Source organism: Cucurbita pepo, chromosome LG13 (assembly GCF_002806865.2).
Source record: "Cucurbita pepo subsp. pepo cultivar mu-cu-16 chromosome LG13, ASM280686v2, whole genome shotgun sequence".
Classification (NCBI taxonomy): domain Eukaryota; kingdom Viridiplantae; phylum Streptophyta; class Magnoliopsida; order Cucurbitales; family Cucurbitaceae; genus Cucurbita; species Cucurbita pepo.
Genome location: NC_036650.1, coordinates 4,026,838 through 4,095,134, shown reverse-complemented (window position 1 = coordinate 4,095,134; position 68,297 = coordinate 4,026,838). Strand labels below are relative to the sequence as shown.

At 37.8% G+C, this 68,297-nt stretch overlaps 7 protein-coding genes, 1 long non-coding RNA gene and 3 other non-coding genes across 13 annotated transcripts; 5 read left to right on the top strand and 6 right to left on the bottom strand.

Moving 5' to 3' along the window:
• Positions 1-9,668: 9,668 nt before the first annotated feature.
• On the bottom strand, positions 9,669-10,447 carry LOC111808896 (extensin-1-like). Its single transcript, XM_023695129.1, has one exon. The coding sequence runs from the start codon at positions 10,341-10,343 to the stop codon at positions 9,918-9,920; it is 426 nt and encodes a 141-aa protein (XP_023550897.1). The 5' UTR covers positions 10,344-10,447; the 3' UTR covers positions 9,669-9,917.
• Positions 10,448-12,080: 1,633 nt separating this feature from the next.
• LOC111809252 lies at positions 12,081-12,544 on the bottom strand. The gene is made up of 2 exons (XR_002817197.1): positions 12,440-12,544; positions 12,081-12,355 (listed from the first exon to the last, which is right to left on the bottom strand). It is a non-coding gene; the product is annotated as an uncharacterized LOC111809252 (long non-coding RNA).
• A 3,082-nt stretch (positions 12,545-15,626) lies between these two features.
• On the bottom strand, positions 15,627-17,631 carry LOC111809444 (U-box domain-containing protein 11-like). The gene is made up of 3 exons (XM_023695908.1): positions 17,301-17,631; positions 16,824-17,216; positions 15,627-16,751 (listed from the first exon to the last, which is right to left on the bottom strand). The coding sequence occupies exons 1-3, from the start codon at positions 17,454-17,456 to the stop codon at positions 15,693-15,695; spliced, it is 1,608 nt and encodes a 535-aa protein (XP_023551676.1). The 5' UTR covers positions 17,457-17,631; the 3' UTR covers positions 15,627-15,692.
• Positions 17,632-18,773: 1,142 nt separating this feature from the next.
• LOC111809445 (uncharacterized lipoprotein syc1174_c-like) lies at positions 18,774-24,091 on the bottom strand. Of its 3 annotated transcripts, none has more exons than XM_023695910.1 (11): positions 23,919-24,091; positions 23,693-23,827; positions 22,917-23,033; positions 22,656-22,784; positions 22,235-22,411; positions 21,679-21,819; positions 20,912-21,097; positions 20,700-20,771; positions 20,293-20,458; positions 20,018-20,067; positions 18,774-18,906 (listed from the first exon to the last, which is right to left on the bottom strand). In XM_023695910.1, exons 1-9 carry the CDS (start codon positions 24,042-24,044, stop codon positions 20,294-20,296), a joined length of 1,248 nt encoding a protein of 415 aa, XP_023551678.1. In that variant the 5' UTR covers positions 24,045-24,091; the 3' UTR covers positions 18,774-18,906; positions 20,018-20,067; position 20,293. The 3 variants fall into 3 exon arrangements, with proteins under 3 accessions (XP_023551678.1, XP_023551677.1, XP_023551680.1); XM_023695909.1 differs by having other exon boundaries at positions 18,868-18,986; XM_023695912.1 differs by lacking the exon at positions 18,774-18,906 and adding an exon at positions 18,923-19,001.
• Positions 24,092-29,499: 5,408 nt separating this feature from the next.
• Positions 29,500-30,403, bottom strand: LOC111809264 (heavy metal-associated isoprenylated plant protein 22-like). The gene is made up of 3 exons (XM_023695696.1): positions 30,276-30,403; positions 30,100-30,175; positions 29,500-29,917 (listed from the first exon to the last, which is right to left on the bottom strand). Exons 1-3 carry the CDS (start codon positions 30,354-30,356, stop codon positions 29,625-29,627), a joined length of 450 nt encoding a protein of 149 aa, XP_023551464.1. The 5' UTR covers positions 30,357-30,403; the 3' UTR covers positions 29,500-29,624.
• Positions 30,404-35,892: 5,489 nt separating this feature from the next.
• TRNAY-GUA lies at positions 35,893-35,964 on the top strand. Its single transcript has one exon. It is a non-coding gene; the product is annotated as a tRNA-Tyr (tRNA).
• A 1,347-nt stretch (positions 35,965-37,311) lies between these two features.
• On the top strand, positions 37,312-37,383 carry TRNAC-GCA. The gene has a single exon. It is a non-coding gene; the product is annotated as a tRNA-Cys (tRNA).
• A 7,409-nt stretch (positions 37,384-44,792) lies between these two features.
• Positions 44,793-44,870, top strand: TRNAC-GCA. The gene has a single exon. It is a non-coding gene; the product is annotated as a tRNA-Cys (tRNA).
• Positions 44,871-56,994: 12,124 nt separating this feature from the next.
• Positions 56,995-60,374, top strand: LOC111808716. Its single transcript, XM_023694866.1, has 5 exons — positions 56,995-57,206; positions 57,300-57,365; positions 59,068-59,199; positions 59,317-59,446; positions 60,225-60,374. The coding sequence occupies exons 1-5, from the start codon at positions 57,061-57,063 to the stop codon at positions 60,372-60,374; spliced, it is 624 nt and encodes a 207-aa protein (XP_023550634.1). The 5' UTR covers positions 56,995-57,060.
• Positions 59,706-63,090, top strand: LOC111809247 (beta-glucuronosyltransferase GlcAT14A-like). Its single transcript, XM_023695669.1, has 4 exons — positions 59,706-60,889; positions 61,918-61,993; positions 62,071-62,186; positions 62,306-63,090. The coding sequence occupies exons 1-4, from the start codon at positions 60,406-60,408 to the stop codon at positions 62,821-62,823; spliced, it is 1,194 nt and encodes a 397-aa protein (XP_023551437.1). The 5' UTR covers positions 59,706-60,405; the 3' UTR covers positions 62,824-63,090.
• Positions 63,091-63,542: 452 nt separating this feature from the next.
• Positions 63,543-66,847, bottom strand: LOC111809248 (ELL-associated factor 1). Its single transcript, XM_023695670.1, has 4 exons — positions 66,642-66,847; positions 66,084-66,472; positions 65,659-65,701; positions 63,543-64,261 (listed from the first exon to the last, which is right to left on the bottom strand). The coding sequence occupies exons 1-4, from the start codon at positions 66,757-66,759 to the stop codon at positions 63,774-63,776; spliced, it is 1,038 nt and encodes a 345-aa protein (XP_023551438.1). The 5' UTR covers positions 66,760-66,847; the 3' UTR covers positions 63,543-63,773.
• Between the last annotated feature and the right edge of the window lie 1,450 nt (positions 66,848-68,297).

The window sequence follows — 68,297 nt, the reverse complement described above, 5'->3', positions numbered from 1 at the left end:
TTATGAATAAGGTGTATTTGATGTGGAGGCTGTTTAATCTACAAATGTCTGAAGGTAGATCTATTGCTGATCATATAAACAAATTCAATATGATTACAAGTCAACTGAGTTCGGTGGATATTAATTTTGAAGATGAAATTAAGGCATTTATTTTTATATCATCTTTACCCGAGTCGTGGGATACTATTGTTGCCGCGATCAACAATTCACGAGGAGCTAATAAATTGAAGTTCGATGAAATTCGAGATGTAGTTCTTAGCTAAAGTATATTGCAAATGAAAAATCGGAGATTCATCAGGCAATACTCTCAGTGTTGATCGAAGGGGAAAAGTAAATCAAAGGGCCCAAACAATGGGCGATCAAAATCAAGGAACCGAGAAAAATCTCTAAACAAACCAAACGTAAAGTGTTGGTGTTGTGGAGAAAAAGGACACTTTCAGGCAGATTGTACAAAGAGGAAGCATAATCACAAATCAGAAGATGACGATGATTCGGTAAATTCAGCAGAAGACATTGGGGATGCTTTAATCCTCAACGTGGACAGTCCGATTGAATCCTGAATTTTGGATTCAGGTGCATCTTTTCATTTATCGCCAAATAAAGAGCTGTTTCAAACTTTCAAGTTTGGAAGTTTCGAAAAGGTGTATCTTGCCGACAACAAATATTTGAAGATCAAAGGAAAAAGAGATGTCTGCATAAAAACTCTGGCAGGAAATCAGTGGACATTAAAAGATGTCAGATATATTCCTAGTCTCAAGAATAACCTGATCTTTATTGGTTAGTTGGATAGCAGTTTGGGAAGAGTTCGTGGAAGATTGTGAAGGGTTCTATGGTGGTAGCATGTGGCACAAAATCTAAAACCCTATACACCACTGCAGGGTGTATGAACATAGTTGCTGTTGCTGAGAGTGCTTCATATTCAAGTTNGGGCCCAAACAATGGGCGATCAAAATCAAGGAACCGAGAAAAATCTCTAAACAAACCAAACGTAAAGTGTTGGTGTTGTGGAGAAAAAGGACACTTTCAGGCAGATTGTACAAAGAGGAAGCATAATCACAAATCAGAAGATGACGATGATTCGGTAAATTCAGCAGAAGACATTGGGGATGCTTTAATCCTCAACGTGGACAGTCCGATTGAATCCTGAATTTTGGATTCAGGTGCATCTTTTCATTTATCGCCAAATAAAGAGCTGTTTCAAACTTTCAAGTTTGGAAGTTTCGAAAAGGTGTATCTTGCCGACAACAAATATTTGAAGATCAAAGGAAAAAGAGATGTCTGCATAAAAACTCTGGCAGGAAATCAGTGGACATTAAAAGATGTCAGATATATTCCTAGTCTCAAGAATAACCTGATCTTTATTGGTTAGTTGGATAGCAGTTTGGGAAGAGTTCGTGGAAGATTGTGAAGGGTTCTATGGTGGTAGCATGTGGCACAAAATCTAAAACCCTATACACCACTGCAGGGTGTATGAACATAGTTGCTGTTGCTGAGAGTGCTTCATATTCAAGTTTGTGGCATAATAGACTTGGACATATGAGAGTTAAAGGAATGAAGATGCTGGCTGCGGAAGGAGTTTTGGAAGGTCTGAAATTTGTTGATATGAGTCCTTGTGAGAACTGTGTTATGAGCAAACAGAAACGAGTTAGCTTCACAAAGAATGCTAGAGAATTGAAGAAAGATATCGGGACAACAAAGTAAGTGGGAGTTGAGGTTGAGTTGCTGAAAGATTCACCTAGTGATGTTGTAACGGATACTCAAGAAACTCCTGAGACTGTTGCTGAGGAACCAAAAGCAGAGCAAGTGACACCTGAGTAGGTGTTGAAAAGATCATCCAGAGCCATAAGAGTACCAGATAGGTATGTACCTTATTTACACTATCGGTTGGTGACTGATGAAGGGGAACGAAAGCCCCTTGATGAGACCCTACAGTTGGAGGATACAACCAAGTGAGAGCAAGCCATGGATGATGGGATGTCTAGGCTTCAGAAATGTGTTGCTCTTTCATCTGCTAAGGCTGAGTACGTGGCAATAGCTGAAGCTGGAATGGAGATGATATGGATGACAGACTATCTAGAAGAATTAGGCAAGAAGCAGAGCGAGAAGATTATTCATATAGATAGTTAGAGTGTCATGCACTTGGCGAGGAACCCAGTCTATCATTCAAAGACAACACACAGAAGGTGATACCATTTCACTCAGAGGTTAGTGGAAGATGGTGATGTGTTTGGAGAAGATAGAGCGTGCAAGGAATCCAGCAAACATTTTATGGTACATATTGAGAATGAAATTCTTGATTGACTGGATCAGTCTCCAAGTGAGAGATTGTTGGGGTTGGCTGGATCAGTCTTCGAGTGGGAGATTGTTGTGATTGACTCGATCAATCTCCAAGTGGGAGATTGTTGGGATATAGAGTTTGATGCCTAGATTTGAAAGATATATATTTAGAAGATATTTCATAAGGATCTGATAGAGATATATATGGTAGATATTTGGTAAAGATTTGATAGAGATATATTTGTTAGATTATATGTTGTACGTTTAAATCTTTGGAAGCTATATTTAGTAAATTGAAACCATATATATACCCCATTAGTCTGTGTTTTTAAAATGTACTTTCTTCATTCTCTCTATTCTCGTTGTTGTACATACCTGAAGTCATCAATAAAACCTTTAGCCAATATTTCTCAATGAACTTTCTCTCTCCTATTCTTTGTGTTTATCTTGATCGAGTGTGTGCGTTGCTGAGCGATCCTAACAACTGGTATCAATCCTAACATTAGATTCTATGTTGTTATTGCTTTAAAACAAAAAACTAAAAAATATGTAAGATGCAAACTCGCTACTAGCATATTAAGTGCGAACGAAATTAAAAGATGTTAATGAAATTTTTAGAGTAATAATTAAAATGAGGTAGAAGTACAAATAAAAACATGATGACAGTCTTCTATGGCAATTAGTCGTCCCTCTCATCACGACTTTTGCATGTCGTTCTCCTCAACAAAATCTTAAAAGTCTTAATATTGAAAATACTTTGTAAGTAATGTTTATGACCGATTAGATATGTATGCATTCTCCCACAAAGTTAAGGACTATAAACCTTTTAAAACTGGTCAACTCTCATCCACAATTTGGCAACGGCTAACAATTCTCATGTGAGAGAAAGACATAGTCTTTAGTTCTTCTACTATGTCAATGCTGTACTTCCCTTGACATAATTTTCACTACTCTCTCCACATATTTTAAATAACTATTCGAGTATAGAGGCTCATCTTGACATAATTTGCACTAGTCTCTCCACATAATTTAAATAACCATTCGAGGACAGAGGTTCATGGTCGATAACATGAGTCGAGTTTGCTATATACGTATGTGGGGGTGAGATTCATACCAATACATAAGAGTGCTGAAACTTTGAACTCTCCCAAATTGTTTAGATAGCAAATGAGACTATTCTCGAACTTCCTAAAGCCTAGAGTAAAATCTGTAGATTCTGACTAGACTAAAAATGTGATGATAGCTTACAAGTAGGTTTGTTACTGAGTATTTTTATACTCGCCCATTTCTTAATTTTTAGGTGTTGGCACAACTACTATTTGAGGTGAGGAAGCATTCGAGAGCTGCTCGATCATAGAGGGAATTGTTCTTGAGCATTAGTCTCTCTTTGTATTTTGAATCTTTTGTATTTCAATTTGTAATTGCACCTCAAACCCGTTTTCCCATTCGTAATAAATTTGAATGACACCGTCTTGTAATTAGATTTCATTTTGTACTTAATTGTGTTGTTCATCTTTTAATTTGATTTAAAATTTAGCATATTTTTCGTATTTTACTTTATTTTACTTTATACGATTATTTACTTTCGTCTTATTTTTTTGTCGTGGTTCGGGATTTGAAGCCTCAAAATCGGATCGTGACAATATAATTGGTAGATAAACGTTGGTAGACACGAGGTTCACTCTCTTCTTGATGATAGTGACATTATGAGACCTACTAAAGAGACACAAACTAAATACTACTGGAGAATCTATCTCGATTGATAGTGTCCATGATAGTATGATAAGAATCATGAATTGGAACCATGACAAGATTGTGCTTGGAGGACCTATAACATGTAGGTTAGGTTATTGATGATGAAAATGACAATTAAATAGCCAATCAAAATCCCATAAGATCCAAAGATACACTTCACAAGCTTGTAATCTCCAACGTGAGAGCCACCAAAAGGTTGATTCCAATTGAACCTAGATGATAGCCTAGAATCTAGGTATGAAATAATGTGCGATAAAGGCGAGGGCGTGCACGAGCTAGAGGGCTGTAAGGGTTAAGATAGATCCATGTCTCGACTTTTTCGACTCTTGATGATTATATGAACTAGTTTTCATGATGTATAAAAATCGAATCCATACAAATGAAGTTTAGAACTAAAATCAAACCAATTCTCATCATTAAATTGGAGAATGAAGATTGAGTTTGGATTAAAAGGGGTTTACATAAGTTTGCTGAGTTTGGAAGGGTAATTAAGTTCCCAATAGCCCAATTCTTACGCCAACACCTGCAAAAGTAGAGTGATTTAGACGTGTAGTGCAGGTTAAGCTTTAGTTCTTATCCCCATATTTTATCTATATATTTTCACCTAATTCACTTTATTTTATTTATTTTTCCTTTTTTTCAAAAGGACTAATTGACTTTATTGACTTCAAATATTTATTCTCTTTGGAAAAATAATAATAGATGAAAAGGGAAGTGTAGATAATAGATGCATTATTTTTGTCGGTTTGTAATAATAGATAATGAATAGTGTGATTTTAATAATTATAAAGTTAAAAGTTTTTTTTAGGGGGAAATCTTTAAAATAATACAAAAATTGATGGCTTAATATACCAAATACTTTCATCTTTTAATTCAGAGTAAATTAAGCTTTTATTTGGGATCCTAAATCACAACTTTAAAATATAAATCATAAAATTAAATCTCCAAAACATAAAACTCATTTTTATTTAAAAAAAAAAAAAAAAAGAAATAGAAAAATGTTATCATCACTAGCTCGTTGGTTGCCATCCATCGGAGGAACAGCGCAAAAAATGGTAAAAATTTGATCCGCCTTGGAGGGAATGATGCAGTCGTTGCCTCATAAAAAATGTTTCTACTTTGAAGGTCATTCACTTATCTTCGAGTGCTAGTTTAGGGAGCATTGTCATTAAGCCAACTGTGGTCGAAAATTGAGATGGTGTCTCTTCAATATTTTTAAATGGTTCTTTTGGCACGTAGCAATAATGCATGCATGTAATAACAAACTTATTTTAAAAGAAAAAAAGTAGGTCGTTATACACATTGCCATAGTTACTGGAGGGCAGGAACATGTCGCTTAAACTTCTATTGCCACGAACCAATTGACGTGTTGTAGTAGACGTTGAGGGATATTGATGAAGGGAGAGAAGGAAGAGAGAGGGATGAAGATGAGTAAGGGAGAAATAGTTAGGATAAATAGATCCTATCATTCATAGATCATATTGCATAGACTCCGAGTCACTCACTAATTTTTCTTAAATATTCATCCCATGTATAATACGCTTTTACGTAAAGTGAAGAGCCTCATGTTTGAATAACATTATCTAAATCTCGAGACATTAAAATAATTCCAACTTCATCCATGTTTAAATGTACGTGTATTAAATATAATCAAAAGTTTTGAACTTTATATAGGAAAAAATATCATCATATTAATTTAAGAAAGAGAAGTGGGCCCTCAAATTAATAAAAGAAAAACAAATATTTAAAACAGGAATCGGAGATTAAGGTTTACATCATGTTAGTGTCGGTGGAAATAGCATAAAGAGTTTGGTTTCCAAATTTCTTTGTTTTGATGATGTTCATTGGAGTTGTTACACCTACCATTGATTCTCATACCCATTACAAACATTGTTTTCTTCTTCTCAAAACTCATTTTCTTTCATTCATGAAGCTTCAACATTCATGAACTTCATCAATAAATATATATGTATATATATATACTCTTGTAAGAATCTTATTGTTTTCGTTCGTTTACATCTTTTATATATATATATATATATAAACTTAGATGAAGTAGGGAATCTTTTCTTTCCTTTACTTAAATTACATATTTGGTGTTCCAACTTTGAACAAAAAAAAATATTTAATAAAACTTTTGACTCTTTTTATTCTATAAATTTTTAAATATCTTATAAATCTTAATTTTTTTTTAATTTCATTCATTTAATTAGTTCGGGACGAATCTATTCCATGTTTTTTTAAAAAAAAAATCCACTTATTAAATATAAAAATATTTAAAAGATTGGTTAAATTTTAAACAATTTAAATATGTCGACGACGATATATTACGTATTAATCGTCCCAATTTTGAAGTCAACATGAAAAAACAAAAATAGAAATCTTTGCCCAAAGATAAAAATATTCTATCTTTTTTTATTTTATTTTTTTTCATTTTTACTAACATTATTACATGAAATACATTATCCTTTCTATATTTATAAAAATTATTGGGGCTAATCTAAAGGCACAGATATTTCCTAGCGTAAAATCAAGTCATATTTGAACCAATTTCATATATATTTCTAAAAATTTATAGTTAATTTCATTCCAATCTTTTAAGCATAGTTATTCTGTACATGTGTTTTCAATCAAATCTTTGCGGTGAATAATGGTTAAAGACGTGTGGATATATATATATATACATATATATATAATGACCTAACTTTTTAGACTGATTGGTTCATTACTAAAGGCATATGGGCAACATTTTTAGAGTGAAACGTCGAAAACATGCTGGTCACAAACTTATAAATTTTTCGAAAAAGTGTGTGGTACTCTTTAAAGGGAAGATTCATCCGAATNAAATTTGGATTGTAATGAGAACATGATAATTAATATATATATATAATAATAGAATTAAAAAAGAAAAAAGAAAAAAGAAAAAAGAAAAGAAAGAAGTAATTAAATAATATATTAAGTTTGCAAACAAACTAAAAGGTTGAGGTTAAGAGCAAATGAACGATATAATGTGGAAGTATGATCAAAATATGATAACAATCTCTCGTGAAAACTAGTAATACTGTTAAAAAAAACGTATTAGGTGACTAACCCTTTAGGATTGATAAGCATACACACTCTACATAAATATAAAATAAATGGAGAAACCTAAAACTGTTTAAAAAAAATTACTAGCATGTGACCTCAGATAGGACAACCAACTTGTGCCTCTATTCGAACCTAGAAGCAATGATCGACCAGTATGTGATCCGATCCACAACGTGACCAACTAACCTGTATGAGTGAATAAAGTTAAAATTAGGGTCCCAAATTTAGATTAACTACGAGGAGCTAATCCAGAGAGTTCTAGAAATGCAAGATCGAGATTTATACTGCCTAAATTCCTTAAGCAACACCTAAGGAAATTTAAGCCAGCTTATGAGATTGCTAGCAACATGAGAAATATCCTCCTATTTTCACTAGTACGTCAGTAAGCAATATTTGGTGACCTAGGTCAACCAAGTAGGGCTCCTACCAAGCGGTAGGCATCTAGGAACCTGAGTCATCAAGCTTGACTAAGGTCAAATAGGAAGGCATGTCATGGAAATTTGAGGAGTTACTTTTTTGTGTAGAAATAGGTAGAGAGTCTAGGTCGTGATTCTATAAACCCGTTCGAAAAGGAGACAAGGGACTGCATAACTAATTTAGTTCATGATGAGTGTCTCTCGTATGTTAAAAAGGTTAGAGAGTCCCTAAGAAAACTCACTACACTGTAAAGTTGCCTTGAGAGAGGCGATGGACAACATGAGTAAACTAAGTAGTAGGCAGGCATGCGGGTCACTCCCCTAGATGTTGACGGTATGGTATTTCTTGCGAAACATAACCTTACATGGATGTATTCAGACTAGACTCCATATTGTCCTATGAGATATGATGAGATCGCACCTTAACCTAGGATACCGATCATTCACAACTTTGACTATGCAAGCTAACTAAGTATGACAAAATAAAAGTCAATTCATCTCGAGATGAGATTCACCATCCAATAGAATTGTGGCGCTAGAACTCAATGAACAACTTCAGGATCTTGAAAAGGGTATGTGATTGTAAGAGAATTGCTCATAACTCCAAAGCCTTTTCAGAAGCTCAAATAATTGTAGAATTAGACTCGAACTTTCTAGAGCGAAAAACCTGTGAAAATCTACTAGGATAAAAATTCGATGAGAACCTACAAGTATACTTACATTAAGTACTTTTATACTCTGTCTCTTTTTTTTCCACTCCCTCTGGATTGTCACAAAGACAAAGATAAAAGTAAATAAAATAAGATATAAAAATATGGTAAATTTTAAATTAAATTAAAACTAACCAACTATAATTAAAATCAAATTGAAATTCAATATAAGTCAGTATTGTTTAAGTTAATTACAAACGGAGAAAGAGTTTAAGATATAAATTTAACAAATGTAGACTCAAAATACATAGACAGACTCGCGTCCCAAGATGACCCCCTTATGACCACGAAGTTCTCGAACGCTCCCTCACTTTGACCAACAACCATCGAACACCTGATTTGCTATATATAGTTAAAAAGTAAGGGTACTAATATAACGAGTTTAAATATATAAACAAAATACAAAGTTCACTTTTGACGAAAGAAACTAAAGGACAAGTAAACAAAAAAAAAGTCAGTTTTGACGATTGAGTAAAGGTGGAGGAGGAGAGGGACGAAGAGACATGTGTATAATGACGTGTAATATTACGAAATAAAATAGGGGTAAAAATAAATTAGAGACTATAGGGAGAAAATAATCCAGTGGGGCCGCAGTTGGTGAAACCGAAGATGATCATCCTAGGAATTCAGAGTTGACCCCACATTTGATCAGATCCCAACTCAAAGAACTCTCTGACACCCGATCCAATGGCTCAGGATCGGGTTCCCACTTTCAAGTACACTACGCAATTCCACCTCGTAATTTGAACCCAAACGCGTGTCATCACCACAATTGTCAGCCCCACATCTCGTATTTACTCTTTTACCCTCCACACGTTTTGGCCGGTGCCACCTCCTCTCCCTCTCCCTTTATTCCATTAACATTCATTTTTATTTTATTTCTTACTTTTTAAACTTTTTTATTCCAATGTTTTAATTAATTAAAAAAATTGCATGATGAATTAGATAATAAATAAAATTTGATATTATATCACACGTCGAATGTGTTATTATTTAAGTTCACGTAGCTTTATCTTTTAAATAGATGACTGTGACATAATTTACGACCGTTAAATTAATTAATTTTGATGAATTTAAATTTTTTAGCTAACTTAAAAAAAAAAAAAAAAAAAAAAAAAGGCAAAATGACTCGTCCTAATAACCGTGGGGCCCGATGACAAATTAATTTTTGGAACCATCTATTCTTTTTAATTTTGTCTTCGTAGTATTTTTTTTAATTATATATTTAATTATATTATTTGTTAATTTTTTCCATTTATGTTTTTTATTGCTATTTAATATAAAATTTTAAAATAGGTGTTAGTGTGTTCTTGAATTAAATCACTAAAACGAAATTAATTTTAGTATTATTAAATTAAAATAAAATTCAATTATATGGTTGGAGGACGACAGCAATTAAATTGAATCAAATCCGTTCATATGGTCGCACAGAAGATCTGACCTAATTTTTCTTATTTTGATTGAAAAATAGATAAACAAAAGCACAGTAATTTTGTTGTCTGATCACAAATTTGTGGATAACTCAAAATTTAGTACAAATTACAAAATTATTGGAGAAGAAAATGATGATGATGATGATGATCCATATAAATTCTTATAAACCATTCCCAAATCAAAAATCTCGTACACAATTCATTTTACCTTACGAGAAATTCGATTGAGATCCTACGGCTTAAACCAAGAGAAGCCCGGCCAGAACAAGCCAAATCACGGCGGCGGTGGATCTCCGGCCGGCGGCGTTGAAATTCTGATCGATGGGATAGAGGTCGCCGGGAGGGCCGGTTATGTACATGAACGCGGAAGGCGGAGGCGGAGGGCAGTTGGGGTTCTTGTGGTCCTTCTTCTTGGGCGGTGGGGGAGAGTAGTAGGGGAGGAGGTCAGGAGGCGGAGGAGACGGCGGTGGGGGTGAGGGGTAGATCGGCGGCGGGAGAGATGGGGGGTTTTGCTCGCATGGGGTACACTTGACGGGGGAGTCGTCGAGGCGGCGGAGGTTGGCGGCGGTGGTGGAGGAGGGGGAAATTAGGAGGAGGAGGAGGAGGAGAAAGTAGAGAGGGAGCATTTTTGGGTTAGAGAGAAGTGAGTTAGGTGATGGGTGCATGTAAACTGCATAGAACTTTGAAGACTTTTAAGAGAGAGAGAGAGTAAGAGAGAGAATATTCGGAGTCCATGTTAGGGGCCCCACCGTCCGCCTCTCTCCACCGCCGTCTGATTCACATTGCTTTTTCTTTCCCTCATCAATATTAAATTAGTTGAACCAAATAATTGAGGTGTTAATATGGCTTAATAATTATTTTGGTTTTGGTTAGATTTTTTTCGATTTGATTTCGATTAAAAATTTTATCTGCTTTATCCATTAATATTTGTTTAGCGGGTCAATTCGACCCATCCAATTTAACTCTATCCTACTTTGTAAAAAGATTAAAAATATTTAACGTTTGTAATCGACATAAGTGATAACTATTTGATAGTTGAATTTTGTGAGAATTAATTTCAACCCGTATGGTTAATAAATAGATTTTTTAAATAATTGAAGAAAATAACTTGATGAGATTCAACTTCTTCCTATAGAGCTCTCGAATAAAATACATCCTTTGTGACTACACCTTCGAGGCTCAAAATTTTTTGTTAGATATTTTGTGTATTCTATTGTCATGGCTAAGTTTAAGGCATGACTCTGATACCATGTTAGAAATCACGACTCTCCACAATGGTATATGTTGAGGATTAATGGCATCCACAATGGTATTGTCGATGCTTTCCCAAGAGGCCTTGTATCTATGGAGATTTATTCATGTACTTATAATCTCATGATCATTCCCTAAATTAGCCCATGTGAGACTCACTCCCAACAATCCTCAACAACATCGAAGGGCTTCGTCAAAAAGTATATATATAGAGCAAAACAAAACGTACCCATTCGATACTTTTGGTCATTGATCGAAAAATATTCCATAAAACATTTAAGAATATGCGATCAAATATATATAAGTATTGCTCTTAATTGTATCTCACCCATCCATATATTACATATTATAGGGTAAATATTTTGTGGTGTAATGGGAAAAGAGTGAATAAAAAAGTAATGATAAGGAAAATGAACCAAAAGAAAAAGTATTAAGAGAATATATTCTCAAGGAATAAATTATTTAATATCAACTCTCAATAGGTCTTTGAATTCGAGTTGAGGAGGGAGCTGACCACCCTAAGGAGGTCAGCTCGGTCGACTAATCGTTAGAAAACTCGCTTAGGATTTGATTGTACTAACACTATTGAACTATTAGACCGATCAAGTAAAAACAGTTATGAAACATTAATATAAATATAAAAACTCATTTCCATAATAAAGATCGCAAATCATTCTATACTCGATTTAATATTATTTTAACTCGATATTAATTTAAATATCAGAGTGTGTTGGATAGGCTATGTTCCACAAATTTGCTTAGTTAACAATCATCATTATATTATTAATAATATGATTGATTATGAGTTCCGTTATGTCGTGTCGCACGGACACCTATCACCGTCAAATTAGATTAGAGGGAGGGAAATTTTGAGGTGTACACATGATCATGTCTTCTTTTGGAGGTATGCCCTGCATTTATATGTCCATTATCGAACACTAGTTGGTTTTTTTAGAGTCAATAATTGAACGGCATAATTATTGACACTTGAATGTAATTACAACTTTCTAGATATATTATTTATTTTTATTCTAATATTTTTTTGATTCATAAAAGGATATCATTATTTTTTTTATATGCTAAGTGGGCTTTAAAAATGCAGGTTAATTTATAGGCTCAATGCGTATGAGATGTTATCGAGCATGGTGATGATGTCGAAGACTGCAAAGCTAAAATGATTCTTATTGCCATCTACCACCATCTAAAAGACGTGCTTCTCAAAAAATGTTGTGAACAATGAATATGAGTGGTGAAAGAGTCAAAATACATAGGTCAACCAAGAACACAATAAGAACAGGAGTTTTGGATTGGTTAATGAATTGAAATTACCCGAATAAGCTTGTTGAATCTGCTGGAATTTGGCTTTGGCGTTGCTTAACAAAGCAGGGGCTGCTCGTCTTCTCGCCCACCGATCCGGATGCCATCGCTGCACCGCAACGCAACCAAAATTAGGCATTTCAATTTGTAGTTCAATCTAGCTTTTACCGGAAAATGGTATCTCCGACGGTACCATGGCCAGCCGCCGGTAAGCCCGCCGAATCTCTTCTGCGGAACAATCCGACCCGACTCCTAGAATGGTGTAATAAGAATCCGACCCGAGTTTATGCCGCTCCATTTCTTCGTGTTCGGATTGCGACACGATTGGAATAACTGCATTTATAGGACGAAAGATGGGTCCCATAGTGGACGATCCGGAAGGTTCTTGATCGATTTTGCTTGATGACGTGGAGGATCGGCAAGAACAGATATTTTTTAGGCTTTTAGATATTTTTATCCACTCCTTCTCGATCATTCATACTAGTCGTTTCCATTTTTTTTTTTTGTAACTAGTTTCAATTTTATTTTATTTTGGCTTTTTTAATTTATCAAATTATACTAAATTAATTTTAATTTTAAATTTAATTTTCGTTCATTGGACACTGAACCACGAATCTCATAATGATGTGATACTATCTACTTTAAGTATAAGCTCTCGTAAATTTGATATTGTTATTCTGAGTTATTTCATTTTGTAGTTGGTTAAAAATTATAATAAAAATATTTTTGTAAATTTGAATTAAACCTCTACAACTTAGTGAAGGAACCAAGTTGATTCGAGTTTTCTATAAAAAGTTACGAAATTGAAAAAGATTGGAAAACTCATGGAAAATTTGAAAATTTATTGTATAGGCAAGTAAATGAGCGACACGTAGCAGCGGGCAATTGAACATGGCGAGACTAGCGGTTGCCATGTGTCGAGCAACAAATTGAGCAACATGTCGACTTCCTTAGGAGATGTGTGTCACTTGTTCGATCCGACTCGTGACTATGTTCGATCCAATAATCTATGCCTGACCGCCACTTGCATACCAAAACCCTCAACTTGAACGGGTGTCTGAACCAACTCGATTCTGTTACAATCTTTGCGTGCATACCATATGTCACGCGAAAACTGCAGCTTGGCGCAAGTCATTGATTCAAATCCAATAAGCCACCAAAATTCAATCTTAGCTAGATTTGGTTTTCTCACCTTCATTTCGAGATTGACCATAATTTTATTTGATCTCGGACTTACTAGTGAATTTGGAGCCTTCAACAAGCATAAAAGAAAACTTGGAGCGGCATGCTACATCCCGATAAGTAACCACACATACTTTAGGTCAGTAATACTTGTAGAGGTCGCTAGAACTTCGGTAGCACGCAAGCGTATCTTGCCTTTGGTGATTAGATTAAGCATGAGTAGGACTTTAGGAATATCTTCCGAATAAAGCATGCATGGAGCAACCAAACTAAGATTAAAGCGCTAGAGCTAGAGCTAGAGCGGTTTACACGTTAGCCTAGGTTAGAACATTTCCAATAGACCTAGTGTCACAATCGTACTTTTTCAACAATGTGACATCTTGATCTTGACATGCTCATGACAAGTCTTGAAGGGGAACTCAAACCCCATTCACATTTTTCGTCCAACTTTGTGGCTACATTGGACCTTAAACAAGGTTTGTCTTCACCAACCGAACACAACTTGTGCGGAATCCAAGTTTGTTTAGCCACACGTCGCTCGTGCATGCATATTCAAACGTCCACGACTCTAGTCGAATTTCTTCTACACTAAGCCAAGTCATCCCGCTCAATATTACCTCTACTCTAAGCCAATATCTCTCTGATATAATATGTTAGTGATCATTATTGACAAGTTCTTTCCACTATATTTCAGATGACTACTAATAGAAGTTATGGCCAACAACTCCACTACCCTGTAGTTGCTTATTACAAGAGGTTATGAATTTAAAATAATAAATAAAGTCTTCAAAGAAACTATCAATCAAGTGCTATTTGTGACAACACCACGCTACAATTCAACTTTGCAAATATTAACTTTCAAAGGTTCAAATGGTCTTGTAGATGAAGAACGAACGCTTGTTGAATCTTCTTGGCCTTGGAACGTGTAAGAGATCCCGTTGAAACTTGTGGAACACCATGATTCTTATCACTATCGTAAGCAAGGTCACATCTCATAATCATCTAGGTTTCCATTGAACGATCCGTGCATCGTGTTGTCGTCCCATGTCTAGAGCCAACTAGGTCATTGCAACTTGCTCGAAAATATCAATTGAAACTTACCCATGTGTCATTCATCTCATTGGAACATCCCGAACATCCATCTATTCGAGTTCTATCAAGCCATTGGACCCTCCCGTGTGTGTGCTATATCATTTATGGAATCTATTCTGGATAGTAGGTGCATAATCTAACCTCTGACATGGGTTGGCACTCAATGTCAGCACACCCTTCATTGTCCGTGAAAAACCTTTTTCAAAGAAAGACGCATGAGATAATTGTCCCACAATACTCACCCACGTTGTGACACACATATGTGCCATAGGGTAGCTCGCTTAGGCCACAAGACCCAGGGGTGGTGGAGAACTGACACCATGCTTCTCCATATAATACATTTTGAGGCATTTCCAATTTTTCTAGAGTAGGTGTCTTTTTGGTGAACGATCATACAGTGTTGTGGAGCGTTTTTCCTGTGTCCAATTAACATCAAATTTGGCGAACCTTCATATTTCATATGGACAAACTTGACTCTAGAACTACATGCCCAAATTTCCTCCAAAACTCCAACTTTCGAGGTTAAGGCTCGAGACTCTACCCAACCCTTTAACAACCCTACCTTTGACAGTCATGTCTGCTCGTCGTCTCTATCTTGTTACACCTCGACTTATCTTTCGTGCACATCATTGTGGTGTGTTAGATAATGCACCGTCTCTTTAGTCGCATCATTACACTCGTCTTGTCTTGAACCTCGTGTGACCGGTTGGGCGCCACTACAGTGTTGCCATCTTGTCTTGTCGGCACGTGAGGGTCACAATCTACTCTCTTCTCGATAACTTTCTTGTGACACCTATCACCCTACAATCATGAGTGGAATTAGAATTCTAGACATGAGTGCACCTAGTGATCATATTAGCCCAATGAACCAATCTCAAGTATCAAACTTGAAAGGTGGATTAAACCATTTAGACGCCCTTAAAAATCTAGTAAATTTCCTCGGCATCTAAATAAAACTAACCCTTAAGTCGCAATCCTATTAAACCAACTCTAAGGAGGGACTTGAGAATAACAAATCAGACTTGAATATGATCAAACTCAAAAAGAAAATAAAACAATTCACATTCTGTTTCTGTAAATGAATCCAAACAAAAGCTACCCCAACTCTCAAACCAAAAAAGGCCAGAAGGTGAAGCTCTCAAACCACACCACAAACTCTGTTTGATCTTGGCTCATGATTTTCTGAGTTGATCCAACAATGAAGCAGCCTTCCGCCTCGCTCTCTCCGTGCCATCCTCGGAAAGTTTCATCAACGGCACCGCGGCGCCAAGCCTGGTTAACCATTCCAGCTTCTCCCAATCTCCCTTACACAATGCAAGCAGAACTGCCACTGCATTTTCCCTGCTGCGAGACGACCCCTTCTTGAGAACATTGGTCAAAACAAGCAATGAATTAGCATGCCCCATTGCAGCCTTGGCCTCTGGATGGCTGCAAAGAACTGACATTATATAAAGAGCGTCATCAACCAATGTGCCATTTGAATCAGAGAGCATTTTCAATAATAGTTTGACAATCCCAGCCCTGAAAGCTCTGCCTTTGTTCCCTTGGTACATACACAAATTCAACAGAGCTCCTGCAGCATCTTTCTGCCCTCTTGGGCTTCCAATCTGGAGGATTTCTATAAGGTCAGGGATCACGCCCGACGCCCCGATCATCGCCTTGTTCTCGTCAGCTAACGACAAGCTGTAAATCGTCCCAGCAGCACACTCTCTCCCTTCCATGCTCCCAAATTTGAGGACTTGGGAAATGTAAGAAAATGCACCATGAAGCATTATAAGTCTCTTGTTTGGCTCATGAAGTGAAAGGTTCAAAATGCATGAAATTGCATTCTCTTGTGTTGCAACATCTTCTGAAGTTAAAAGGACAACCAGCTGGGGGATTGCTCCGGCTTTTGCTATTTCAACTCTATGATCTGAGCTGCTTTTCGATAGCTGTCGGATCTCGGTCACTGCCGCCTTCTGCTCCTGTATCGACCCGAAAGAAAGGTGTCGAACCAACGTTTTGATCGGTAACGTCCTTCGGCAACCGTCCTCAAATGATCTGTACTTCTTAAGTTTCCTATTGGTTAATCCTTTCTCTAAATTAACATTGTGTTCTCCACACCATTCTGAGATCAAATTTCTCATAGCAAAATTTGGAGTGAGGATCAGAGATTGAAGCTGCTCTTGAGTCTTTGGACATGTTGTATTTCCTCTGTCTATCCATTTTTGTATGTTGGATCTTTCATATGTCTACAAATGATCATAACTAAGTCAGTCCCGAAAAGTTGTTTTCTCGAAGGAACAAATCAATGGCGATCGTACCTGTCCGGTCGAGACGATGATGGGATCGATCATTAATTCAAGGGAAATGGGACATAAGAAGTTCTCAGGAATTTCAATTACATCAAGCTTCCCAACTTCATCTTGGCTCTTGATGGATAGAACATCTTCCATTTCAGAATGAACACTTGAACACTCATTGAAACATGCATTTGAGTTCTTCAGCTCATCCGAATCGAAACGGATCAGATCGTCGCGGTTCGGAGGACGATGCTGAGAGCCTGGATCTCCATCATCAACACTAGACATGGTCTTGACATCATGAAAGATCATGGCTTTTACAGAACCTGTAGCTTCAAGCTTCTTATGTGTGGGGTCAGACATAGACTCATAGTTCTTTGATGCTCTCATCAGCTGAGCTCTGACCAAATCAACCTTAAAGAAACAAAACAAAAACTTTCTTAAACATTAGGGTAATGATTTGAAACTCAAGTGGAGGAATGAAGATGTTATGTTTACCTGTTCTTGTACTTCGTCTGCTACACAAAAGTGGTCGTATGGCAGATTTGAGAGTGCAGTTTCCAATCTGGATGTCACGTAATGGAATTGCAGAACCAATTTTTTGGTACCTCCCTCCTTAACAATGGCAAGCCAAGAACATATGCAAAACTTCATTTTTTTAATTAAAGAAAATATAATAATTTTGAACCAGTTGAGTCGTGTTTAGGTTGGTTTAAAATTAGTCTATCTCGAACCTGCTTTGATTACCGCATTTCAAAGACGTGAAGAAGACATGCGAAATTTTAAAACTAATGGAGTTTTAGATTTAATATTTATTTGATATTTAAAATTTTAAAACTAATGAAATGTTAGGTTTAATTTTTATTTCTAATTATCTTAAATTTGGTTTCTAATTGGTGGTTGACTTAAACATAAGGATGACATGGTCATTACCAAATGCTGACTATCTGTAGATAATATTTTTTTAATTTAATTTTAAAAAGTTATTTTTATTTTTTATATTTATTTCCCTTGTTCATCATGTAAAAATTTAATTTTGTAGAGTATGTTAGAGGAACACGACTCACCACAATGATATGATATTGTCCATTTGAACATAAGCTCTCATGGCTTTGATTTGGGATTCCTAAAAGGCCTCATACCAACAGAGATAGTATTCTTTGATTATAAATTCATGATCATTCCCTAAATTAGCTGATGTGCGACTTTCATCATCCAACACCTCCTCTCGAACAAAGTAAGTCTCTCCTTAATCGAGGCTTGACTCCTTTTCTTTTGGAGTCATTTGTTCGACATTTGAAGATTTACCAATCTATTGGCATAGCTAAGTTTTAAGGCATGACTCTGATACCATGTTAGACGAACACGACTCTCTCCATTGACATGAGGTTTTTTGGGGAAGCCCAAAGCAAAGCCATGAGAGCTTATGTTCAAAGTGGACAATATCATACCATTGTGGAAAGTCGTGTTCATCTAACAGATCTAACATATCTGAGTTTCTGAGTTGAAGGTTGAATTCTCATATTCTAAACTAAAAATTATAAACCAAAACAGAATTTTTAATATATTTTGAAAGGTCACGACTGCAAAAGGAAGAAAAAGAAGAGGAAGAAGTAGATAGCACGTAGAATGAAATTTCTGTAAAATCAAAGCAAATAGAACCGTTTTGGCAGGCCAAGAATTTGCCAAATCTGCACTGCAAATCTGAAACTCAGAAGTTCCGAGTTCTTACATTAATGGAAGCTCCACACCCAGCTCTGTTAATTTTCCAATTCTAATTTAATCTAATGGAAAGAGAAAGAGAACGATAAGGATGAACTCACAGTCGAAGTCGCAGAAACCTCGTCATCGTCGTATACAGAGAAAGTCATAGCGGCATACAGAAGGCGTTTCGCTGCCTGAATTGCTCCGACCACTTCCGAAAGGCAATCCAAACAAGAAGAAGAAGAAGAAGAAATAGAGTCAGTCAATGCCTCAATCTTGTCCCGGAAGCCACCACAAAAGTTTGTGATCTCCTCCGCCAGATGAATCAGGAGCGCAATCCGACGAATGAGATCGGTGCAGTCTTTCTTCATGACGTCTCCGGCTCCGGTGATGGACCTCCCTGACATCAGAACAAAGTCACGTACCAGGTCAAGAAGTTGCAGCGCTAAAGCACGCCGCCGGCCATCACCAACGACTTCGCTGCTCATTGCCACACTACAAGGACGTTAGGTATTTACTCTATTCTCTTGAAAAAACACAAATCAGAATCTTAAAGGGAAGCTGTTCGTCGTTTATTTATAAATTGCAGAAATTTTCATGTTTCCATCAACAAATACATTTTTATTCAGCTGGGATGCCAGAGAGATAATGATTCAGATTTCCACAACAAACCCCAATCCAATTTTGATTGACTTTGACACTGTCTTAATATGATATTTTATGAACCAATTTGGTTGCTGATGAGATATGATAATTAAACAACCTTTGAGACATCATTCTGAATAATAATTTATCCTATTAAATATTACGGTAAACACCGTTGTCTCTATCCATAAAACTGCCAAAAACACAAGGCTTTAGAAAAATTTTCCAAACAACGATACCTTTCATCCATGTCTTCTTTCTGTCTTTCTTTTCCTCCTGCTTTGAGGGTATTCATCACTATCTGATGTGACCCAAGGGAATGATCAAATTGTCTTTACCTTTCTAGGCCCCTGAATCTTTGCTGGCTTTGAATTAATTCCTATCTCTTTTTTTCTTCCAAAACAGCGTTCCATTCTTTTTTCTTATTATTACTAATATATTGTAGAATGAGGATCATAACGTTTCGAGGCTTTCCTACGAATAGAATCATTTGACGATACCAAAGATGTATTTCCTTATCAGAGGGGCCCCAATGGAAGCGGGAGTTTTTTCTTTGATAATATGTTTGGGGTATCTTATGTGACCCAAGGAGAATGATCAAATTATACATTTGATTATGTCATGTGGCTTAGTTTTTCATTTTGATCCAACAATTTAGTTAAATCTTCTTAATAGTCCCTATAGAGGGGAACGCGTTAATTTACGTGACTAATTTCTTATTAAGATTAAACTCTCTATGAAAATTGAATTCATTTACTATTGGTAGGACTATTCAGAAAATTCAACTTAAAGTATAGGGATAAAAATAAAAGAAAATCTGACACAGGGTAGAATGCAAAAACTATAATTTAACCAACAAATTCTACCTGGTGAGTAGGAGTAGAATATGTATGGAACTTTGCGAATTCAGTAGATCCTGCAGAGAGCAACATTCAAATTTAGCTGATCAAATTCCAAATCCAAGCTTAACAAAACAAAGTTCAAATTTAGCTGTTTATCAATATATCCCAAATCAAGGAATAAAACAACGGTACCGGATGCATCAAACAAACACATTAGATATCGTGAATCAGATAATGATGCTTTATGAGATGAAAAAAAATAACATTTATAATCATACACAATATAGCTGATTAGATACCTCAGTTGAATCGTTGAGGGGCACTTGAAACTGCATGGCCATTAGGAGATGTAATGGAAATGGAATGAATGTTGTTGATCCTATTTCTTCGCAGGGAATAAGGATCTATTCCTGCCTTGTGAGCTGCAACAACACCTATGGCTTCCCAATAATTTGAGACTTTTACCTGCACAATATGCTTAAATTAATCAAAAAACACAACAGCGACCAGGCAACATAGAAGGCAGATCATAATAGCTTGTTTTAGGTTTAAAAAGGCTCTTCAATTTTAACTTCGGCAAGCTTCTAGGAGGATGTAAGATCACTAAAATTCATTACTTGAACTTCCAGCTTGATTTAATTACAGTTTCTTCAGCAACAACCGAAAAATGGAAAAGAAAAGAGTTCACAAGTATTCCAATGCATACCGCCTCAATCCCAAGTGACTCTGGAGAATCACTGAGAACTGTTTCATTTTCCTCAACCGCAATAATAAGTGGCTGTGACAAAGTTAAAAGTACTTGGTCAATGTCAAAGTAGTAATCCGAAGCAGTCTCTTAGAACTGAAATGTAGTGACGTTAATGACCATACGAGACCCATCTGCACATCTAAGATGTATTATGTATACAAATTTGATACCTTGTGCTGTTTGCTTCTGGCAAAGGCAAGGGCGCCATCCCCTCCACATGCATCTATAGGTACAATGACACTATCGACATCATTTGCCAATATGCAGTCCTTCCCCAATGATTCAGAACTATTGCTCAAGTATTGAGGCGCATAGCTTAGCCCAGAAAGTACACATGGTAAGAATGTGTATCCTAACTGCAGCACAGAATTGAGGCCTTGATGAAAGCATGAGAGAGAGAGAGAGAGAGAGAACGAGACAGAGTTACCACCAAGAACAGAAATTTGAGGAATATAAGCATTTGCGTTCATGTTGTTAATAGTAGACATACAAGATCAAATCAAATGCTGTTAATAAATGATTACCAGAAAAATGAACTTTGGTTTGTGTGTATGCTGTGTAACTTTTCTTTTCCTTTTACTTTTTCTCAAATGTATCCCACAAATCATTGTTTCTTCTTGTTAAAATAGGTGATTCTTACGTATTGCCCCTCTCTTGTTTCACCTAAACATTGTTGAGTCTTGTGGAAAGCCATGTCATAGTCTTGTGGAGGTATCTTCAGCACGTAAAGTATTTTAACTAGCAAGTAGAAGTATCGCCAACAAGAACAAAATCTTTGTTTCAAAAATTTCAAATTGGAGTTAATAACTTCCTCCTTGTCTTCAACTAACCGCTTCTTTTCTTTCCTTTAAAAATATCAGAAAAAGAACCATTTCCCGCAAAATTTAAAGTCCATTACACACAATAACAGGGAGGATAAGTCCAGAGTATTACTAACCTCCTCTGCTGCTGATTTTGGAGATACAGATTTGCATACGGGAGTAGGCGATAAAGCAGGAGCATGAGCACATGGAATCTGAAACTCCTTCACCACAAGATGGCTGATAATAGCCTCAACCCCTGCCAAAGTATCAACTCCCTTCAAGCGACAGATTGCAAAATATTAGATACTAGTAGATAGACAATCAAGTACGTACACATCTCATAATTTTTTCTTAAATTGCATACTTGAACATTGCTTTACCAAAAACAATCACGTGAAGATGCATAAAATATTTAAATTCATATATAGTTTTATCAAGTCAAAGGATAAATTTAACTGGAGGGCTTGTCTTTGAAATAATACCAATTCTAACTACAATTTCAGAGCATATGAACGGTTTCTACAACTATATGCAGACTGCAGAGTCATAACATTTATGGTCTAATTCATAGAAAGATACACCAAAGAGTATACTCAATAGCTCACAAAAGTTCACCAGTAGAAGCAGTGGAACAGGTATGACCTGAATGAAGAATAACAAGAAATGGAGTAACTGAGGAATTTTCATTACCATCCCTTGTCGATAATTATCCGTCTCTTCAACATCATCATCTGGGAATCGTCCAACAACTGCAACTGCATTCACCTTTGATCGTTTCATCAATGCCTGCACAGCTCTCAGCAATGAAGCAGGGTGTCTAATCCTCCCAGTTGATTGCCCAGTTTTTGGATCAATCCACTTCTCTACCTATCAAACAAGCCATCTCAACTTTTATAATCATACATCAAGAAAATTTGTAATTCTTCCTCTCGAGGAAGACAGATCTGATCTCAAATCTGGAAGCACAACTATAAGCTATTTAGTGTTCATCGTAGTCAAAACTAACCAGCTAATGAAATTCAAACTATATATATTATTTGGCTTTACGTACTCGGTAGGCGTGAATAAGCCAAGTTAAATTAGATATCTCATGTGGGCAAGAAAATAGTACCATTAAAGGTGTCTCTGTGACAACATATTCCATCACAGGCAACCCAAGAGAGGCCCTAGCAGCATCAGCCACTTGCAAGTGACGAATTCGAAGCTCTTCCTCCATTCCAGCATCAAGAACCAATCCTACCTGATTCATTCAACTCTACAAAATACATTATCATGTTACAGGGAAGTCACTGAGGCACACCACTAGGCCTGGCAAAATACGACATATGACAACTAGTTCAAGGAAAAGATAAGAACATGAATTAACATATACCCGATTCTGGTGAACAGGCTGTAGGGCCCATGAACCTTCTGCAAACCGATCTAGTGCATAGCCTTCAACATACAGCACATTGGACATAGGCCAGTAAAGCATAGCTGCATTAAGCACCTAAAGAAAATTGCTCAAGTCAAATAAAAGCATATCTTTTATACACAGATAAAAGTGAGAGGAGGAGAATTCTTCTTCTTATTATTATTCCAACAAATGTGAAAACACAGATACATTTTTAGGGAAGGCATACATCTTAATTTATCGTGTCATGCGCCCGTTAGCAATCAATAAAAAAGACTCGAACTTTCGATAAGTCTTTGATGGAATTATATTGATATAGGAATTTTTATACATCGTATGCATTCTCATAGAATAACATAGAATTGAATTTTTTTCAAAAAGAAATTAACAAACTGCTGATATATTTTATTTTTAAAATATGTTGATAAATTAATAAAAATTTATAAAAAAAAAATTAATAAGCTATTTTATTAACCAGATAAGTATACTTTATCTTTTCCAAGAATGGACTAATATTTTGTAACATATTGTTACGATAATCATGTCTTCTGAAAACTAAAATTATACAATGCTACCGATCAAATGTGACAAGAAAAATAAAACTATGAACTAATTACATAATTTACTTTGCAGCGAAGATTCTGAAAATTTAATCATACTACTTATCAATAAAATTTTGCACAATTTCTGACAATAAACAAACAAAAATTGAAAACTTAATATCGTAAAATATTAAGGCAAGTTGAAAGAAGTACGTTAGGATGAGTTATAAGGCAATCAACGACTGAGGCAAGGGCACGAGCAACCGGAAGAGCGTCACCTGCGTATCCACCAATGGCGGCTCCTACGCCCGTCGGGACTATCATCACACTGGTATATTGCCTTTTGCACTGTGTATTCAGTTACAGACACAATCGTAAACCAATTAATGCAGTAATTTGAATTTCGAGTAACTGAGGAAAATCAAAGAGAGGAACTCACTCCGGCGGAGTAACGGTTGATGGCGGAGCATGTGACGACCGAATTTGCCGCCGGTGGCTGAGATTTGGTCCGGAATCCATTCCGGCAGGGGATTATCGGGAGTGGATAACTGAGATGAAGGGACATTCTGATGTACCAAAAAAAATGAAAATGCCGCCGATTTTTCTTACTGAATTATTATTTGTGAATTGAAAGAAGATTATTTAAGAACATATCCGAATTAAATAAATAGATAACTAATTTTGGCCCTTTAAGGTCCAATTCGAGCAGCCCAGACAAATTGGAGGCTCAAGATTGGACGAAAAGGGACTACTTTCCTAGAATTCAGCCCATTCGTATAGAAAGAAAATAGGGACCATTCGCAATTTAACACAAAATAATAACAAATTCGGCCCAATCTAAAAGTATTTACAAATGTGACGCAATTTTAATGATACACACTGGCCAAGTCATTCGGCCCATCTTGGCTCTACTTGGAGCTAAGGTGTCTCAATCCAATGTCACGTTTCATCCAACATCATCTTGATTTTCAATTAACATGACCTTCATGTCTTGACGCCATCCTAAATCACAGGGTGAAATGACCCACTTTTCGAGTGACTCGAGCCACAGACCGTTACTCACTAATGTGACAATAAAGAAAGATCCGTAAAATTTAAAACACTTAAACTCATGCCTGTACTTTAAAATTCAATTTAAGGTTTGCTTTTACAAAAGACAAAAGGAAACCACCAAAACTCAAGTGTGACGGGACTCTCTACCGCCAACAGCTCATGTGTCTCCACCTCGACCACTACATCAAGTTCCACCTGAAAGAAAATTGAAGAAGTAGGATCGAGCATATAAAATATACTCAGTTAGCACCTTGCCGTTAGTTCATAGTTTGTTATCAGGTTTTATTGATCTTAGTTAATACGTTCGGTGTCTTATTCTCATTTGGGTGTTCATAGTTTGCTAGTCTCTTTCATCATCATATCTCTAAGTTCTTGAGGCGCAACCTCGGTATCAATCTCATAAGGTTCATGTATGCTAAGGCTCAACCAACTCTAAGGTTCAACTGTGGACCCTTGTTGCTTGTGACAGGTTCACCAAAAGAAAGCTAATTAGCAAACGTCCTAATAGTCCCCACAAAGCACAAATCATACGTTATAAAACATCATATGTCAGTTGTATGGTTATCCAGACTCCTGACAATCACATCAGGTTTACGGTTAGGGGCTAGTTGGCAAACCCCTAATCGTCCCCGTATAATCACATAACTCACATGCATGAACAATAATCATAACCAACTCTTAAGGTACAACTGTGGGCCCTTGCCGCTCGTGACAAACTCACTATAGAAAGCTAATAGGCAAACTTTACCGTAGTCCCCACAGGGTACAGTCATAAGTCATAAAATATCGTAAGCCAATTCTATGGTTATTCATACCCCTAAAAATCGAATCAGGATCACGATTAAAGGTTAGTTGGTGAACTCCTAATCGTGCCCGTATAACCACATACATTACAAACATATGAAATAGAGATATAACATAGGGATCTAGCCGAGTTATGAATTTTAGTTCATAGGACAATGCATACATGTTTAGTAAACATGCATAACAACATTCAACATTTATAATAGGATTCCTATAACATGATTTGTGATACACTAAAGACATGCTTTCAATTTCGGTCAAATCATAGCTCTTTAGTTCATTCCTCAATAAACGTGAATCATAATGTTTAACGTGCTCTTACATGCATCAAACTAAATCATTTCATACTCAAATTTCTATAACCTACCTCTTATATCATACTTTTTTTGAGATGTCACATTCGAGTTCAGATCCTTAAAAATATCTCCTAAAGAAGAGAAAATATGAGCATGATTGAAGTTGGATAAAAAATCAGAGAAAATGTACTCATTGCGCCAACATGTCACTTTTTCCATACAGTATTGCGATTTTTCATATTTTTTTGCATTTTTTCTCCTCGTTCTTTCTCAGCTTTTAGCTCGTGTTTATGCCCCACTAGATCCCAATTTCTTCTACGGTCAAATGTCCTTGTTGTTGTCAAGCGAATACTCAGGTTTCATCGTTCACTCGATCATGCCATCAAGAACGAACCCATGTGTCATTCAATTGAACCAACCACTCACTTAGTTTTCTTGAACTATCCTTAAGTTTTATTTAAATGACTCTCCTTTTAGTTATTTCTTATCGATTTAGCAACGTTTTTGAATACCTAACTTAATAAGGGATCTTCACAAAAAACCAATTGAGGAATTTTGAGCTTGAGAGGGACACAAACTATGCTCCCGAATACAATAGCATCAATAAGTAGATACCTCAGACTTTTCTTCCGCAATAATTGTAGGAATTAATTGGTGTTGCCCTATAAAACTAAGTTTTGTATGCTATTATATAAATACGAGTGATTCCTTGAACCACTAAAAAAGGGCTTAGAACAAACGTTTTATTTGGTATGATCTAATAAAACCTAGAAAACGAGTATTTGATTAAATTAACAATGAAATTTTGTACTAAGGTAGTATAAGCTTAATTTGAAAGGATTACGAGCATGTTTAGAGCCTCAATTTTTTGTTATAGTTAGAAATAACAAAAATGCCACTAATGGACATTTGACTGTAGAAGAAATTGGGATCTAGTGGTAGAACATTTGACTTGAGTTTTTTTTGTTTAAACCCGATAAGGGCTTTTATTTTATTTTTATTTTTTGTCTACCTTGTTTTTGACCGATGGGTCTTTAGGTTAGTGGTAAACCACTTGATTGTAGATTAATTTATTTTTTTCACCCTTTTTTGTACAAAAATTTGCAATTGAATTGAATTGAGAGTTTAGTGTAATAAATTGGCTATTATGTCTCTATACTTATGTTTCACCAAATAATTGGTACAACTCAAATGATCGTGCTAGACCCTATTAGCGGTTAATTATTTTATGATCCTAGTACATTAATGTAAATGAGTCCTTAACTGAGTGGTAGAGCGTTTGCTTGCAAATTAAGAGGTTATCTGAANTTTTTTTTTTTTTTTTTTTTTTTAATGTCTCCACCACACTCATGTTCTACCCATGATTGGTACACGTAAAATCATCATAGGTTTATTAACCCACCAGAAAATGTAGCATTTGACTGCAGATTAAGAGATTATCGGTTTGAACTTGGTAAGACCATTTTTTTCACCTTTTAATTCAAATTATCATTGGCTAGTTGTACACTCAAACCACAAGAAAATTTCATGTTTCACCGAATTAGAAGTTAATTATTTTAATGCAAATGGGTTCTTAGTTCAATGTTAAAACATTTAATTACATATTAAGAGTTTATCGGTTTGCCCTTGGCCAATTCAAATAGTTATTGGCCACTTGAAAATGTTATGCTCGATCCTATTAGAAACCAATTATTTTCATGCAAATGGGTTCTTAGTTAAGTGGTAAAATATTTGACTACGGGTCAAGAGGTCATCGGTTTGAACTTGATACGGCCCTTTTCTTCACATTCCAACTCAAATCATAGGGTTGGATGTATGCTCATGGATCCTTAGCTTAGTGGTAGAGTATTTGACTGCAGAACAAAAAGCCATTAAGAGGTCATTAGTTTGAACTCAGTAGGCCCTCTTTTTCACCTTCCAACCCATATCATAATATCATCATAGAAATTGTCATGCTTCACCCTATTAGAAGTTAAGTTAATTATTTTAATCCAAATGGATCCTTATAGAAAATGTCATGCTTGACCCTATTAGAAGTTAATTATTTTAATCCAAATGGATCCTTTAACTAATTGGTAGAGCATTTGATAAAGGTTGTAACATAAATGCATTTTGTGTGCACATAAATGATAATTTAAAGATGAAAACTAGATATACAATAAAAAGATAATTTAAAGATGAAAACTAGATATACAATAAAAAGATAATTTAAAGATGAAAACTAGAGGGACCTCATGCATTTTGTGTGCACATATACAATAAAAAGATAATAAGATAATTTAAAGATGAAAACTAGAGGGACCTCATGCATTTTGTGTGCACATATACATCGGGTTACTTCTCCATTTATGATGAAAACTAGAGGAATCTCATGCATTTTGTGTGCATATATACATCGGGTTACTTTTCCATTTATGATGAAAACTACTCATGCATTTTGTGTGCCAATAAAAAGATAATTTAAAGATGAAAACTAGAGCGACCTCATGCATTTTGTGTGCACATATACATCGAGTTACTTCTCCATTTATGATGATGAGTATGGACGCTTACACTACGATGATGATCATCATCATACCTCGCATAACACTCAGAGATCTGCTGATCTCTAGACATTGCTACGGACAGCTAGCTACGATCATGAGTTGCATATGTTTGCATTACTTAACCCCAATAGTGGGATCACTTACTTGATTATTTCTTAAAATACTCAAGCTGTGTGTACTTCTATTTCAGATAAAGGCAAGACACCCCTGTATGGCCGACGACATCGCAAATAAAGACTATGACACGTGCATAAGATAGTGGTACTTTATTCACTTAGTCTTAGGTTGGTATTGAATGTTTTTACTTTTAATGTTTTACTTTTTATTTAGTATTTCCTTGTGTTGTTTTAAAGATGCTTTCGAACTTGTAAGTCTATGACAATGTTTTATGATGAAGTTTTAAGGGTTTCATTTCGCATAAGAGTATAGGTTCTGATGACGGTAGTGACTTTAGGTTAGTAGAAATCTAGGGTCGTTACATCAATCATACAAGATAAACTTCAAGGAAGAAAAATGAAGCTTCAATTATTCTTTGATGGTTATAAATTTCGAGAGGATGATAATTTAGAGTTATGATGTTTTTTCAATGTACTTTACATTTACATAGTGACGGAAGGAAACACATGTATATTATATTTGTGAAGGAAACTAGGAAAATACAATAAAAAGAACATTTTTTCTTTTCTTTTGCCACTAATTGAGTTTCTTTGCAATTCTATGTAGTTTAAATTGCATGTTTAGAATCATTCAAGCTTGACATGAACCATCTATCCTGTGGAGTTATTCAAATCTTAGCCAATTATTCTTGCCTTCAGATATTTGATCAATAAGGTAATCCAAATTGTACTTTCTTTAGTGTGATTCCTTATCACTAGGGTAAGTGTTCTTACCTTTCATTTAGCCCAGAGCTAAGTTTCTTTGATTTTATGTTGTTTAGGTGGCATGTTTAGAATCATTCAAGCTTGACATAATCGTTCTTACTTGTGGAGTATTTCAAATCTCAAACAAGTGTTCTTGGCTTGAATTATTCGATCAACAAATTAATCCAAATCTTTATTCCCTCGTAATGATTCCTTGTCAATTTGAGTGCAGGATCAAGAGGTCATCGATTCGAATCGAGTGCAGTCCTTTTTTCACCTTCCAACTCAAATCATCATAGGCTAGTTGTACACTCATACACGAGAAAATGTCATGCTTGACTCTATTAGAAGTGAATTATTTTAAATTCAAATGAGTTGGGGCACTTATTTGTCTTTTTTATCCCAGATGAAAACTTGTTTGTATTTCTATTATTTATGATAGCTTGCTTCCAACACTTTCTCAAGCATCAATAGCATATGAACAAAAACACGTCTACTCAAGAGACTATATTACAATCTAAATCCCAACTCATACCTAATCACTATCACCACCTTTCTCTTCATCCAAACATACATAATTATTTTGCTACATAATAGAACAAGCATTCGGATTTTCATCACTAAACATCATCGTCAACCTCTGATCGGGCGCCTCGTCGACGGGGAAGGCTTGGGGCGCCTTCTTGACGTAGCCAGGGGGCGCCTTCTTGTCGTACGCCTGAGCAACATAAGGATAAGCAACCACACTGTAGGGGACATAAGGCCAAAGCTCAGCCTTCTTTCCTGTGCTTTGAACCTTTTTTAACACCTTACTTGGCTCAGCATATCCAACCGCTGTTACTTTGCTTTGCTTTCTGTTCACCTCCACTGACTTCACTCCTAACCAACAAAAGTCAATATTATTGTAATTTATTATGCCTAATTGGTTTATGTCTAAAAATTTAAACTAGTTCGATCCAAAAATTCTATTTCGATTGCGATTTTGAAATATTTATGAAAAAATTAACGATAATTTAGCTTTGAAAATATAATAATCGTGAACAAAAGTAGAAATCCGAGACCTTTGACGGAGGAAACAGCATTCTTAATTCTCCTCTCACACCCATCACAGTCCATCTTCACTTTGATCTCTACCGTCTATAAATCGTCAAAAGGAAACGAAAATATGAACACGAGATATATATATGTATGATAGATAATGAACAACCTATATATATATATATATATATACATATACCTGGTTTGGCTTTCGTTTCTTCTTTTTCCTTGAGCCAAGATTATCTGTTAACCAATCTGAAACAAAATCAGCAATACCCATTTCTTAATTTTGGTTCTTCAAATTTCTCAAGAACAGTTGGGAGCTGTGGATTTGTGGTCTATGTGGGCATTATATATAAACCCACCAAAGAAACACAAAAAAAACAGAAGCTTTGAGTGTAAGTAGTGAACTCTTGTTTTACAATGTTTTTTACGAAAAGATGTTTGACTTTTTGTATCCAATCAGTGAAAGACAGGTCTTGGAAACTTTTAAATATGTTTGTGGGATTTTATCCCAAATTAAATAAATTATCTTTGATTATTCACCTAATGAAACCACTGTGTTTGGCTTTGTGTCTTGATTTTATAGCTTTTTATTTGTTAATTCATTTTATGAAATTGATTAGTTTTGTTGTTTTGCTCTTGTAATCACTGTCGAAGAAGCCTTGTCATCACTCAATCTAATTGTGTCGGCTTCCTACCATATATATTTTAAACCAAAACATTAATTTGTCCAAATGAGGAAGAAATCAAATTTTTACTAAATATTTAATTTTCTCCTTCCAATTTTACCTTCATTAAAAAAAAATGTTTGAAATATTAATTTACATAAAACTTTTAAAATTAATCCATTTGATCATAAAATCGAATTTATTTAAGGATTAATATCTTTATGTTGAGCTTGCGTGAAGTTTTGAGGATGTGTTCTATGCTCTAGGTGATTGAAAAATGTTATCTTCCTGTTGGGCTTGCATGTATTCTTAGTGAATGAGTTCTTTAATTCTAGGTGATTGATAGAATTATCTCCCGATTAAAATATGTATGATTGTACTCATGTAAGAGTAGGCACTAGAGCTAGGACAATTTTAAGTTGACTTAGGTCAGAATGTTTTTAGTAAATCGAGCATCCCTGGATCGTGAGTGACGATTAATGGTTAAGAACCTAAAACTCTTAGAAGCAAATTAGCCTCAAGGAGCTAGTCCAAAGTGGCCTGAAAATGAGAGTTCGAGATTTGAATTTCCTAGACGCCCTAAAAATCTAATAGTAAATCTCCACGACATACAAGGATGGCTAAAAGAACTTATCATGCCTACCATTAGTGTGAATGATATCACCAGAGTCAGACTGCTTTCTATTTCCTCTGATATCTCATTACCACTATTTGGCGTTCAGGGTCGAACTTAATAATCCCTCTGCCAAGTAGTAGGTGTTCAGAGAAATCCGTACTATTGAGCTTGACCAAGGTGAGATAGGATAGCTCATCGAGGCTACTTGAGAAGTTACTATCATGTGTAAAAATAGGTCAGGGGCCGAGGTTGCAACTCTAATTCGTCTCGAGAGGGATGAGGGACTACACAAATAGTTTAGCTCATGTTGACTCCCTAAAAAGGGTCATTGCACTGTAAACCCATCTGGAGATGGGAAGAGGGACTACACAGGTAAACTTAGTAACTAGCCGACACATAGATCCCCTAGGCTTTTCAACTCTGTGGTGGTTCTTGTAGAAGTGTCGCCGAACGTTTAAAAAGAGATACCATATCAGGGTCTTATGAGATAGGAAGAGGTAGCATCTCTACCCAAGATATCAATCATTCCTTGCCAAGACAATGCCAATTTGCACAAAAAATTATCATATTTTTCTTATCCAAGAGAGCAGCAAGTAGATTTTTTTGCCCATAATCTTCAAGGATGCAGCAACATATTGTAAAGGATGTGATCGATGTCAAAGAACTGGAAGTATCAAGAAAAGGAATGAATTGATTTTGTAGTTGTAGACTATGTGCCCAAATGAGTAGGAGACAGTTCCATGCAATTAAAATGATGGCGAGAACAATATTAAAATTCTTTTAAGAAAATTATTCACTCAATTTTGTATTCCAAGAGCTTTAGTTAACGATTTAATTAACGACGACCACTTCGTGAATAAGCTAATGAACACCATATTGGATATCCACAAATAAATAAACAAGCAGTAGTGTCCTAAAGAACTTCTGGAAAGAGTGACGGTGGGAGCTATTGCAAGTTTGGACCAATACCTGCTAATGGTGGACTTGAGCTATTGCAAGTTTGGACCAAAGAGTACGGGAAGATAGAAATTGAAAAATGAGCTTAAGATAATAAAATCATAGGTTTGAACCGAAAGTTCCATGACCAAATTCACCCTTGTTTCTTCATGGATTGAAATTATTTTTTGTTGGTAAAAATTTGGGAGAATGAGCTCGTTAAGATTGGAGAAAGAAATGAGAGCTAAGGAAGCTTGTACTATGAGAATCAATTTTTGAAAATGAAAGGTAAATTGGATGAACCTACAAAACTTTGAACGTTCATAACTTGCTCGTTTCTTAATGAAATCTAGTGATTCTCGACTCATTAAGTTCGTGTTTGAAGATATTTTCAAGTTTTTAAGAGAGACTAGAAGATATTAAGGTCTATAATGCAAGCTATGAGCAAAAGAAACTCACATTTGAAAACAAACCATGTGCATGAAAGTTTTTCAAGGTAGATGACGACAATGTGGTTGAATTAGTTGATTCGATCAGTTCTCTATTTTCCACGTGGTTTTACTATTGATTGCAGATCAAGAGGTCATCGGTTCGAACCTGGTAGGGCCCTTAGTGTCCATGGCTAAAAATCATTCATTGTAGTTATAACTATACTTCGGATTGACGCCCCAAGATGACCCTCCTTTGTAACTATGCAAGTTTCAAATGCTTTCCCACCTTGAACGGTCAACAATTGGTAGTCACTTAAAAATGAAAAGTAAAATCTGATGAGTATAAACATACTAATTAAACAACCTACTTGTAGGCTCTAATATATGAGCTTCGGAAAGACCTTGAAGTTCAAAGTAGTTCTCTTGCTCATCATAAAAATCCCTCGGAGTTAGGGAGTTGTTCACTTTCTCTAGCGTCGTGAATCTGCTGGATGGCGTATCTGAGCTCTTAGATGAACCAACTTTTTTGATTCGTTAACCTAGCTTGATAACTTTGCCCTGTAAGTGAATTATTAGTGTCTTGGGTCTAGAAGTACAATTTTGTAATATATTATAGGACTGCATGGTGTCACTCTCTAAGCATTTTGATGTCAGGTTAATTGGCGATCCTTCTATAGGAAACATAAAATCAAAAAGTTTGGATGAGTGATCCCGTGTGTCGGGCTACTGAGTCAACTTGTGTGGTCCTTCGTTTCCTTTCATGACGGGTTTATATTGTAAAGACCCTATTCAAACAAATTTTAGCCATTTCTACATGATACTGGCACCTAGTCACCTTGACATGCTATTCCATTCTGATCTAGGTCAAACTCAATAGTACTGGCTCCTATATACCTACTTCTTGGCAAGGGCACTATTAGGTTGTACTCAAAGTTGCTTATAGGATAATGGTGTATAGGATGAAATAGTAGGTCCAGTAAGCTTTCTTAGTTTTTCCTGGGCGCGATAGAGATTAATTAAGTTTTTAAGGTGTCTAAGTGGTTTAAAACTCCAAATCTTATTTCCAAGACTCTCTAGACTAGCTCTTCGGGGTTAATCTAATTCGATTCTTGAAGCACTAGAGTTTTGACCTCTGATCATCGTTCACAAAATTGGAGTGCTTGATCTACTAAAAGCGTATTGACCTAGGTTATCGTAAAATCGTCGTGGCTCTAGCGCCATATTCTAACTCAATAAATTCATGTATGCTTATACATGGAGATAACTCAATCAATCACTTGGAGTACAGTTATCATTCTCAATTTCGAGTATTTAGCATAGTGAAATTCATTTCATACAACATTCCATTCAAATCTCATTATAGGGACATTTCAAACCTTAACAGACATCACACATAATATACTTATTATTTTAGCTCAATCCAATGCCCTACACATGATTTTGTAGCAGGTTTAAATTTGATAGGGCCCTTAATTTTTCTTTTTATTTGTTACAAAATCGTGGCTCGCATGTGCTATACGTAACTCTGGAAAGATTCATTCCAAAGAAAGTCACCTAAGACATCCATGTGTGATAAGGTAGCTAGCTTAGGACAAAAAAAAAAAAAAACATGGATGGGTTTTTAGCTCAATGGTAGTGCATTTGATGGTAGATTAAGAGGTTATTAGTCCACACCCAAAAGGGCCTTTATTTTTTATTTTTTAGAGTAGAAAATCACGAGATAATTGTCCACTCCGGCCGTCATAAAATATCATGTCTTGGTCAAGGTTCTACGATTTATATTATGTGGCATCGTCATGATCTTCATGTCATCCAAATTGTGTAGTCCTGATTTTCAGTATCTTAACTCGTCATCTAGGATCCCAATTAACGGCCCATATGCCTTCATGTCATACCAAGTCTTGAGATTTCATCGCCCATCATGGCGCGTTTATTCATTCACATCGAGAACCGGCCCACATGTCATTCATAATATGGAGACATCTCGAACATTTATCCCTCTGAGTTCTATTGAGGCATTTGACACTCTCATGTCCATGCCATATATTTTACGAACTTCTTATCAGATAACGGGTATATGATCCAATCTTCGACAGATGGGATGAGGGCGCAATGTCGACACACCCGTGTCGTCCGACACTATCCTTGAAAGACTCATCTCCAAGAAAGTCGCCAAAGACAAGCATATCCCATAGAGTAGCTCGCTCAGAACATAAAATGCATGGATGGGTCCTTAGCTAAATAGTAGAGCATTTGACCGCAAATCAAGAGGTCACCAATTTGAACTTGGTACGACCCTTATTTTTTCTTTTTTTGATACAAAATCATGAAGTAGTTGCCCACTCGACCATCAGAAAAATATCATGTTTGGTGTCACGAGATCGTACATTTTAAACTGTGTGGCCATGATCTTCATGCATCTCACATCATCCAGGATCCCAATTAATATGGCTCATATGCCTTCATGTCATCCCAATCTCGAGATGCATCACCCATCATAGTTTGTTCATTCCTTTCCATCGAGAATGAGCCCACTTGTTATTCATAATATGGAGACATCCCAAACATCCATCCATCTTGGGTCCTAGCTTGTTCATTCATTTCCATCAAGAACGGGCCCACGTATCATTCATAATATGAAGACATCCAAAATATCCAACTATCTTGGGTCCTTAGCTCATTGGTAGAGCATTTGACTACAAATCAAAAGACCAAAAGTTTGAACTTGGTAGGGTCCTTATTTTTTCTTTTTTTGATTCAAAATCACGAGGTAGTGTACAATCGACCATCATAAAATATCATGTCGGGTGTCACAACATACATTTTAAACTGTGCTGTGTCATCTTCATGCATCTCAACTCGTGATCCCAATCTCAAGATGTCATCACCCATCATAGCTCCTTCATTCATTTCCATCGAGAACCGGCCCACGTGTCATTCATAATATGGAGACATTCCAAACATCCATTCGTCTTGGGTCCTTAGCTTAGTGGTAGAGCATTTGATTGTAGATTAAGAAGTCACCAGTTTGAACCTCGTAGGGCCCTTATTTTATCCTCTCGAGATGTCATCACCCATCATAGCTCGTTCATTCATTTTCATCGAGAACGGGTCCACTGTGTTATTCATAGTATGGAGACATCCCAAACATTTATCTATCTTGGGTCCTTAGCTCATTGGTAGAGCATTTGATTGTAGATCAAGAGGTCATTAGTTTGAACCTGGTAGGGCCCTTATTGCTCATAAGCCTTCATGTAATCCCAATCCGGAGATGTCATCACCCATCATAGCTCGTTCATTCATTTCCATCGAGAACGGGCCCACGTGTCATTCATAATATGGAGATATCCCTAACATCCATTCGTCTTAGGTTCTTAGCTTAGTGGTAGAGCATTTGATTGCAGATCAAGAGATCACCAAGTTGAACTGGTAGGGCCCTTATTGTTTCTTTTTTAGATACAAAATCACAAGGTAGTTGTCTACTCGACCATCAGAAAATATCATCATGTTTGGTGTCACGAAGATCGTACATTTTAAACTCTGTTGCGTCGTCATGATCTTCATGCATCTCCACTCGTCACCAGGATCCCAATTAATATGGCCCATATGTCTTTATATCATCCCAATCTTGAGATGTAATCACCCATCATAGCTAGTTCATTCATTTCTATCGAGAACGGGCCCACATCTCATTCATAATATGGAGACATCACAAACACTTGTCCATCCAAAATCACAGAGGTAGTTTTCACGAAGATCTTCATGCATCTCCACTCATCATCCAAGTCCCAATTAATATGGGTCATATGCCTTCATGTCATCCCAATCTAGAGATGTCATCACCCATCATAGCTCGTTCATTCATTTCCATGGAGAACGAGCCCACGTGTCATTCATAATATGGAGACATCCCAAACATCCATCCATCTTGGGTCTTAGCTTAGTGGTAGAGCATTTGACTGTAAATCAAGAGTTCACCAGTTTGAACCTAGTAAGGCCCTAAATGATTGTATAGTTGGAGCCCTTATTTTTCCTTTTTTTGATACAAAATCACAGAGGTGTAGTATTCACGAAGATCGTACATATTTTTCCTTTTTTTGATACAAAATCACAGAGGTAGTTTCACATATTTTTCCTTTTTTGATACAAAATCACAGAGGTAGTTTTCACGAAGATCGTACATTTTAAACTGTGTTGCATCGTCATGATCTTTATGCATCTCCACTCATCATCCAAGATCCTAATTAATATGGCCCATATGCCTTCATGTCATCCCAATCTCGAGATATCATCACCCATCATAGCTCTTTCATTCATTTCTATCGAGAACGGGCTTTTTTTTATACAAAATCACAGAGGTAGTTTTCACGAAGATCGTACATTTTAAATTGTGTTGTGTTGTCGTGATCTTCATGCATCTCCACTCATCATCCAAGATCCCAATTAATATGGCCCATATGCCTTCATGTCATCCCAATCTCGAGATGTCATCACCCATCATATCTCTTTCATTCATTTCCATCGAGAACGTGCCCATGTGTCATTCATAATATGGAGACATCCCAAACATCCATCCATCTTGGGTCCTTAGCAAAGTGGTAGAGCATTTGACTGCAGATCAAGAGGTCACCAGTTCGAACTTGGTAGGGCCCTTATTGTTTCTTTGCTATCACATCGGTTATCCAATCTCGAGATGTCATCACCCATCATAGCTCATTCATTCATTTCTATTAATAACGGACCCACATGTTATTCATAATATGGAGACATCTAGACATCTCAAACATCCATCCATCCATCTCGGGTCCTTAGCTCAGTGGTAGAGCATTTCACTACAGATCAAGAGGTCACCAGTTCACATCGAGACAGAGCATTTCACTACAGATCAAGAGGTCACCAGTTCACATCGAGACATTTAAACCTGGTAGTTATCCACTCCACCATTAGAAAATAACATGATCTTCATGCATTCCACTCGTCATCCCAATTAATATGCCCCATATGTCTTCATATCATCCCAATCTCGAGATGTCATCACCCATCATAGCTCGTTCATTCATTTCTATCGAGAACGGGCCCACGTGTTATTCATAATATGGAGACATCTCAGCCCACGTGTTATTCATAATATGGAGACATCTCAAACATCCATCCATTGTGGGTCCTTAGCTCAATGGTATAGTATTTGACTGTAGATCAAGAGGTCACCAGCTCGAACCTAGTAGAGGACCCTAAACGATCGTACATTTTAAACTGTGTGTCGTCATTCTTCTTAGGCAATCACGACAATCCCAATTAATATGGCTCATATGCCTTCTTGTCATCACCCATCATAGCTCGTTCATTCATTTCCATCTAGAACGGGCCCACATGTCATTCATAATATGGAGACATCCCGAATATCCATCCATTTAAGTTCTATTGAGGCGCTGGACCCTATCGTGTCCATGTCATATATTTTTTGGACTTCGTATCAAATAGCGAGTATATGATCCAACCTCCGACACATGGGGTGAGGGCGCAATGTCGATACACCCATGCTGTCTGAGTTCTATTTTGGTATTGGACCCTCTTGTGTCCATGTCATATCTTTTACGGACTTTGTATTAGATTGTGGGTATACAATCCATCCTACAATACATGGTGTGTGGGCACAATGTCGACACACCCATATCGTCCAACACTATCCTTGCAATACTCATTTCCAAGAAACTCCCCAAAGACACGCATGTCCCATAGAGTAGCTTGTTGAGGACATAAGACTCATGGATGGTTCTTATCTCAGTGGTTGAGCATTTGACTATTTTTTTCTTTTGTTGATACAAAATCACGAGGTAGTTGTCCATTCGAGCATCAGAAAACATCATGTCTGGTGTCATCGTACATTTTAAACTGTGTGGCGTCGTCGTGATCTTCATGTATCTCAACTCGTTATCTAGGATCCCAATTAATTTGGCCCATATGCCTTCATGTCATCCCAATCTTGAGATGTCATCGCCCATCATAGCTAATTTGGACCCTCTATGTCCATGTCATATTTTTTACAGGCACCATATCATATAGCAAGTATACGATCCATCCTACGATACATGTGTTGAGGGAGAAATATCGACACACTTCCATTTCATCCAACGCTATCCATGAAACACCTATTTTAAAGAAAGTCGCCAAAGACGCCCATGTCCCATAGAGTAGCTCGCTAAGGACATAAAATCCATGAATGGGTCTTTAGCTCAGTAGTAGAGTATTTGACTATAGATCAAGAGGTCATCAGTTCAAACTTGGTAAGGCCCTTATCCAACCATCAGAAAAATATCATGTCTGGTGTCGTGACCATATGCACGAGGTGAGGTAGTTGTCCGTTGGATTAAATTGTGCGGCGTATATGGCCCATCTGCCTTCCTGTCATCCTAATCTCGAGATGCCATCACCCATCATAGCTAATTCATTCATTCCCATCGAGAATGGGCCTACGTGTAATTCATAATATGGGGATATCCCGAACATCCATCCATCTAATTTCTATTGATGCGTTGGACCTGTCCATGCCATATTTTTTATGGACACCGTATCATATAGCGAGTATACAATTCATCCTACGATATATGTGGTGAGGGAGAAATACCGACACACCCATGTCATCCGACCCTATCCATGAAAGACCGTTTTAAAGAAAGTCGCCAAAGATACCCATATCCCATAGAGTACCTCGCTGACAACAAAAAAACCAATGGATGGGACTTTGGGTTAGTGGTAGAACCTTTGATTGTGGATCAAGAGTTCACTAGTTTGAACTTAGTAGGATTCTTATTTTTTCTTTTTTTGATACAAAATTATGAGATATTTGTCCATTCAACCTTCAGAAAATATCATGTCTGGTATGATTGTATATTTTAAACTATGCGGCGTCGCCGTGATCTTCATGCATCTCAACTCGTCATCTAGGATCCTAATTAATATGGCCCATATGCCTTCATGTCATCCTAATCTTGAGATGTCATCACCCATCATAGCTAATTTTGACTCTCTATGTCCATGTCATATCTTATACCGGCACCATATCATATAATGAGTATTGATGGTGTTCATATAACACATGCGGAAGCAATTTGGATCTTAGGCACTTTTAGAACATCAATTATAGTAAATAACTAGCATGTTCATAAGTATTAAAACTTAATGAGTTTAAATACTAACCTTTTGTAGTTCAAACTCATTTTTCCTCACGAACCGGTTTCGAACCACCACTAGTGTCTTCTCCACTATCCTCCAACCTTAGAACGGGATTGTGGAATCCGGTGAGTGACTAAATTTGGGAGGGATTTTGTATATGTGAAAAGAGTGTTTGTGAGAGGTTTTTCTCAAGGTTTTTCACCAAGAAGAAGACCTTCCATGTACCATGATCACTCTATTTAAAGAGTCATGTTTGCATGTTCATGCAAATTTGAGATCACCAAATTTTGACACTTAAAATTCCACTCAAATGTTTGGGATTATGTGGCAAGCATGCATGTTTGAGTTAACCAAATTTTGACACTCAAAATTCCACTCAAACTTGTGGGGTTTATTTGGCAAACATGCAAGTTTGGTTAAACCAAATTTTGACACCTCAAAATTCCACTAACATGGATTTTTCCATTAAATGAAGTCAACATTTTGACTTTCTTCATTTTAATTCAACAATTAATTTGAATAATGAATTTCAAATTAAAGTAACATTAAATAATTAATTAAACTATTTAATTAATATTTAATATTAATTCAAATGCCAATCCCAATCAATTCCGACACATAATTGATTAAGATATTTAAATCTTATTTAAATATCTCAGATTCTCTCTTTTTGTTTAATTCGTAAATAAAACAAAAATGCGGTTAAATATATCGTATATATGTAGCGCATATTCCCTAATTTGAATTCGAACACTTCGAACTCACTCGTCACACTGTTCTATGGTTTAGTCCGATATGAGCTAGCAGAGGGACCTAATGGACCTATAGATCATGGGCTCCAACGATCCAAGATTAACCGATTAAACTCATTAACCTGGTTAACCAACATTCGTTAACTACTAGGACACTCCACTATAGCCTAGTAGTTGCACTCCCCTCACTATAGATATATTTCTGTCCATTTGATATAACCATGATTAGTAAGTCGATCCTTCACAGGTTGTTCGTAACTAGAGCTGGGTCAATTTACCGTTTTACCCCTGAAGTTACTTCTTGTTCCTTATGTCTCACTGATCCTCTAATAAACAATTGGTTTGTGGTCCAACCAGTAAACCGAATCCCTCTCAGGCCAATGAGAGGGTGGGGCCCCTTGTTCAAGACCTGGAGTCAGTGCTTAAGGGAACTACCTTTCTTCTATCCCTAAAAGTGGGTAGGAGTGAATTCCGTCTTGCACCCCACGTCCCCAGCCATTCACCCAGTCTTACCCCTGAAATGGGAGGCCTGTTGAGTCGGCGAACTAGAGCCACTCTCACCCATGCAAATCTAAGGATAATTCCGAATAAACAGGAGTTCATGGTTAGCTCAGGATTAAAACCGAGTTACCTAGGTTATCGAATGAAAAGAAAATCAGTCTCAACAGTAAACGACTTTATAAAGTGAGAGTGGTTTTCTTCATGGTCCGATCTTATGCAATACTCATTGCATAGGACGCCCCCACTCACATGTCTCCACATGCACAATTTAGTGATCGCATTGTTTATATCATATACAAAAGTGGGCCGCATCCATAGTGTCCCCAGAATAAGGTACTCAGCCTTATCCTTATACTATAGATCATTTTGACTATATACTTGAACTTGATCCACTCTTATGTCTCTACATATAGTTCAAGTAGTCATACTATAGCCAGAGTGTTCTTAGTTTATTGGATTTAGATTAATGATCGTAAAGTTCACTTTATTCAATAACAATTTTTTCTGAATAAACAACAATAATAACTTTATTGAAAATAGAATATATCTTTGTTTACAAACTATGAGTTTTAGGACATAAAACCCAACAAACTCCCACTTGGACTAAAACTCTAGTGGGGTTTTATAACGTTGAGTAGAGAGAAATACAATAAACTAGGGCATCACATACTCATGCCTTTTCTCCCACTTGCCCTAGATTACATAACTCGTAGTCCTAGACTCACTAGGTGCCCTTCAAACACTTTAGCCGTGAGGGGCTTTGTAAATGGATCAGCAATGTTGTGTTCTGAAGCTATCTGTGTGACGATCACATCTCCTCGTTGCACAATCTCCCTTATGAGATGATATTTGCGCTCAATATGTTTTCCTCGCTTATGGCTTCTTGGTTCTTTTGAATTTGCAACTGCTCCACTGTTATCACAATAAAGAGTGACGGGAAGATGCATATTTGGAACGACTTCCAAATCAGTTAAGAACTTCCTAAGCCATACAGATTCTTTCGCTGCTTCACAAGCAGCAACATACTCAGCCTCCATGGTGGAATCAGCAATGCAACCTTGCTTTATGCTTCTCCATATTACTGCTCCTCCGTTCAGAGTGAAGACAGATCCTGATGTCGATTTCCTTGTATCTACATCGGTCTGAAAATCTGAGTCAGTGTACCCTGTAAGGATCAGATCCTTAGCACCGTACATTAGCATATAGTCCCTCGTTCTCCTAAGATACTTGAGGATATTCTTAACGGCAGTCCAATGAGTACGTCCCGGATTGGACTGATATCTGCTGACAATTCCCACAGCATAGCATATGTCGGGTCGGGTACATAGCATAGCATACATCAGACTACCGACCGCTGATGCATAGGGAATGTGTTTCATATCCTCAACTTCTTGAGGTGTCTTAGGACTTTGTTCCTTCGACAAATGAACTCCATGCCTGAAAGGTAATAATCCTTTCTTGGAGTCCTGCATCTTATATCGAATCAACATTTTGTCGATGTACGATGCTTGAGACAATGCTAGTGTTTTGTTCTTGCGATTCCGAACAATTTGGATTCCAAGAACAAACTGAGCCTCTCCCAAATCTTTCATTTGGAATTGTGTCGCTAGCCAATGCTTAATGTCAGTCAGAAATCTCACATCATTTCCAATGAGTAGGATATCGTCAACGTACAACACTAGGAAAACTACTGTAGAGTTGACTATCCTTTTATAAACACAAGGTTCGTTAACATTCTGTTTAAAGCCATAAGATTTGATCGCAGTATCAAACTTTATATTCCAGGATCGAGATGTTTGCTTCAACCCATAAATGGATTTTTTAAGCTTGCAAACCCTTTGCTCGTGATCCTGTTCAATGAACCCCTCTAGTTGAGCCATATAGATACTCTTTTCAAGATTGCCGTTTAGAAAGGTTGTCTTAACATCCATTTGCCAAATTTCATAATCATAAAATGTTGCAATAGACAAGAGTATTCTAATCGATTTAAGCATAGCAACAGGAGAGAAGGTTTCTTCATAGTCCACTCGTCGTAGGTTACGTGTTATTTGCTGTATGTTGGCACGTGCCCGTGGATTTGCACGTGTCATTAAATTGTATGCTAGTTTAATATGCTTAAGTACGAAATCATGTGAACGTGTATGTATGCTATGTATGCTGCTTAGTTTGATGTGATAGGTTATGCATGTGACGATATGTGGTCCTTGAATGATTATGGCATGTTTGTATGGAATATGTGAATGTGAACAACATTATTTGTATAACATGAAACACGGTAAACTGTCTGGAATCATAACCCCGATAGAAATGTGTAGGAAATGTGAATTGAAAATGAGAATGACATGAAGCATGGAACGTGACAGGGGGGTTATGGTCATTAAAGATAAATGTAGTAATAGGGGGACCTCATGCATTGTGTGTGTTCATGCATTTGGGGGGATACCCCCATCCCATCACGAGGGTACGAACGCATACATCTAATGGTAGGACAATGATCGTTATGCATTGCATAGCGCTGCCTTGACGGTTCTAGTTTTAATGGGTCCCGGTATAAGGGGCTCCCAGAGTATGCCCACTGGATCAGGACAGTGACCCAGCGGTGTGCGAACTAGCTGGTGAGCCCATACTCACACGTATGGGCTGTGTGTAGAGTATATGGTACACGACCACGAATACCCGTTAGGATTACACCATAGGGAAAATGAAACGAAACGATAAGGTCTCATCAATCCATTGCATGTGATTGTCGCATAACCCTGATAAGGGGCCACTTACTGAGTATTCTAGAAATGGCAAGGCACCCATGTGACAATGACGGCGGTATCGTACACCTCGGGACCGTGGTACATGCATAGGATAGTTGTTTTTTTTTTTTTTCCATTTCGTAGTCTAGGTTGAATTCGTTTTGCATCATTAGTAGGTTAGTATAGGTTGAAATATATTTGCATAATAAATCATAGGGTAGAATAAAACATTCATTTTGGTTTTGTTAGTTTTCCTTTATTTCAATAATGTTCTTTTATTTTTCCTTGTAATCGTTTTCTCTTTCACGAGGTAATAAAAAGCGAGAGTAAGTCGCATTTATGAATAGGGCTTGTATATTCCGCATTTCGAGTAAGTCGCATTTATGAATAGGGCCCATTTAATGTATATTCTTCATTTCAAGGTAAAATATTAGGGTCATTACAGTAGGTCACTAGTTCGAACCTAGTAGCGCCCTGATTTTTTTTCATACAAAATCACGAGGTATTTGTCCACTCGACCATCAGATAATATCATGTCTAGTGTCATGATCTTCAAGCATTGATTCATTCCGAGTTCTATTTTGATGTTGGACCCTCTCGTGTCAATGCCATATCTTTTACGATTATCATGTCTGGTGTCATGATCTTCATGCATTGATTTATTCCGAGTTCTATTTCCATGTTCAACCATCTCGTGTCAATGTCATATCTTTTAAGGACTTCGTATAAGATTGAGGGTATATGATCCATCCTACGACACATGGGATGAGGGCGCAATATCGACACACACATTGTCGTCCAACACTATCTTTGAAATACTCATTTCCAAGAAACTCGCCAATGACATGCATATCGCATAGAGTAGCTCGCTGAGGACATAAGACCCATGGATGGGTCCTTAGCTCAGTGGTAGAGCATTTGACTGCAGATCAAGAGGTCACCAGTTCGAACCCGAACCTGGTAGGGCCCTTATTTTTTCTTTTTTTATACAAAATCATGAGGTAGTTGTCCGTTCGACCATCAGAAAATAATGTCTGTGGTGATCGTATATTTTAAATTGTGCGGCATCGCCGTGATCTTCACACATCTCAACTCGTCATCGGATCCCAATTGATATGGCCCATATGCTTCATGTCATCCCTATCTCGAGATGTCATCACCCATCATAGCTAATTTTGACCCTCTATGTCCATGCCATATCTTTTATGGGCAACGTATCATATAGCAAGTATACGATCCATCGTACGATACATGTGATGAGGGAGAAATATCGATACGCCCATGTCATCAAGTCGCCAAAGACACCCATGTCCCATAGAGTAGCTCGCTAAGGAAATAAAAACAATGGATGGGTCTTTAGCTCAGTGATAGAGCATTTGACTGCAGGTCACTAGTTAAAACCTAGTAAGGCCCTTATGTTTTCATACAAAATCACAAGGTATTTGTCTACTCGACCATTAGATAATATAATGTTTGGTGTCGTGATCTTCATGCACCTGTCATCTTGGATCCCAATTAATATGGCCCATATGCCTTCACTCCCATCGAGAACGAGCCCACGTGTCATTCATAATATGGGGACATCCCGAATATCTATCCACCTGAGTTCTATTTTGATGTCGGACCCTCTCGTGTCAATGCCATATCTTTTAAGGACTTTGTACCAGATTGCGGGTATATGATCCATCCTACGACACATGGGATGAGGGCGCAATATCGACACACACATTGTCGTCCAACACTATCTTTGAAATACTCATTTCCAAGAAACTCGCCAAAGACACGCATATCCCATAGAGTAGCTCGCTGAGGACATAAGATCCATGGATGGGTCCTTAGCTTAGTGGTAGAGCATTTGACTGTAGATTAAGAGGTCACTAGTTCAAACCTTTACCTGGCAGGGCCCTTGTTTTTTCTTTTTTTATACAAAATCATGAGGTAGTTGTCCGTTCGACCACCAGAAAATAATGTCTATGGTGATCGTATATTTTAAATTGTGCGGCATCGCCGTGATCTTCACACATCTCAACTGATCATCGGATCCCAATTGATATGGCCCATATGCTTCATGTCATCCCTATCTCGAGATGTCATCACCCATCATAGCTAATTTTGACCCTCTATGTCCATGCCATATCTTTTATGGGCAACATATCATATAGCAAGTATACGATCCATCGTACGATACATGTGATGAGGGAGAAATATTCAATGGATGGGTCTTTAGCTCAGTGATAGAGCATTTGACTGTAGGTCACTAGTTAAAACCTAGTAGGGCCCTTATTTTTTCATACAAAATCATAAGGTATTTGTCTACTCGACCATCAGATAATATAATGTTTGGTGTCGTGATCTTCATGCATCTGTCATCTTGGATCCCAATTAATATGGCCCATATGCCTTCACTCCCATCGAGAACGAGCCCACGTGTCATTCATAATATGGGGACATCCCGAATATCTATCCACCTGAGTTCTATTTTGATGTCGGACCCTCTCGTGTCAATGCCATATCTTTTAAGGACTTTGTACCAGATTGCGGGTATATGATCCATCCTACGACACATGGGATGAGGGCGCAATATCGACACACACATTGTCGTCCAACACTATCTTTGAAATACTCATTTCCAAGAAACTCGCCAAAGACACGCATATCCCATAGAGTAGCTCGCTGAGGACATAAGATCCATGGATGGGTCCTTAGCTTAGTGGTAGAGCATTTGACTGTAGATTAAGAGGTCACTAGTTCAAACCTTTACCTGGCAGGGCCCTTGTTTTTTCTTTTTTTATACAAAATCATGAGGTAGTTGTCCGTTCGACCACCAGAAAATAATGTCTATGGTGATCGTATATTTTAAATTGTGCGGCATCGCCGTGATCTTCACACATCTCAACTGATCATCGGATCCCAATTGATATGGCCCATATGCTTCATGTCATCCCTATCTCGAGATGTCATCACCCATCATAGCTAATTTTGACCCTCTATGTCCATGCCATATCTTTTATGGGCAACATATCATATAGCAAGTATACGATCCATTGTACGATACATGTGATGAGGGAGAAATATTGATACGCCATGTCATCCGTTATCCATGAAAGACCCATTTTAAAGAAAGTCGCCAGAGACACCCATATCCCATAATATAGTAGTTCGCTAAGAAAATGAAAACAATGAATGGGTCCTTAGCTCTGTGGTAGAGCATTTGACGGCAAATTAAGAGGTCATCAATATTATACAAAATAGAGTTATTTGTCCACTCGACCATCAGAAAATATCATGTCTAGTGTCGTGATCTTCATGCATCTGTCATCTAGGATCCCAATTAATATGGTCCATATGCCTTCATTTCATCTCAATCTTGAGATATCATTGCCCATCATAGCTCGTTTATTCTCTCCCATCGAGAACGGGTCCACATGTCATTCATAACACGGGGACATCCCGAACATCCATCCATTTGAGTACTATTTTTATGTTGGACCCTCTCGTGTCCATGCCATATCTTTTACGGACTTCATATCAGATTGTGGGTATATGATCCATCCTACGACACATGAGGTGAGGGCGCAATGTTGACACACACATGTCGTCCAACACTATCTTTGAAATACTCATTTCCAAGAAACTCACCAAAGACACGCATGTCCCTTAGAGTAGCTCGATGAGGACAAAAGACCCATGGATGGGTTCTTAGCTCAACGGTAAGGCATTTGATTTCAAATCAAGAGGACACCTGTTCAAACTTGGTATGACCCTTTGTTTTTTCATTTTTTGATACAAAATCTTGTGTGTAATTTATTGAGAACGGGCCTACGTGTAATTCATAATATGGAGACATCCCGAACATCCATCCAATTATGTTCTATTGAGGCGTTAGACCCTCTATTTCCATGTCATATCTTTTACGGATACCGTATCATATAGCAGGTATACGATCCATCCTACGATACATGTGGTGAGGACAAAATGTCGACACACCCAATTGAAAGTCCATTTTAAACAAAGTCGTCCAAGACAGGGTATGTCCCATAGAGTAGCTCGCTTAGGACATAAGACCCATCATGGGTCCTCCTTAGCTCAGTGGTAGAGCATTTGATTGCATATCAAGAGGTCATCGATTTGAATCCAGTAGGGCCCTTATGATCGATCCAACCTTCGACCCATTAGCTCAGTGGTAAAACATTTAACTTTATTTCAAGAGGTCATCATTTTGAACCTGGTAGGGTTCTTATTATTTCTTCTTTTGGTACAAAATCAGGAGGTAGCTGTCCACTCGACAATGCTCACCTATCATAGCTCGTTCATTCATTCCCAACGAGAATGGGCCCATGTGTCATTTATAATATCAAGATATCCTGAACATTCATCCATTCGAGTTCTATTGAGGCATTGAACCCTTTCATGTTCATGTCATATCTTTCACAGATTCTATATCAGACAACGGGTATATGATCCAACCTCTAACACATGGGGTGAGGAAACACTATCCTTGAAAGACCCATTTTAAAGAAAGTCGCCAAAGACACGCATGCCCCATAGAGTAACTCGCTTAGGACAAAAAAAAACTCATGGATTGGTCCTTAGCTTAGCGGCGGATTTGAGTGTCAGACTAAATCTCAACATTAGAGAGTGGTCAAGGATGAAATTGTGGATTTGAGTGCCAAACTAACACCATTAGAGAGTGGTGAAGGATGAAATGACGGGTTTGAGTGCCATATTAAATCTCGCTATTAGAGCGGTGGGGAACCAAACCCTAGCTTGAGGCGTAGTCCAATTCAATAAGATAAAGGTTCCGGAGCCTAAACCCTTCTATGGGGTTCAAGATCCAAAACTCTAGAGAACTTTATCTTTGACCTCAAATAGTACTTTCAAACAACAAACACGGTGTTAGAAGAAGCGAAGGTCGTGTTGGCAACAATGAATTTAGTTGATGATGCAAAGTTGTGGTGGAGATCTAAATACACGGACGTTCAAGATGGTTGATGTACTGTGGATACTTGGGAGAGCTTAAAACAAGAACTTTGCTCTCAGTTCTTCCAATAGAATATCGAGATAATCACAAGAATAAAGTTAAGAGAGTTGAGGCATACTGGCAACATCTAAGATTACTTGAGCATTTTTTTGGCTTATGTTGGGAGAAAGATAAGGTCTTCAATTTTTTTTGAGGGCGGAAGGTGTGGGTGAGTGTGGGTGAAATCAAGCTCTACGAATAAAGAGTTTAAGACCTTTCCACAACCTATGCTACAGCCCATAAATTGTTTGATTTTAATATTAATCAACTGCCAGAGATAAGCCAAAACTAGGCATCCGCAAGTGGAAGAAATTAAAATTATCGACCCAACTCCCTAAACGTGGGGGAAGTGACAAACTTGAAGGTGGAGGAGGGGAATGTGAGTCATCCCAACATAGAGGTAGAACTCCACGACCAAGACCTTACACCCAGAATAGTCATAGTCAAAATCAATGCCCCTCGCCTTGCTTCATATGCAAGGGATTCCACCAAGAAACCGAGTACCCACAAAAGGTGGCACTCTATGCCTTCCAAGAAAAAATTAGAATGAACTTGAAAAGCGAGTACGAGATAGCCAAATTTGAAACACAGCTAGTCGAAAACGTGGAAAAACCATGCAGGGGCCCTAAAGTTTTTTATCTGCTCTTCAGAAGAGAGTGAGTGAGTAGAACAATCAATAGAACGCAGTCATATTCATGTTGAGGCCTGGGTCAACCCTAAAGTGGCCAAGAATAGTAGTGTCGACTATAGACCTACCCATAACTTTATGATAGAGACCGAAGCGAAACGCTTGAACATCCTATAGCATCGAGATACAAGACGAATGATAACTTTCAATTTAGTAGCCTTACATGTCTCAAAGGTTGTAAAAGAGAACTACAGTAACGATAAGAACTTAACAGGACAAACCGATTTTGTGATTGTCAAGATGGATGACTTTGACATCATGTTAGGCTTACCATATATATGATATTTGACTCTTTATTATAGGTATATGTAGGTATTTTCCTTCCACTAGGTTACTGTAGGTGTCATTTTGTTCTTTTATTGTAGGCTAATATAATGTATTATTTTTTTTATATCCTTTTTAATTTATTTGATTTATAAATGATTATAAATAGAGAACTTCTATAAGGCTGACTTTTTTTGAAGTAAATATTCACGTGGTATGACAGCCCTTTCGACTTAGCAACCCCGATCCATTATTTTCAATGGCTTTTAAATCCTTTACTCATCTACTTCTCCACCACCATGCTGGCTTTGACGCTGCCAGGGGCAGTCTCCATGGCTGCTGCAAGCGGAGCCGATTGATTACTCTTCGGCTCCACTCTTTTAGTCTCCAAATCATCCTTCTCAAGCCCACCCTTCGCCATACTCTCTACCTAAAACCTTCTCTGACACAATTGGTTTCCCCTTAGCCAACGTAGCCTCCTTCATTTCTTCCCAGCCCTTCATCGTTCAACAAAAAACCCTAACTTCAGGATCCTCATCAGTGTTCTCATCGAAAATATATGGAATCTAGACAAGTCCGTCGGCCTTCTGCAGAGATTTACCTTCGAAATCTAGGCTTTGCACTGGTCTCTTCACCAACCAAATCGTCGTCGGGCTCATTGCCAAAATTGACTCCTTCGCCCACTGTGGCGAATCTTTCGCCTTCAACACTGTCTTCGTCCCTTTCTCCGGGAGGGGGGGGGGCAGTTGCCGGCATCTTTTCCACTGGCTCCACCTACTACTCCGCCGCCGGCCTCCAGTCTTAGTAATGGTGGTGGTGTGAATATAATTACCATCTCTGGATCTACCATTGTGGATCTTCACCCACTCCTGATGGTCTCTTTATTAACCAGTTAAAATATGCTCGAGATATACTTACTATTGCTCATTTGCTTGATAGCAAACCAGTCCACAAGTCACAGACCTCATTCTCTCCGCCCCTCCCTCTCTCTTTTTTTGTCCAAAATACACCCTAAAGTCGGCATTCTCAGTTTTTGTCCTCTTCTTCCTCTCTTGCTCTCACTGCCACCACTTCCACCCTTCCTTCATAACGGTCACCATTGAACCCCCTCTCTCTCTCCCTTTTCTCACAATAAAGTCATCGCTCTAATTCTGAAATCTATATCTTGCATCTCTGTAGTCCACAACCCACCATTGTTTCTCAACGCATGATTACTGATGGTTCTCTTTTCTTTAAACCTACTATCGATCAATCTCTTTTTGGCGTCTTCTTTATCGAATTTCCCTTTTACCCGTCAATTTATATTTTCCCAATTTCTTCTTTTTCTTTCTCAGTTTCCATACTCTGTCGTTCCATCCCATTCTATTTTTAACTTCAGTTTCTATATCTTCCAATTTTTTATTTAGAATAATTCATATACGAATGTTCCATTTATTTATTTATTTATTTATTTATTTATTTATTCTTCTATTTGCTGCCTGACCAGGCCCTTCAAATGATTTTCTCTCTCTATTCTCCTTCTTCCTCTGATTTTCTCCTCCTACTTCATGGATTAAACGTATTCTCGTTGGAGTCAAAGCAAAATCGCCCCTGCAACCATTCCTCTGAAGTTTTCGATGGCCAAGAAAATCCTATGCCACCCAACCAACCAGATGTCTCCTCCAACCCAAGTTACTAACATCTTCACAAAAACTGTTTCTTGACCTCTGAATTTTTTAAATACAAGTTTAACTTCGTTCAACTCTGACTCTCAACTTGTGGGGGTGGTAACCATATATTCATGAATTATGGTTTACCATATATATATAAAATGATTATCAAGATGGATGACTTTGACATCATGTTAGGGATGAATTTTCTACTTGAACACAAAGCCATTCCCAGATCTAACCCGACAATCATTTCGACTATCACGGGTCAACCAATCACGGGTCAACCAAAAAGGGTGAAAATGATGTTGACATTATAGTTGAGAAGAGATATTAACAATGATGAACCCACGTTCGCTACCATGCCATGATTGAAGAGGTACATTGCGACACAAGACTAGAAAGTTAGACAAAATATTTATCTCCACCTGGGAAAATAGATCAAGAGATTGATGTTATGTCGAGGTCGAGATTTCCTGCCACAGATGTGAGTCATATGACTCAACCTGAGCTAGATAAATTCTACGAACATCTTAACAACTTGTTGACAGCCGATTTCATTAGACCTGCAAAGACTTTTTTCAGTGATCACCCAAATGTTAGGGTAAGACACCAAGCCAACACCTCCGCTAAAGAAGGGAGACAGAGAAACCTCTGAAGCAAATCATGTTCACGCAAAAATACCATCCAGACGAATGAAGAGAAAGGTTGATTGAAAGTGTTTGGCCATCACAATTTCAAGATGGAGAGAGAGTTCTAATCAAGTTGAGATCAGATCAACTCCAATTTTAAAGCAACAAGATGCACGGACTAGTGTGAAAATACTATGAACCATTCGAAGTTATCTACAAAGTCAGGAATGCATCATAGAGGATTCAATTACTCCCATTGATATAGACTAGCCTTGTTATCCATGTTAATAACTTGAAATGTTACTATCTCGACCAAGAAAGCACCAAGCACAAGGAGATGGTACGACCTCACACAAAGAAAAAGACTTTCCCAGCAAAGAAAGTATAAGAGACTCTAACAGAAAAGACGCGAAGAGTCAACGAATCAAGAAATATTTTTTTTCAAGTGTGACCCAAGGCTTGATCATAAATTGAGGTTATGTTCAAAGTCTGACTTTCATACAGCTGACTTGTTCGCCAACCGAGTTAGAAAAAGTACCGTGCAATCGCTATCTGATAACTCTCCAAAAATAGAGTTAATTGCTCCATTTATTCTAATTAGTAAGTATGAAATATTCCATTATGGTTCAACATGAAAAGAAGATCAATTTGCATAGATCAAGCCTAATTGTACACTTAAATGAGTTATTTAGTAAAATTTGAGAACATTTATACTAAACCATGATGTTATAGCAAATATGGAAACAATAATGTTAGCGATGACTACAAATTGCTGACCATGATGCTGAAGCAATTCGGGATGACATAAAAATTATAATCCAAATTAGCAAGCCATGTGAGTCATTGACTACCAAATTAGGAAATTCCTAGGTGGACGACCGGCTCCTTTTCAACCCTAAATGGGAAGCAATGAACTATATAAAAGGGGAAGGTTACAAAAGGGAAAAAAATAGAATATAGGGTTATGTTGCGAACCCAGAGAGAAAGAAGAAAAAGAACCCTAATTTGGCAGTTGTTGACATTAGAAGAACAAAAAGAACAAAAAGACCAAAAAGAATAGATTAAAGCAAAGAGGTGGACGAGAGAGCTCAAAGTAAGGGAACTTCGATTGAAGTACAACAATAAAGCTTGGTAACTCTCTTAACCTTTACTCTATCTTCTTATTCTATCAATTTTATATGATTAAGATGTGAATTTCTCTTCTTAATTCAGTTTGTAGGGAGAACTAAACCTTATAAAAGAGGCATGAGAGTTTTTCGACAGTAGTTGACACTCTAAATTTTGTTTAAATAGTTTAAACTCACCGACACCCATTTGAATGATACCAAAAATTCACTTAATTTTTAGCAACAATTTTTTTTTTTTTTTTTTTTTTTTTAAATTTTATTAAGAGTGTTATGTGAAATTGATAATTTACTTATTACTTGCTACTTGTGATAGTATATACTTGCACTTATTTTTGTGAATTTTACACCGTTTTACTATATACATTCATGTCGATCACTGTCCCACTGCCACAAGAGTGTGATTGTGACCTAGCACGCGTGAGTGTCCTAAATTCCCCCATTCGACCTTTGTTTGCTAGTTTTTTGTCCTAAGTTCGATACTCACCCAATTTTTTATGTGAATTAGGTTCCACCAAGAAGTTTTCAAAAATTTTAAACATTTTTTCTAAAGGAAATCAAGCTCGAGAAGACACGCATCAATGAAATAAGTACCCATTCGGATTTACCCTTGAGCAAGACTTGTAGGAATTGCTTGACAAGCATGCATGCTAATAATTACCTAACCTAGGAAGACAAACTCAACATGATTAGAATATAAATGGAAAGAATTCAATTTGAGAATTAAATATACTTAAGAATCAGATAATTACAAAATTTTCTTTTAGGATAAAATTATGATTTACATGTACGTATAAAAAGAGAGGAAATTTTGTGATTGGAGGGAAGACTTCGAGTGAAGATAGATGTTATCTTTCCCTCGAGGAGGTTTATTTTATTGATAATGCATGAATTGTTGCATGTTTAACCTAAGTTGTGTTATTGTTTGATTTTTCAAGTTAAACATTGAAAATGACACTGAGATTAAGCTAGGGCATTAAAGACTAATTTGGGTAGACAAAAACGTAGGCCAAGACAGAGCACTTAGGATTGTGAGCGGCGCTTAGTGGGTCCAAACCCTTTGTGCTATCCGTCCATGACAAATTCAAGAGGTCTTGTTCGAGAACCTTGGAGATGAGAAAGTGCTTGTCTAAACCATCCTACCGCCCTAGAAAACCTCGTATGCCACCACGACATCCAAGGACAACCCAGGATAGCTTACGAGCTTTAGCAGTGTGAACAGTGTCCCCAGTTCCTCCTCTTTCCTTTTTGCTCTAATACCGTACCGTCGAGGCTTTACTTCAAAACATGTGCCGTTGAGCTAGACTTAGTCAGATAAGGAAGTGTAACATGTGACCCAACATAGTGGAAACAACTGGGGTCTCCTGAACCAACTTTGTGTTGTAAACCCATTCCTAAGTAGGGGAACGTGGGACCACGTAAGTTGACACATTTGGTGGCCGACACATAAGGGATCACGTCTCCTGACTTTTAGTGACTATATGGTCCCGTGGGAGGGTCTGCTAGCTAACCCCCATAGATAATGTTCAGAAAATTTTACGAATTTAGATCCAGCCATATTGTTCCTCTAGTTTTTACCAGCTAACCCCTATGGAGGATGTTCAGAAAGTTTCACAGATTTAGATCCAGACTATTGTTCCTTTAGTTTTTACTTACGAGGTCTGCCTCAAACCAAGATACTGGTCATTCACTATGATACCCAAGCAAGCTACCTAGGCTTATGAAAGAAAGATTGAAAGAAGAACTAGCGTAAACCCTCACGGGTACGCTTCAAACAAGAGAACTCGCTCGAAACGACAAGGTGCCCAGATGCTCATATAGCAGTAGGGCTTAAGCCTGAACTTTCTAGAGCTTGAGAAAAGCCCATGGACACATATTAGGTTAAGGATGCGACGATAGCTTACAAGTAGGTTATTTACTGAGTATTCATATACCCCTACACTCTTCTTCTTCTTCTTTTTTCTTTTTTTCTTTTTTTCTTCCGGTGAATGATGTCATAGATTGAGACAAGGAAGTGCTCTAGAGCCATGAAACCAAGAAGGAGTGACCCGGGGCGTCTAGAAGCCCGCACAGTCATATGTTGTAATTTCATACACTTTGTACCCCATGTACCCCAATTATATACCCTATGCACTTCATAAACATTTGTCTTGGTTTGGTATGTTGTAATTTCATAGTTTGTTGGTCTCGTCCTAGAATTCAAAGTGTCAAAATTTAGGTCCACAGGATGATTAAGAAAGACTTAAAAGATTTGAAAGTCATTACACATATCAACAAGTTACACTTTTTTTTGTGATTCAATCATAGGAACTTCAAAGTGAAGTGTACTTTATTTGGAGCAATTCTAAGTTGGGTGATCTCATGGATTTTCCTAGGATACATGTGAGTGAGAAAAAAACATCTTGGAAGAACTCGGTTGGTTTTCATGAAGCAATACTAGGTTAGGTAATCTCCTATGAATTTTCCTAGGCATATAGGTGAAGACAAAACATGTTTAAAAACTCATGTTGGTTTGTGGGGATAGTCTTCACTCCTAGAAGTGAGGAGTAAGCAACATGATCATGTCACAAGGGATGGAGAGGAATGTTGGGGCTATCTAGTGTCGAATCCAAATTTTGAGTCCTAATCTGAATCCTGGACATGAGTCGTTATAACATTAGTAAATTTGTGAATTTTGGGATCTTTATATTTTATTTTGAAATTTTGTATCCCGAACCCTTTTCCTATATGTAATAAACTTGAATAAAATCGTCTTGTAACCCGTTTTCGTTTTATTTTTGTTATGGTGTTGTTGGTTTGTTTAATTCGACTTAAATTTGATTGTATTTTTTTACACTTCATTTTTATTTCACCTTTATTTTATTTGCTTTTATTCTTTTCTTTTTAGTCACATGTTCGGAACTCGACACCTCAAAAATTGGATCATGGACAATTATTTTTACTTTTATTCACTCTTGGGTCAATCATTCATGATTAATTTAATCGAGTGGTATATTTTATCTAAACAAATGTAATTTATCATTGCTGCGATTCTTTCCGTAGTGCTAATTTAAGTCGAACAAAACTCGAAGAAGAGTTATCATCAACCGTCGTGGTTCTTTCATTTCTGTTGTCGGCTCACCACTGCTTGCACATCATTGATTCGGGGATTTGAGTTCTTCCACTCAAATGTCTACATCATTCTATCTTCTAACATCGATTGTAAGTAGGTTTCGAAATTTATTTGGAATCCACCGACGTCGTTATTATTTTGTCATTGCTCCGGGTATGTATCAAAGAAGGTGGTTGTCGCTATATTGTTTGCACCCAACAAGGTTTTGATGAAAGGAGACTCGAAACTCATGCGATTTGGTGCACTAAAGCTGACAATTGCGAATGTGGGAAGATTTAGTTTTGGTTAAGGATTGGCAAATAACTTTTGCAAACCAGGTTTAGAACGGTGATTAAACTAAGTTAAAGACAATCGGATGACTTAAATGTTTAAAATCATTAGATATATGTGCCTATGTCATTGTTATTGTAAAATGATCTAATATGGTAAAAGAAAGTTGGGGTAATTTCATGAGGGTATGGATCAATTGTACCACTGTAATACTGAAGGAAGAGAAATAGAAATAGAAAAAGAAAAAAATATATATAGGAAAAGTCGAGAGAGGGGCAAATAGGTAAGTTGCCCCTCCAACCACTTGAGGGGTCCAAATGAAACCCTATCAACCGTCCTGCAAAAAAAATGAAAAATAGTGAGAGAAAAGGGGTAGAGAGAACCTAGAGAGAGGAGGAAGAATGAACGGCCGGAAGACTCACCGAAAACTACCGTCGAAGTCTACTCCGGTCAAGATCATGATGCAAGGAGCCTTTTTTGGAAGGGAAAAGAGAATGTGGGTGGCCGGAGTCCCATTTTCCATCGAGAAATCAGAAAAACCCGCGAGGTAAGATCTTGAACGTTTTCTCAGATTACGGTTTTCCTTTGTGAATCAAGATCTGAAATCTTGATACATTCATTTAGGAACAACTCTCTACAGGATCTTTGAAGAAGTTTGGCCGAGACTTCAACCCAAAGGCGGAGATCCGAGAGTCGTCCGAGAACGGTAAGTAAACTTCTGACGTTCTTAACTCGTCCGGTAGTCAAGCAAAAATTACAAAAAAAAAATACTAGGACGTAGCCCGTAGCACAATCTAGAACTTTGCCGAAGGAATCATATCGATCCGATCTACGGATCAAAAGATATGAAAATCGGAAAAGGGTACTGTGTTTCGGTTTTCAAATGATAGAGAAGAAAGAAGAAAGAAGAAAGAAAGAAAAAAAAAAGGCGGCCGGCGAGCGGCGGAGGGCGGCGACAGGCGCCGGACACGCATCAACCATCGGCTGGAGCAATGTAGCTCCAGCGAGGCGTCGACACGTGTCGCCTGCAAGCCAGGCTGAACCGCAAACGCGAGCCAAGAACCGGACCGGTCGACCGCGACTACGCGGAAGCGGGCGCGCGTGCAGCCTGCGACTGGCGCGTGACCACGTACTCCCAGCGCGCTGCTGGCGCGTTAGCGCACGTGGAATGGCCAATTTGGCCCGGTTGCTTTCTGTTTGCCCAATTTTTGTCCCGGTTCCAGTTCTTTACGTGAATAGGGACCTAATTTAAAGAAATCAGTATTTTTGGACACCTCACAGGCAAAGAAACGCTAGCAAAAAGGGCACTCGTCAACCAGGTAAGTCACCACCCGGTATTTAGGAAGAAATACTTGTAGGATTCGCTTGGATTGCATGCATGCTAATTATTTTGCTTCCGATTAGCTCTCATTGTAAAATATTAGCCGGATTGATTGCTATGAGTGTATTGGGTGTATTATCTGAGTGTTGCTTATATGCTTTTAAGTTCCCGCTGTATGTATGCATGCATTTAATTTATGTTGGAATTGTGTATTCCGTGTTCCGGGTGCTTGATGGACGAATTCGCCCCATTGAGCGCGAACTTCGTGCTCTAGGTGCTTGATGGAGGTCATCGCCCCATTGAGCCGCTATGCCTAGTTTGCATGAATTATATAGTATGATGTTAGAAGACGATTGCATGCACACTCTGTTAATTGCTAGATCTCATTTCTATGATAAGCTTAGGGAATTATTGTTAGGAGCGATATGTCGCTCCAGCTGTATANTCTGTTAATTGCTAGATCTCATTTCTATGATAAGCTTAGGGAATTATTGTTAGGAGCGATATGTCGCTCCAGCTGTATATAATTTTCCCCTAGGAACTTAGCGGTTTACCACGGCAAGAAGGTACCTCCGAGTGTTCATAGATTGCTAGCGTGAGAACGATATCTATAGCTTCGTGGGAGGACCAAAGGTTCCTGATCAGTCCTTGNGTCCCTGATCAGTCCTTACTACTCTTAGCTATTTCGCATGAGAAATGTGTCCCCACGTTGTACAGCCCATTAGCTGTATGGGAACGGGTTGGGTCGCGCCCCCATAGGGGGACTATATGGGCGTAGGGGTATTCAGCACACCCCTAGGCTAGGTATCATGCAGTCCCAGATAGCCATGTAGAGGTAGCACCTCATAGAGAGATACCGACCATATTAGCTCGGCGTAAGGAACCTCTAGGCGATTAATGAGAGGACGATGAACCGGTGAAACCCAAGGGGCAAGCTTCAAGGGGCTAAGATTAGAACTAGGTGTCCTAGAACCGAATTAGGAAACCGGGGAAACCTGTTAAATTCGGATGCGAAGAGAGCCTACAAGTAGGTGGCTTACTGAGTATAATTTTTATACTCATCCCTTTCTACCTTCCTTTTTGTCAGGTGCCAGTCGAGGTGGAGGAGCGTTGGAGAGCTGTGCGGCCACAGAGGGGGTCGTTTCGGAGCGTCAGTCCCTTTTCGGTCTTTTGGAGTTTTTTGCGAATTCCTTTTATATTTGTATTTTATTCCCTTTTTGTAAACTTAAATCATTCTCTGAAATATTTTAATTTTATTTGATTTTCATCTTTTTATTTTATTTTCTTTTGTTCGTTTTCGATTTCATCTTTTTACTCACAATTCGGTTTTTCGAAGCCTCGAAAATTGGATCGTGACAACCACTATGTACACATGCTCGATATCCAATGTTTTGGTTCTTGGTCATTTAGTTGGCCAAGATTTCAGTTTTCAAGATCATGAACTGGTTTTTCATGTTTTGGGTCAGGTCACAAATTCGTTGTTCAATACTTATAAGTTAAGATAGAAGTTTAGGCTGGTTGTCCTAATTCAAGTAGGGTCAATAGAGGTGTACATTGAAGGTGACAACTCAAACCGAAATTATTATATATATACTTTTTAACTATGGTTTAAAAGTTCAAATTCATACCTAATGAATAGTAAGATTACAATTTTATCCTTTGAATTAACCTCCCAAGAATCTACCAAAGTTCCACCAAACAACTATGCCTTTGTTTTCGCTACACAAAAAAACAAATACATTCTTGAAGCATTCAAGAAAATTGTCTTCCATTTTATAATATATCCACAATCAAGGCATATCCAGCATTGCATCATCTGTAATTTCTCCCCCACTCTTTCTCAATCGATTGGACTTCACGCTACTACAAATCAAATGCATAAATTATTATAAGTTTGTTCCTTAACCGCGCATAAATCGCGTGAAGTTCATACTTTTTTCGGTTCAGTTACTTTGTTTGCAATAATCATCAAAGATTAATGGCACAAATGAAAACTGCAGCAGAGATTGTTGACACACGGAAAACCCGATTTCCCTGTTAAGCTCAAGCTTTGATTTCTTCATTTTTCTGATCGAATCGCTTCAAATCTGATCTGAAAAAACCCTAACCCTAGAAATTTGCTTACAGATTGGCGAAGAAGAAGAAGAAGAAGAAGGGAGGGAGAGGAACAGAGTGAAATTACAAGAAGAAGAATGTGGGTTTCACAGTTTTTCGATCTTTTTAGTCTTTGTTTTTGAATCGCAGATCTTCGACGGCGTCGATGATAAGCGGTTTTCTCAGCCCAAAGAAACGAAGATCTACCGACAACACATTTCTCGAATTGACGGTTACCCCATATGCCCCACTCTGTTGAATCCTCATCAGAGCACTGCAATTCCCATCACTGGAAAGTAAAAGAACTAAAACCGGCACGACGGTCGCCGTCATGGGAGCTGAGAAGAAATGGCTCTTCACTCTCTTCTCCGCCGCTTTCCTTTCTCTTCTCCTCCTTTTATTCTCTTCCATTTCTGCATTCAGTTCTCCGCGATCCATTCCCTCAGTAATCCACCACGGAGCTCCCTATCCTCCGGCGTTCGCCTACTACATTTCCGGTGGCCGTGGTGACAAGGACCGAATCTTCCGGCTGTTGCTCGCCGTCTACCACCCCAGAAACCGATACCTTCTGCATCTTGCGGCGGATGCTTCCAACGACGAGCGACTGCAGCTCGCTGTGACAGTGAAATCGGTGCCGGCGATTCGTGCCTTTGAAAATGTTGATGTGATTGGAAAGCCCGATCGAATCTCTTACATGGGGTCATCTAATGTTGCCACTATTCTTCATGCTGCATCGATTCTTCTCAGAATTGAGAGTGGGTGGGACTGGTTTATCACTTTGAGTGCCAGAGATTACCCGCTGATCAGTCAGGATGGTAATGCCAATTGGGTAATTGTTTCTTTATGCGTTTATCGTCACATGCCAATTGGGGAATGGAGTAGTTCTTACCCTTTTTGTGTGTGTGTGTGTGTTTTGTTATCAAATCTGTGGATTAATGTCAATGTGTTGTTTGATTGTTTGTTTATTTGATTCTTTGGCTCGTCTTCACCTAGGGGAGGTATATATGGCAATATTTTGGGGCTTCTTAACCTGTAATTAACAGAGTTAATGAAGTTGGTTGGAAGATTGTTATACCCTTTAGCCAATTTTGGTTCGTATGATGCTTTATTGTTCATATTTAGGTTCTGACTATTGGATGGATACTCTGTTTATTATGTTATTGCTGCATTTCCCGAAAGATTAGTGAAACAAATCATAAGAACTTGATGGTTTTCTTAGATTGAGTAACTTGAAAGAGCTCTCAAGTGCTTTTAGGATCTTTTATATGTTTATATGTTTCTTGGGATATGAAATCAATTCAAATATCAATGCTTATCCTTGAGAACTTCTCTCCATATTGAGTCATTTGATCTGTGAAGTCTTCATACGACAGTTGATTCCCGAGAATTACTCTGTTAAAGATTATAGTCACTGTCACCTTCTATATTAGAGCAAACTGATGGATTAGCTTTGTTTCAGTTCGATGTTTTCTTCGTACCGTTCTAATATTTGAGGTTCAACAGTGATGTGCTAAACCTGGATTGAACTCTCTGGTACAAAATTTGAACAATGCCATAGCAACCATTTTTATCTCATTTAACATTCACTTCACAGCTCTTTCTTACTAGAACCAGTAGGAATCTTTTCTATAAGAGACTAGAATTAAGGATCTCTTATGGTTTGTGAGAATCATTAGTTTTTAAAAGAGTAATAATTGGAAATTTCAGCCATTTGTTTTTACTTTCATCTTGTATCAGTGCATTTTACTTAGAGGCTGGGAAGTGTACGAAGTTGTTCGACTCGATTTCCATGAATTTCTTGGCTTTTCCTTGCGACTAATGTCTTTCTTGTATGTTCTTTCAGATTTGTCACACGTGTTTTCGTCTGTTAGAAGAGATCTCAATTTCATAGATCACTCGAGTGACCTCGGGTGGAAAGAGTAAGCAAATACGAGTTTGCGTTATATGCTGTTATGGTTGTATTGCAGTATAATATTGTCAGTGTTTGGCAATGCAGAGGTCAGAGGGTCCGGCCAATTGTGGTTGATCCAGGGTTGTATTTGGCTAGGAGAACTCAAATATTTCATGCCACTGAGAAGCGGCCAACGCCTGATGCTTTCAAAATATTTACAGGTGAAGTTGATTTTGCTACCTTTCTCCTTCTTTTGTGTTTTGTTCCTCGTGCATTCTACTTGGTTAAATGCTTGCTGAAGGATATTGTACCTAAGACCTTATCTCCGACGTGTTTGCAGGTTCCCCTTGGTTCATCTTAAGTCGATCTTTCCTTGAATTCTGTGTTCTCGGGTGGGATAACCTTCCTCGGACGCTTCTTATGTATTTTAACAACAACGTTTTATCACAAGAAGGTTACTTTCACTCTGTCATTTGCAATTCAAATGAGTTCAAGAACAAAACTGTTAATAGTGATCTAAGATTTATGATTTGGGATGATCCTCCAAAGATGGAACCCCTTTACCTCAATGTATCGAACTTCGATGTCATGGCTGAAAGTGGTGCTGCATTTGCTCGAAAATTTCATAACGATGAGTCTGTGCTGGACATGGTCGATCAAAAAATTTTGAAGCGGGGACACAACCGACTTCTTCCTGGAGCATGGTGCTCGGGTCGGAAGAGCTGGTGGATGGATCCCTGCTCACAATGGAGTGATGTCAATATCTTGAAGCCTGGATCACAAGCTAAGAAGTTAGAAGAGTCCATGAAGAATCTTCTTGACGACTACTGGAACGCTCGATCGAATCAATGCCAATGAAAGGCAATACAATGGAAAGATCGAAGTAAGTTGCATTGTTTTACGAACGAAGCGTAAGAGGTAAATTGTTACATCAGTTGGTTACAAATTACAAGATTTGATTTTGTTTGGGGGGAGGGGTAGCCATCATGTTCATAACAGGTTAGAGAAGATGAAGAAAAGATGAGGCATATTATTGTTGAGGTTTTGGAATATGATGAAGTGTTGAAATGGGGCTCTCAACAATTTATTCAAACAATACGAACATTTATCCCTTCTTTCCTTTTCTTCCATTTTTGCAACTCTACTCTGAATTCCTTTATCAACCACTCACTCCTAATTCATTCATTAAATTCTCATTTTAAAGTTAGAGATTGTGATATTTTGGTGTCGGTTACTGTTCAAAATAACTCGAAAAATACGATTTGAGTTAGGTTATCTACTAATTTGAGTTGGGTTTAGACCAACATTCATCGTTTATGGCATGGACTACCAAGATATCTGATCCCCCGACTCAACATCGAAGTGGCCTCATGCGTGGCCATCATCTTGTCGAATCTGATCTCCTTGCAGTTATAAAGTTGCTCGCTACACTCAAATAAATGAACTCAAATAAATGAGAACCGTCGTGAATTTTTAGGTTAAACCAAATCAATCTAAATTTATTATTATAATTCTTGAACACTAAGAAGATTAAAAATTAAGTATAAGGATTAAAAATGAGATTTAAGCCTGCATCAGTAAAATAGAACCACATGAACAAAAATCACTATATTTGAAGTTGTATGTTACAATTAAATTATTCTAAGAGTTTTTCCAAGCATTGAAATCAACCCCCAATAAAAAGAATGAAGTATGAACCACAAGGAGTGATGGTGAGAACAATTTTTGCATATTTTGGTCGGTCTTAAGATCGGTCTTATCAGCTTCATTTCCATTGAGACGGCTTCTCAGAGCTCAAGATCATCTCTTCAGATTGAGGTAACCGAATCCTCATCAGTTCCTTCACTGTCACTGCTGCCACTGCTACTTCCACTGCTGCTGCCACTGCCCGATTCACTGCTACTAGAACTCGAACTCTGCTCGTCCCTGCCCTCTGCATTAACCTGAGCTCTCAGGGCTGCTGCAGCTGTAGGTCCCTCCCTGCCCTCTGCATTAACCTGAGCTCTGAGAGCTTCCGCAGCATTAGGTCCCTTCTCAGCTTCGTCGCCGCTATCATCCACATCAGCAATCTCATCGTCGGTATCATTATGATGTGGAACATTTATATCGAATCCAGCGTCAACTTTATCTTCTTCAGCATTATTTTCATCATCAGATGAAACAGACCCAAAAATATCATCAATATCAATATCTTGATGCTCATCGTCATTCTTAGGGCCTGGAGAGGGAGCAGATACGTTTGGTGGATCTGATGAGTAATCAGCAGGCCCTTTACTAGCAACAACAGATTTTGCACCTGCAATGAGCATAAACATATTTTAGACAAGAGGTAAAAAAAAAGATGATGATCAAAACAGCAGCCCTTACAGAGTTGAAACACGAAGAATCGTCAGAGAACACAAGACAGGAACTAAGTAGCTAATGAAGAACCACATTCTGTAGATCAAGATTCTACTGTTTCTCAGCCAACAAAATGTAGGGGGGAAATAAGTATAGGAGTGAAAAATGTTATTAAACAACCATACACAAATGAACCCCTGATAACGGTTAAAGTTGCTGCTAATGGAACAAAAAACAAATGCCAATTTGTTGCATGAGGCCCCACTAATTACAAAAAGAAATGTTACACTAGATGCACTTTCTAACTAAAACCGTCCAGTTGAAAGAATACACAAACCAGTTGCTGAAAGGTTCATATTTCATTTCATAATGCATTTGGAAGTTCGATCAAGAACAATATTGGAGAACATCTCGTCGAATGACAAATGGAACCAATGATTAAATCTGAATTTTCGAGAAAGGAGTACAAATTCCTGGGAAGAATGGTGTTCTAACAAAGAAATTAAAAGACATCTAGCGACAAGATTTCAACATCATTGTACAAATTAAGGCAATAAATTCTACTAAAGATAAATGTTGTTCGGCTTGACTCATGAGTAAAACAGGTTGTTCAATATTTAGGGCCATACTATCAAATCATTGACAATAAAAATTAAACAAAGATCTAGAAACAAAGAAGAAAAATACATTTAGACGATAGTTCAAAATTATCAGACAAATGATCAATCAAATGCATTTATTCTTAACGTTTCTCTGGTTAGGAATGATGCAAGAGGCCTGTAAGGATGGGATCTTGCAGACGACGTTACATCCTGACTGAATAGCACTGATCTTCCCATAATAAGATTTGAGGTAAAGAAAAAAGGTTGCATCATACTAACATATCTCACTCAAGAACTTAAGATCCACCCCTATGAGGAATAAAACAGCTCTCACATTGGCTTTAGGTATACAGATGCAGACTAACTGCATCGATACTTTCTTTGGATCTCTGTAACAAAGGTAATTTGTCATTATTCTTTCATTCTTAACAAGGCCCTTTTCTAACTTTTATGTGTGACCAACAGAGATCCTTTTGTCATGGGCTTTCTCTTTCATTATTTTTGCATTGCCTCTTGTTTCATTCATTTAAAAGAAATTAAAAAACTGCATGTTGTAAACTAAGATACCCACCAGGCAGAAACAACCACAATGGATAAAGTAGGTAAGGGATCCAATTTCAAAATCATAGGTAGTGTTTGCTCTGAAAACTTTTCACAATCAACAAATATCATGGCGTGGACAGCCACTTGATTGCAACAAAAGCACATACCAAATGAGAAAAATATAATAGAACCAGAAAAGCATATTGACCTGTATTTCCTGGCTCTCCAATATCTATCTTTTCCACCTCTACCTGTAAATGCAGCACGTATTAGAACTAAAGGGCATAGTTATACAATCAGCAGAAAGTATTAGGACAATGAACAGGGAGAAGGAGAGAAAAAAAAAAGTTCATTGAAAATTAGCTGGAATTTAAAAGTACACCAATACTTAACCTAGTCTAAGGTTTAGCTGCAATTTTCAAAATGAAATTGTTAACTAGTCATATTTTCTCAATCTATGCTTCTCATTTGTTAAGAAGAGTAAAACACTTCAAATGAATATGTGATTCTTGCCTGACAGAAGCAAGAAAGATTTAAAGAAACTTCTTGAGCATGGAAATTCCCAAAATTCAAATGTTTTTTGTATTTGATATAAGTTTATGCAATAGGAAATTAATCATGAAGAGCTCTTACTAGCACCGACGGAAAGCTGCCTCGGCCCATATGCATAGGTTTGGGAACTTTAGCCGCTGGAGGAGATAGCCGAGGCTCCGGCGGCGTCAAAGAATGAAGGGCAGAAGCGGAGGTGGACGAGGCGGCGGCCACGCCAGCGGCAGAAGATTCGCCCGGCTGACGAAGGTGCCGAAGCTGCTTGACCGCCCGGTGCAGCCGCTCCAAACGGAATGTCTCGCCGTCAAAAAACAAAACGGCATCATTCTCCTTGTAATCCTCACTACTACCAACAAACGCCACATTAGGTTTCCCCAATTGATTGTTCTGAAATTCAATAGTAACCCTATTTTCCTTGGTCTTCTTCAGCGATCCCGGTTTCGTTTTATCGATCGACGCGGGTTTAAATTCATCTAAAACCGCAATGGACAAACAATTCAAACGATTTGACGGTCAAGGGAAAACAAAAAGAACAAAGACAAAAACAAAAACTGATATCGCACATCCCGCAGTTTCGCGGGAAAGGAAACTCACACCAATTGGGTCTTGATTTTAGATTTGGAATAAATTGGAATGACTTACATCGGAGAGTGCAAAATTTGTTGGAGGATTCGTTGTTGAATGAAGGACCTAGAGACAGATCATACCATCGATCGGGCTGGGGCGCCGTCTTCGGCTCTTCTTTGTTGTTGTTCGCCATTGCTGGAGAAAGCAAAGGGGCGAATCAAAGTGGAAGTACAAAATACGAGTGGTGGGTCCCAGCGGCAGTGACTCTCTGTGGATTACTGATTCTTTATGGAAAATAATTTTAGGTTCAAAATCACATCAACCATATGTATTTATATCCGACTCAATTCCCATTTAACTAATATTTTTTTAAGATTTCCTTACAATTTTATCTTTATGTTCAAAATTTAGTTATTTAGTTTGTGGTATGAATGATGCGTACCCTGTAACACTTGCATATGTCATGTTTAATGATTGTTTGATATGTGTTAGGTTAATGCTATGATATAAGTTAAATTATAAAAGGACGTGTCATTAAATACTTGATCATATAGGCTACAAACCATTACCGGTAGATGCAAACTTAAATTAGAAAGGGGAGCTAGTAAGAATCCTAGCTCATGAGGTGAAAGTCCAATGCATTAGAGCATCGCCTTTGTCAATGTACTGTGGCAGAATCACTAAGCATATGCAGCCACATCGAAAAGGGAGGAGTAGATGTCGACCCCGCCTACCCGAGACATGCAAAGATCAATTAAAACATACAATCAGCTAGAAATAAGTCAAGAAATCGGAAGAAGACTCAAAACATAAAGGAAAAATATTTAAATTGGTTCCGAGCATCAGGTTCGAAATACGAGCCTAAAACCAAACTTCAACCTAGCCAGGAAGCAGATCCCAAACCACAGGTCCGAACCTAGTTAGGTCCGGAAATCCAGCCCAGAAACCTCCTCAGCCTAGCTCGCCTCCGAAGCAAGCCCACGACCCACCAAGCCTCGGCCCAAACACAACCTGCCAGCCCAAGCCCAGAAGGAAATCGACGACCCACAACCCAAACCGACCAGGTGACCAGCCCTCCAAACTGACAAAGCGACCCGCGCCTTAACTTGAAGCCTGTATCCGGTCCATGCCTAGCCGCCACGGCCCAAAAACCCGCGGCCCGGTTTTGTGTTGTCGACGCCCGCCTACCCGAGATACCAACCCACACGCCTAACCTGAACCCGACTTTGACCCGCGCCCCCTCTAGCTCCAACATTGAGCGACTTACTTGTGTCGGGCTTGTTAGGATTAATACGAACACATATGTAACGGTCAAACTCACCTCCGGTAGATATTGTCCTCTTTAGACTTTTCTTTTTGGGCTTCCACTCAAGGTTTTTAAAACGCGTGTGCTAGGGAGAGGTTTCCACACCTTTATAAAAAATGTTTCTTCTCCTCCCCAACCGATGTGGGATCTCATAATTCATCTCCTTTGGTGCCCAACGTCTTTGCTCGCACACCGCCTCGTGTCTACCACCCTTTGGAGTTCAGCTTCCTTACTAACACATCACCCCGTGTTTGGCTCTGATACCATTTGTAATAGCCCAACCCACCACTAGCAAATGTTGTCCTCTTTGGGCTTTCCTTTTCGACCTTCCCCTCAAAGTTTTTAAGACACGTCTGCTATAGAGAGATGTTCACACTCTTATAAAGAATGCTTCATTTTCCTCCCCAACCGATGTGGGCTCTCAC

Excerpts from the sequence above, each read along its gene's own strand:
- LOC111808896 (XM_023695129.1), bottom strand. The coding sequence starts at position 10,343 with ATGCACCCATCACCTAACTCACTTCTCTCTAACCCAAAAATGCTCCCT.
- LOC111809444 (XM_023695908.1), bottom strand. The coding sequence starts at position 17,456 with ATGAAGTTTTGCATATGTTCTTGGCTTGCCATTGTTAAGGAGGGAGGT. Across the intron at positions 17,217-17,300 it reads CAGACGAAGTACAAGAACAG|GTTGATTTGGTCAGAGCTCA; the intron begins GTAAACATAACA and ends TGTTTCTTTAAG. Across the intron at positions 16,752-16,823 it reads TCATCGTCTCGACCGGACAG|ACATATGAAAGATCCAACAT; the intron begins GTACGATCGCCA and ends GATCATTTGTAG.
- LOC111809445 (XM_023695910.1), bottom strand. The coding sequence starts at position 24,044 with ATGTCCCTTCATCTCAGTTATCCACTCCCGATAATCCCCTGCCGGAAT. Across the intron at positions 21,820-22,234 it reads ATAATTATCGACAAGGGATG|GGAGTTGATACTTTGGCAGG; the intron begins GTAATGAAAATT and ends TGTCGCTTGAAG. Across the intron at positions 20,459-20,699 it reads AGTCACTTGGGATTGAGGCG|GTAAAAGTCTCAAATTATTG; the intron begins GTATGCATTGGA and ends CATATTGTGCAG.
- LOC111809264 (XM_023695696.1), bottom strand. The coding sequence starts at position 30,356 with ATGGGTATTGCTGATTTTGTTTCAGATTGGTTAACAGATAATCTTGGC. Across the intron at positions 30,176-30,275 it reads AGAAACGAAAGCCAAACCAG|ACGGTAGAGATCAAAGTGAA; the intron begins GTATATGTATAT and ends GACGATTTATAG. Across the intron at positions 29,918-30,099 it reads TGCTGTTTCCTCCGTCAAAG|GAGTGAAGTCAGTGGAGGTG; the intron begins GTCTCGGATTTC and ends TTTGTTGGTTAG.
- LOC111808716 (XM_023694866.1), top strand. The coding sequence starts at position 57,061 with ATGAACGGCCGGAAGACTCACCGAAAACTACCGTCGAAGTCTACTCCG. Across the intron at positions 59,200-59,316 it reads TTGTATTTTATTCCCTTTTT|CCTCGAAAATTGGATCGTGA; the intron begins GTAAACTTAAAT and ends GGTTTTTCGAAG. Across the intron at positions 59,447-60,224 it reads TTTTTCATGTTTTGGGTCAG|ATCTTCGACGGCGTCGATGA; the intron begins GTCACAAATTCG and ends TTTGAATCGCAG.
- LOC111809247 (XM_023695669.1), top strand. The coding sequence starts at position 60,406 with ATGGGAGCTGAGAAGAAATGGCTCTTCACTCTCTTCTCCGCCGCTTTC. Across the intron at positions 60,890-61,917 it reads CCCGCTGATCAGTCAGGATG|ATTTGTCACACGTGTTTTCG; the intron begins GTAATGCCAATT and ends ATGTTCTTTCAG. Across the intron at positions 61,994-62,070 it reads AGTGACCTCGGGTGGAAAGA|AGGTCAGAGGGTCCGGCCAA; the intron begins GTAAGCAAATAC and ends TTGGCAATGCAG.
- LOC111809248 (XM_023695670.1), bottom strand. The coding sequence starts at position 66,759 with ATGGCGAACAACAACAAAGAAGAGCCGAAGACGGCGCCCCAGCCCGAT. Across the intron at positions 65,702-66,083 it reads GCAGCTTTCCGTCGGTGCTA|GTAGAGGTGGAAAAGATAGA; the intron begins GTAAGAGCTCTT and ends CTGCATTTACAG. Across the intron at positions 64,262-65,658 it reads TGGAGAGCCAGGAAATACAG|GTGCAAAATCTGTTGTTGCT; the intron begins GTCAATATGCTT and ends TGCTCATTGCAG.